The sequence below is a fragment of the Nuphar pumila genome, chromosome 10 (genome assembly GCF_984573655.1).
Source record: "Nuphar pumila chromosome 10, dmNupPumi1.hap1.1, whole genome shotgun sequence".
NCBI classification, from domain to species: domain Eukaryota; kingdom Viridiplantae; phylum Streptophyta; class Magnoliopsida; order Nymphaeales; family Nymphaeaceae; genus Nuphar; species Nuphar pumila.
This window is the reverse complement of record NC_143258.1, coordinates 57,461,271-57,533,359: the sequence shown is the minus strand read 5'-3', so window position 1 is coordinate 57,533,359 and position 72,089 is coordinate 57,461,271.

Sequence of the window (72,089 nt, the reverse complement as noted above, 5' to 3'; positions counted from 1 at the left end):
CTTCAACGCTGCCTAACGAAGCAAGGTGCACCTCTTTTCCTCTTCATTTGATCTCATAATTCGATTCGGGAGTCGTTTGAAGAAAGAGCTCATCCGAGAGATGGATTGAGCTATTCTCATAAAACGACATATATAAAAATACATGATTATGATTCCTTGATGATTTTTAGCATTCATGCATTTAGCTAGGTTTAATTTGCATTTTATTTCATTCATTTAGCACGTTTTCATGAATTAATTAGGATTAATTTAGCATTTATTTCAATTCTGCTCATTTTCAGTAGGTCTCTGTTTTTGTCAGTCAGTCCACACGTCATTTCATGCATTTATGTTTTATTAAAAATCCAAAAAAAATCACGCAATGCGCCCTTAGGTGTCCCTAGAATTGTGCCAAAAATTCGGAGGCATTTGAATTTGTTTACTGCAGTAAACATTCAAAATGGCAAGTCGTGTTTTGTTACCCGGGATGCGTTTTGAAAATCATTTGCCGAATTGTAAAATCGAGATCTCCCTCATGGGAGATCCGATTTTTGATCCAAAAGATGATATGAACTTGGAAGAATGTCTAGTTTTTAACCTGATTTTCTCAGATTTTTCTGATTGTTTGTTATGTCTGACAAAAATCCGAGAGTTAGGGACACGTGTCAGAGCCTGATTTGGGCCTCTGAGATTTTGGATCGACTTAGGGCTATGGTTTCTCTTTATGTGTTTCTCCAAAACCAAAACTGTAAAAAGTTAAAGTTATGTAAGAGATTTCCTCTGTTTGCATATGGAATATTGTGATTTTTAAAACAGTTGTGATACCTGTTTCGGATTTTTTGTTTTCAGACCTCTGTTTTGCTACATTTGTCTGTTCTGTCAATTTAGGAATGAAAAGTTATATTTTTACCTGTGTCTATGTTGATCAAATGCTAAAGTCATGAACATGAAAGTTGTTCATGTAGGTGTCTTGAGTAGCTCTGATTAATTTGATAAATTTCCATGGCTGTTTTCTATTTTTTAGTATTTTACATCAGATTAGAGTGATTTTTACCTCTGTCAGAGCTAAATCCCTGTTGCCGAACTCACCATGGCTCAAATCCCGAGGCTGTAAAAACCAAAAATGTTCCATTTCGGGTCCTTTAGCAGTCTGCAAAATATCATAAGTTTTCATGGTGTAAATCTTGCATTATCATGTTAAGCAGTGCATTTGGTTCGGATCCATAGGCAAAATCCACCATTTTAGGACTTTCTTTAAATTTTAGCATTTAAATCATATCATTTCGTGATTTTTAGCATTCTAGGCTGTTTATCAGAGTAAGTAGATGCTTCATACCGGATTTGGTGCAATTTAGAATCCATTTGAGGTTCGGATTAGCCATAATATCAAAACAGGGTCCCGCAGGACCCGGATCCAAGCAAAAAACAAGTGAAATTCGTTATTTTGGATAAATTGCAAAATGTCCAATTTTGATTTTACAGTCCTAATGTGTTTAGCATCATGTCATACTGCATTTCATCATCATTTGATTCAATTTGAATTTCAAAATCTCAATTTTACCAAGTTTTCCTTCAAAAAACCCTGATTTTAAAGGTATAACTTTAATATTAGGGGTATTTTGGTCATTTTGACCCCAATTCCGAATTTCAAACTATTTTCTACTAAATTCATTGCATTTTCATCATTTCAAATATCAAGGAAGCATGATAATAGGGTTATATCCAATTAAGTCCAATAATTTCATAATATTATTGGAAAATCTTGGAAAAACCCACATATTTGAGCTAACCCTATTTCAAGTTTGGCAGGGACATTCAAATGAAGGAGCTGAAGTCTGCAAATTTCCATTTATTTCATTTATTTAGTGATGTAATAATGTAAAATTTGGAATAAGAGATTTAATTTCCTGCTTAGACTAGGATGCATATCATATAGTTAAAATTTATGCAATATCCTGCTTCTATGATTCATGCATCTTATTTCAAAAGCACTATGAATGTTCACGAATGGCACGCGCACCAACTCTTAGGGAGTTGATGAACTCGGTGGAATCCATATTTACGGCCCTAGTTGGAATATGGACGAGACCCAGATCCATCATCTTTCTACTAGTCACATTGAGCCTACACTCTTAGGCTATCTTAAAATGCACATCATATTTCCAATGTTTTCAAAGCATTGTGCATTAAATCAATTAAACTCTGAACATATTCATGGCCACAGTCAGAATATGTGAAGGATTTATTTTGACTTAATACACATTTTTCCAACAAATTTCTTAGAAAATCTTCCAAGATGCATTCATTCACTCATATCATTTGCATCATGAAATCATTGGTTTTCTCATGATCTTAAGAAAATGTCATTTTCAAGAAAATCGATTTCTCAAGAAACTCTAAGAATTTTCCAAAATCGGTTTTCCAAAGACAAGTTTTTCCACAGTTTTCCCTGGAAAATGATATTTTCTTAAGAGCTCCAAAAGAGTTTTCCAATCTTTATCCAAGATCAAAATCGATTTCCAAGTATTTCAAGGGTAAGATTCCCAGGATTTCAATTTCCCAAGTTCAGTTTTCTTCTCCAATGAGTTTTCCTATGAATTTTCCATCATTTTTCCTAAGAAAATTCTCAAAGTCCGAGTTTTCCTGAGAAGTGTTCCCCTTTTTCAAATGTTCACCTTTTCTTAAGAATCACTTCTGTTTTTCCAGGATTTTCAACCATTCATGATTTTCCCAAGTCTTTATAAACTTTCTCGAGATTTCAAGTCTTTTCATCAGAGTTTCCTGAGGAATCAATTTCCACCTTTTCCTGAGAAATGTTTTTCAACTCCAAATGTTTTCCAAGCATACATCAGGTTTTCCCAAGCTGTATTTTCAGAGAGCTCATAGCACATGCCTGAATTCTTTGTGCATTTAGGATAGAACATAATTTCGACGATTTAACTAAGTCAAGCACAATTTTGGTCCTTGGTTCGATTACCCCTGTTAAAGGCGGCAGGAACGGTCGAACCTCGTACCGATAGGTCGAGCCCCATCCCATGGATTTTCCCGCAATTTTCAAAACGGAGGCGAGTATTTCAAAAATAATTTCCAAAATCCGGTCAAGTTTGAAGCGCGAAAGCGTTTCTCCCTCTCTCTTCCGCAAGGAAGGGAAGACGGGGAAAAATTTTCGCGACGATAACAAAGTCCTCACTGGTGAAGACTTTCTTGCCCTTGTCGCGGGCTTGGAGATCCTTAACAACTCGGGCCATTTCCCTGAATTGTGACTGCAGGGGTTCTTCTGTAACCTGATTCTTTGATTTGCGGCTTTTCCTTTGTTCTCGGCCACGTTTCTGAAATGCCGGAGGCACCTCATATTCTTCCTCAGTGTCTTCCGTTGATTCTGATTCATCTGAGATTTCTTCTGGCTGAACCTGCTTCTTGGAAGTTTTCTTGCTCTTATGCCCGTGGAACTTTTCTCTGAATTGATTTTTTTCCGCACTAGTCCCAGCTTGTTCACTCATCATTTTATTCATCATCTTTCGGAACATGGCATACATTTGCGAATCTATGCCATCATCCTCTTGCTATTGATCTTGATTCACGGGATGATCCATTTCTCCCTCTGAGGCTGAGGAGTGTTGAGGTGATGTGGTTCTTCTTTCTGACCTTGTTCGAACCATCAAATGTTGCAGATGCTCTAGAGTTGCTGTGGATGCTCTCTGCAGGGCAAAGACCTGATTAGATTATGAAGAAATTGGCTTTTGGAAGAAATATTTATTGAAAATATGGTAGACAATTTGAAGAAGATATCCCATTACTAGGGACTGAGTCATCGCGAGAATCACAACAATTGTGTTGTCATTCTTTTAGCAAGAGAAACAAACAACGAAAATATGCCTTGTTACCTAGACGAGGTCGTCAAACCACAATAGAAAAAGAGAGAATTTTATTGAAATGAGAAAACATGATTTTATTGATCTTGACAAAGAGGTGGAGGACAAACAATTTGCCACCATTCACGATAATCAGCAGACACTCTAGGACCAGGAAAGATTTTAAGAGAGACAAAGGAATCCCAGCCGTAGCGGGCAGAATGATATGCCCCAGACCATTGTGCGGAAGTGAGATCAAACTCTACCATAACTCCTGATAACAATCGGGCTTCGACGTACTGCTGTCTCTGGGAGAACTGTCGAACACATCTCTCTGGTTGGTAGTAAGTGCAGAAGAATGGTCCCAGCAACTTGAACCTCTTGCCATAAGCGTATGTGTATCTGGGAGGAGATAGTTGCCGATCAAAATAGTCCCAGACTACGTCATCTTCTTGAATGTTGTTGATCATAGACCGGTACTGTGCCACTGGAAGAAGTTCTTGACCATTGTATCTGAAAGAGCTTGCTCGGGTTGGAACATGCTGGAAGAACCAGGATTGAAGTGCGTAGATGCATCCTTCAACTAAAATGGATTCTCCAAGTGAAAATCGAGTCAGACCACGATATAGGAAAGCGAGCGCTGCCATGGCTATGGAGAGGCAATTGGTTTGCCGACTTCCCCATCTTCTCATAAGCTGGATTATTCTGATATCCATGTAGTTTTGTCCATCTGGAAAGAGGGATAATCGTACAGTGCACAACATCATTGCATTCTGAATCCTTTCTTTAGCTGTCCAGGATAGCGAACTGACTTCAACGAAGGTCCCGTACTGGCAGTACAACTTGAGCAGGTCGACATATTCATTTCTGTTCAACTGGATCAGGGGCCAGGATCGGTGGCCTGTCATACGAGCTAAGGAGTCTCGGGGGTCCAAACCTTTGACATTGATAAGGAATTGATGTTCTAATGGATCGCTTGGTTGACCGGCTGGCTCTGACAACCCCATGATTTCTGAAAATTCATCCATTAAAATGGTCATTTCTCCCCACGGGAACCAGAATGTACATGTCCGAGGATTCCATCGTTCTGCCATTGCGTGGATCAGGTTGTCGTTGATGGTCTGCTTTCCGACGGTTGACGCCAATTCTAATCCGCACTCGCTCAAATGGTCCGGGAACATTCGGGAAAAGCTTTTGAGCCAGGAATAGTACCACCAGGGATTGAAAGTTCCGGTGCTAAGGGCTCGATGTTCAGGACGACCTTGTCGCACCTCGTAGGAGATGTGACTTTCAGAAAAGATAGGATCGACTTGGCTGGATGCCATTGAACTGAAAACAAAGGAAGACCTAGAATGAGACTTAGGAAAATGTAGGAATTTTTGAAAAATTTTGCAGGCAGGATATAAAATGTAGCTGGAAATTCGAGATCCAGTATAACGGTAGAAGGGAAAAACCACCTGGAGTTTTGAAAGAAATAGGATGTTTTGAAAATCATCCAGGGTTTGAGAAAGCTATCTCGTGGAAAATAAGAATATTTTGAAAAAGGCCTAATAAATTGGAAAACATTGGGAAATATAAAGAATTGAGGAAATAACATACATACAATCACATCCTGCACAGACATTTATGCACATTCAGCACTCCCTAAAAGGCTGACTCTAAATGCATCATTTTGAAAACAGCTGTAGGACCCTAATCCTAACTCTAGGTTCAGATCGTCTTTATCCAATCCGGTTATGCCGATATACCCAAATTAAAATCCGAGGTACGTGGCATACATTCTCAACTCCGGTTCTAAGGTAAGGTTTTCCAACATCCTTGAGCACCTATCGATATACTTCGGACTGTGGCTCGCGGTACGTGGTAGGGGGGTGTTAACCCAAATAGTTGGCCCAGTTGTGTGGCTCTGTTTCGAACTAGGGTTCTGGAAGAGAGCCCAGCAACGTGAAGACCGGGTAATGATAGGTAATGGAGGTTTGAAAAAATGATCACATGCAAGAAATAGAGGGCTCTAAATCATAGACAGATAGATTTTTGAAAATCTTTAGAGAAGCATACATTGTTTGCATCCAGATCCTAAATTGAGGAGAGTTGTATTTAGACCTAAGTCTATGTGAGCATGAAAATATCTCCTCAATCTAGTCCTACCAAACCATGCCTAAGCTATATGCAGTCAAAGTCAGCTAGGTCAGAATCTAGGCTCCTAGGCTCACATGATATTGAAAGTAAAAGAGCTAACATTTTGTGAACATAATTTCGATAATTGAACTAAGTCAAGCATAATTTTAATCAGCCAAGGACAGGTCCCATCTCAGTCGCCAAATCTGTTATCGTCACAAATTTTTTCCCGTCTTCCCTTCCTTGTGGAAGAGACGGGGAAATTCTTTCGCGATTCAAACTTGACCGGATTTTGGAAATTATTTTAAAATACTCGCCTCCATTTTGAAAATTTGCGGGAAAATCCATGGGATGGGGCTCGACCTGTCGGTACGAGCTTCGACCGTTCCTGCCGCCTTTAACAGGGGTAATCGAACCAAGGACCAAAATTGTGCTTTACTTAGTAAAATCATTGAAATTGTGTTCTATCCTAAATGCACAAAGAATTCAGGCATGTGCTATGAGAATTTTGTAAAATGTAAATTGGAAAATATGATGTATGATTAGAAAATATTTGGAGTTAAAAAGCATTTCTCAGGAAAAAGATGGAAATCAATTACTCAGAAAAACTCAGACGAAGAAGGTTTGAAATCTCGAGAAAGTTTATAAAGAGTTGGAAAATCTTGAAGAAGTGAGAATCTCGAGAAAATCTTGAGAAAGTTTAGAAATACTTAGAAAACCATGAAGAAATGAGAATCTCAGAAAAAGTTTGAGAAAGTTTAGAAAGGCTTAGAAAACCATGAAGAAATGAGAATCTCGGGAAAATTTTGAGAAAGTTATAAAAGCTTGGAAAACTATGAAGAAATGATAATCTCGGGAAAACTGTAGGAATTCTTGAGAAAAGATGAACATTTGAAAAAGGAAAGCACTTGTTGGGAAAACTCAGACTTTGAGAATTTTCTTAAGAAAAGGATAGAAAATTTATAGGAAAAATTCATTGGAGAAGGAAATTTAGAACTTAGGAAATTGAAATCCTGAGAATCTTGTCTTTGAAATGTCTGAAAATCAACTTTAATTCTTAAGAAAGATGAGAAATTCCTTTTGAAAAGAATCTTAAGAAAATAACATTTCCAAGAAAAATCATAGGAAAACTTTGATTTGGAAAATCCAACTCCGAATATCATCATAGTTTCTTGAGGAATCGATTCCATGAAGTGAAAATCTTTTGAGAAAATCATGAGAAAAACGAATGATGCATATGATTTGAATGAATGAAGGCACTTTGAACAGCTTTCTGAAAAATTTGTTGGAAAAATGTGGATTAAGCCAAAGTAAATCCTTCACATATTCTGACTGTGGCCATGAATATATTCAGGGTTTATTTGAGTTAGTTCACAATATTTTGAAAACATTGGAAATATGCGGTGCATTTTCAAGATAGCCTAAGAGTGTAGGCTGAATGTGACTGGTAGAGAGATGATGGATCTGGGCCTCGTCCATATTCTGACTAGGGTCGTGAATATGGACTCCACCGAGTTCATCAACTCTCTAAGAGTTGGTGCACGTGCCATTCGTGTTCATCCACGGTGAATTTTGAAAATTTGAGATATATGCATCATAGAATCAGGATATTACTAAAATCAAACTATATGAGATGCGGCCTAATCTAAGCAATAAAATTAAATCTTATTCCAAGGTTTACATTGGATTATTACATTACATATCATAAAGTAAAAAAAAAATGAAATGGAACCAAGGAATCAGCATCTTCTAAATTTTCCTGCAAAATGAGAGTTAGTACAAGATAACCCAGAAAATGGGTATATATACTATATACAACGAAGATATATATGTAGACATAGAAATATTTGAATTTATGATAAATGATATATAGTAATGAAGATATATTCACAAAAAAAATAAAAGAAAAGAAAATATATGTGATAACAAGTGCACGTGAAGGGATATATATATATATACATATATACATGTACATATAGGTAGATATACAATAGATATACATATACATATATATATATATACATATAATGAGAAAATATATATGTTTAATGGAAATTCCATATAATGGGTAAAACCAGAAAATACAGGTATATACAGTTTCTGTAGGGGATTTTACACAGCTGTAATTCTCAAATTATAATGTATTTTTCAGTGAAACTGGGTATGGAGCTTCCCCATATACCAATAACAAAGCATGCCAAAGATGACATATAGATCATGAACGGATATGGATATATCCGTTCATGAAGATGACTAATTATCAAGACTGCACACCTGCAGCAAAAAAAAAAAATGGATACATGCAGAAAATGATTTCCATAAGCCATTCACGCAATCAAAATAGTTTATTTTCATACAGCCATTCACAAAATCAATTGTATGAAATGACTTTCACACAGCCCTTTCACATAGCTAATGGCAAGAAATGATTTTCACACAGCCATTCACATAGCTAATGGCAAGAAACGATTTTCAAACAGCCATTCACATAGCTAATGGCAAGAAATGATTTTTCACACAGCCATTCACATAGATAATGGCAAAAAAATGATTTTCACACAGCCAAATGCAGGAAATGAATCTTTTTGCAGCCATTCACACAACCAAATACAGGAAATGAATCTTTTTGCAGCCATTCACACAGCCAAATACAGGAAATGAATCTTTTTGCAGCCATTCACACAGCCAAATGCAGGAAATGAATCTTTTTGCAGCCATTCACACAGCAAAATACAGGAAATGAATCTTTTTGCAGCCATTCACACAGCCAAATACGAAATCAATTATAGGAAATGATTTTCACAAACCATTTATCATGCATAAGTAGTGCTTCACTCAAAGGAACACCTCTATCCAACTTTAAAAGCACAAAACGATACAAATATTTTTGACTTGGCCCCGCATATCATAACTCTCCAGCAAAGCATTAAAAAATAGACACCTGCATTACTTAACTGGTTTACAAGCCTAAACACACCAAAAAAAAAAAAACTCTTATCGTGAAGTCAAACTTCCAAGATTATATCAAATTGAAAATCCAGCAAGAAAGATTGCAGGCATTATGCACTTCAGTTCAGCCTACCTCAGTCCCTCCAAGAAAGGAGACCTTGTCAGATGCCACTTGCTATCATAAACACAAAAAGCAAAACCACATCCACATGAAGAAACAGTCAAACATGAGAAGACACATCCTCAATCAATGACTAACGATGCCATTCAGATTCAAAGTAGGGGTAAGATCCAGGTTTGGTAATAAAGAAGGTAGTCTGGTTAAGAATTTGGGTTAGACACACAGGATCTGATTAGTACATGGAGTTGGGTATGGTTTACGAAATTTCATAACAGACCCATGTCTGACCTGAGTTCAGATTAAGGTAGATACTAGGACAGCACTCTGTAATGCCTTCATTTGGCCTGAAGTGAGGAGAACTCCAAATTATACCATTGCCTCCCAACACTTTCAGTTTTTCAAGGATAAAAGGAACCCATTCTACAATTGCATAGTGCTAGATTGTTGCAGTGTGGTGATAAAATGCTTATAAATGATTAAGCACTTTTTTAAGACCTCGTCATTGACATGTGTAAGCAATCTGTGAGAATTTTTCTAGAAGACATACAGTAATAATTTGCAAAGGAGAATCATTGATTTTTACCAAAAAGAGTTACCATGAGAAAACCTCAGTAATGAAAAGGAGAATCACTGACTTCCACAAAAAGAACTACCATAAGAAAACCTCAATACAAGGCTAGTGGAAGAAAGCAGGCATTACTTAGAACAAAAAAAATCACATGACGTGCTAGAGCACAGCTAGTGGAGGAAAGCAAAACATTAGTTCAGATATGAGTTTTATGAGAAGAAAAAAAATTACTGGACTGAATTTCCAACACTAACATAAGAAGAATAAACAAGGCACAAAAAAATATATCATACCAGCAAATCCTTTTCAAGTATTTTATTTGAAAATGATGTACATACCTATTAGTGCCGAAGTGGAGACCTTCCCTAACTCCTTTATATGATGCAATGCCTTGTCTTTGAAAGTCTTCTGATCATAATCACAAAACCTGAATCTGCTGGATGCCTGTTGGCTGGGCTGAAATGGGAGTGAAGATGGCTCTGGCTGTGGAAGACCTGCGGCTGTAGGTGGAAGATGATGCAGAGCCGTTGAAGTGTCTGGTGGCTGGGCTGAAGGAAAGTGACAGCAATCGGCTGTGCTGGATGAAAAGGGACGGCAGCCTGCTGGTAGGTTGAGGAAGATGCAGATGGTAAACCCGTTGGCTGGGGTTGAAGAGGATGAAGAACACGTTGGCTGAAGAAGGATGGGCTGTTGGATCCCCTGCATCTTCTGCTGCTGAGAAGAAGGCCCCTGCAAAACCCAACAAAAACAACAAATCACAATCTTTTTCTCCCCTCCTTCATCGGCCAGGCTCCCCCTCTTTTAAAGATGTTCAGTTTCTTCCTTTTTTCAAAAGATCGCAGCTTCCCTTTTTTGAAAATCCGTTACCTTTCGTTGAATTTTTTTTTAAAACCGTAGCTTTAAAGGTAGCCGTTTTCAAAAGGGCGCCACCTGCCTTTTTTTCAAAAAAATGTGCTTCATTTAACTAAGTTTTGGGTAAAATGATTTTTTTTTTGAAAATATGGCTGTGGCGCTGTTTGGGCCGTTTCCTTTTAAGATTTTAGGTAGGCAAATTAATGAAAAGAAGTAAAAGAAATAAAAAAAAATGAATAATGACATAAATGAGAGGCTTTTATGGAAATGCCATCTCATTCTACTTTTAAAATCCTTTTGAAAATAAAGTTTTGTTTTGTTTTTGCCAATCTTTTATTTTCAATTAGGGTGCCACTTGTGTGTGGGCCCACTAACTAAAAGAATAAATAATAAAAAAAATAACATTAAGAAGAATTTGCAAATGGGTTCGATCTCCAGGTGGGTCCCGCTTGAGAATAAGAAATTTACCTGGGAGCCTGAGTATGATGCTAGTTCAAAGGCGGGTCCCGCTCCATTTATTTGAAAACACGAGATAAAACATTATTTGTTTTCAAGAATTTGGAAAAAAATGGTTTTTCAGGGCAGAATGATATGCCCCAGACCATTGTGCGGAAGTGAGATCAAACTCTACCATAACTCCTGATAACAATCGGGCTTCGACGTACTGCTGTCTCTGGGAGAACTGTCGAACACATCTCTCTGGTTGGTAGTAAGTGCAGAAGAATGGTCCCAGCAACTTGAACCTCTTGCCATAAGCGTATGTGTATCTGGGAGGAGATAGTTGCCGATCAAAATAGTCCCAGACTACGTCATCTTCTTGAATGTTGTTGATCATAGACCGGTACTGTGCCACTGGAAGAAGTTCTTGACCATTGTATCTGAAAGAGCTTGCTCGGGTTGGAACATGCTGGAAGAACCAGGATTGAAGTGCGTAGATGCATCCTTCAACTAAAATGGATTCTCCAAGTGAAAATCGAGTCAGACCACGATATAGGAAAGCGAGCGCTGCCATGGCTATGGAGAGGCAATTGGTTTGCCGACTTCCCCATCTTCTCATAAGCTGGATTATTCTGATATCCATGTAGTTTTGTCCATCTGGAAAGAGGGATAATCGTACAGTGCACAACACCATTGCATTCTGAATCCTTTCTTTAGCTGTCCAGGATAGCGAACTGACTTCAACGAAGGTCCCGTACTGGCAGTACAACTCGAGCAGGTCGACATATTCATTTCCGTTCAACTGGATCAGGGGCCAGGATCGGTGGCCTGTCATACGATCTAAGGAGTCTCGGGGGTCCAAACCTTTGACATTGATAAGGAATTGATGTTCTAATGGATCGCTTGGTTGACCGGCTGGCTCTGACAACCCCATGATTTCTGAAAATTCATCCATTAAAATGGTCATTTCTCCCCACGGGAACCAGAATGTACATGTCCGAGGATTCCATAGTTCTGCCATTGCGTGGATCAGGTTGTCGTTGATGGTCTGCTTTCCGACGGCTGACGCCAATTCTAATCCGCACTCGCTCAAATGGTCCGGGAACATTCGGGAAAAGCTTTTGAGCCAGGAATAGTACCACCAGGGAATGAAAGTTCCGGTGCTAAGGGCTCGATGTTCAGGACGACCTTGTCGCACCTCGTAGGAGATGTGACCTTCAGAAAAGATAGGATCGACTTGGCTGGATGCCATTGAACTGAAAACAAAGGAAGACCTAGAATGAGACTTTGGAAAATGTAGGAATTTTTGAAAAATTTTGCAGGCAGGATATAAAATGTAGCTGGAAATTCGAGATCCAGTATAACGGTAGAAGGGAAAAACCACCTGGAGTTTTGAAAGAAATAGGATGTTTTGAAAATCATCCAGGGTTTGAGAAAGCTATCTCGTGGAAAATAAGAATATTTTGAAAAAGGCCTAATAAATTGGAAAACATTGGGAAATATAAAGAATTGAGGAAATAACATACATACAATCACATCCTGCACAGACATTTATGCACATTCAGCACTCCCTAAAAGGCTGACTCTAAATGCATCATTTTGAAAACAGCTGTAGGACCCTAATCCTAACTCTAGGTTCAGATCGTCTTTGTCCAATCCGGTTATGCCGATATACCCAAATTAAAATCCGAGGTACGTGGCATACATTCTCAACTCTGGTTCTAAGGTAAGGTTTTCCAACATCCTTGAGCACCTACCGATATACTTCGGACTGTGGCTCGCGGTACGTGGTAGGGGGGTGTTAACCCAAATAGTTGGCTAGTTGTGTGGCTCTGTTTCGAACTAGGGTTCTGGAAGAGAGCCCAGCAACGTGAAGACCGGGTAATGATAGGTAATGGAGGTTTGAAAAAATGATCACATGCAAGAAATAGAGGGCTCTAAATCGTAGAGAGATAGATTTTTGAAAATCTTTAGAGAAGCATACATTGTTTGCATCCAGATCCTAAATTGAGGAGAGTTGTATTCAGACCTAAGTCTATGTGAGCATGAAAATATCTCCTCAATCTAGTCCTACCAAACCATGCCTAAGCTATATGCAGTCAAAGTCAGCTAGGTCAGAATCTAGGCTCCTAGGCTCACATGATATTGAAAGTAAAAGAGCTGACATTTTGTGAACATAATTTCGATAATTGAACTAAGTCAAGCATAATTTTAATCAGCCAAGGACAGGTCCCATCTCAGTCGCCAAATCTGTTATCGTCACAAATTTTTTCCCGTCTTCCCTTCCTTGTGGAAGAGACGGGGAAATTCTTTCGCGATTCAAACTTGACCGGATTTTGGAAATTATTTTAAAATACTCGCCTCCATTTTGAAAATTTGTGGAAAAATCCATGGGATGGGGCTCGACCTGTCGGTACGAGGTTCGACCGTTCCTGCCGCCTTTAACAGGGGTAATCGAACCAAGGACCAAAATTGTGCTTTACTTAGTAAAATCATTGAAATTGTGTTCTATCCTAAATGCACAAAGAATTCAGGCATGTGCTATGAGAATTTTGTAAAATGTAAATTGGAAAATATGATGTATGATTAGAAAATATTTGGAGTTAAAAAGCATTTCTCAGGAAAAAGATGGAAATCAATTACTCAGAAAAACTCAGACGAAGAAGGTTTGAAATCTCGAGAAAGTTTATAAAGAGTTGGAAAATCTTGAAGAAGTGAGAATCTCGAGAAAATCTTGAGAAAGTTTAGAAATACTTAGAAAACCATGAAGAAATGAGAATCTCAGAAAAAGTTTGAGAAAGTTTAGAAAGGCTTGAAAAACCATGAAGAAATGAGAATCTCGGGAAAATTTTGAGAAAGTTATAAAAACTTGGAAAACTATGAAGAAATGATAATCTCGGGAAAACTGTAGGAATTCTTGAGAAAAGATGAACATTTGAAAAAGGAAAGCACTTGTTGGGAAAACTCAGACTTTGAGAATTTTCTTAAGAAAAGGATAGAAAATTTATAGGAAAAATTCATTGGAGAAGGAAATTTAGAACTTAGGAAATTGAAATCCTGAGAATCTTGTCTTTGAAATGTCTGAAAATCAACTTTAATTCTTAAGAAAGATGAGAAATTCCTTTTGAAAAGAATCTTAAGAAAATAACATTTTCAAGAAAAATCATAGGAAAACTTTGATTTGGAAAATCCAACTCCGAATATCATCATAGTTTCTTGAGGAATCGATTCCATGAAGTGAAAATCTTTTGAGAAAATCATGAGAAAAACGAATGATGCATATGATTTGAATGAATGAAGGCACTTTGAACAGCTTTCTGAAAAATTTGTTGGAAAAATGTGGATTAAGCCAAAGTAAATCCTTCACATATTCTGACTGTGGCCATGAATATATTCAGGGTTTATTTGAGTTAATTCACAATATTTTGAAAACATTGGAAATATGCGGTGCATTTTCAAGATAGCCTAAGAGTGTAGGCTGAATGTGACTGGTAGAGAGATGATGGATCTGGGCCTCGTCCATATTCTGACTAGGGCCGTCAATATGGACTCCACCGAGTTCATCAACTCTCTAATTGTTGGTGCACGTGCCATTCGTGTTCATCCACGGTGAATTTTGAAAATTTGAGATATATGCATCATAGAATCAGGATATTACTGAAATCAAACTATATGAGATGCGGCCTAATCTAAGCAATAAAATTAAATCTTATTCCAAGGTTTACATTGGATTATTACATTGCATATCATAAAGTAAAAAAAAAATGAAATGGAACCAAGGAATCAGCATCTTCTAAATTTTCCTGCAAAATGAGAGTTAGTACAAGATAACCCAGAAAATGGGTATATATACTATATACAACGAAGATATATATGTAGACATAGAAATATTTGAATTTATGATAAATGATATATAGTAATGAAGATATATTCACAAAAAAAATAAAAGAAAAGAAAATATATGTGATAACAAGTGCACGTGAAGGGATATATATATATATATATATAAGTATATATACATGTATATATATATATATACATATATACGCATACATATAGGTAGATATACAATAGATATACATATACATATATATATATACATATAATGAGAAAATATATATGTTTAATGGAAATTCCATATAATGGGTAAAACCAGAAAATACAGGTATATACAGTTTCTGTAGGGGATTTTACACAGCTGTAATTCTCAAATTATAATGTATTTTTCAGTGAAACTGGGTATGGAGCTTCCCCATATACCAATAACAAAGCATGCCAAAGATGGCATATAGATCATGAACGGATATGGATATATCCGTTCATGAAGATGACTAATTATCAAGACTGCACACCTGCAGCAAAAAAAAAAATGGATACATGCAGAAAATGATTTCCATAAGCCATTCACGCAATCAAAATAGTTGATTTTCATACAGCCATTCACAAAATCAATTGTATGAAATGACTTTCACACAGCCCTTTCACATAGCTAATGGCAAGAAATGATTTTCACACAGCCATTCACATAGCTAATGGCAAGAAACGATTTTCAAACAGCCATTCACATAGCTAATGGCAAGAAATGATTTTTCACACAGCCATTCACATAGATAATGGCAAAAAAATGATTTTCACACAGCCAAATGCAGGAAATGAATCTTTTTGCAGCCATTCACACAACCAAATACAGGAAATGAATCTTTTTGCAGCCATTCACACAGCCAAATACAGGAAATGAATCTTTTTGCAGCCATTCACACAGCCAAATGCAGGAAATGAATCTTTTTGCAGCCATTCACACAGCAAAATACAGGAAATGAATCTTTTTGCAGCCATTCACACAGCCAAATACGAAATCAATTATAGGAAATGATTTTCACAAACCATTTATCATGCATAAGTAGTGCTTCACTCAAAGGAACACCTCTATCCAACTTTAAAAGCACAAAACGATACAAATATTTTTGACTTGGCCCCGCATATCATAACTCTCCAGCAAAGCATTAAAAAATAGACACCTGCATTACTTAACTGGTTTACAAGCCTAAACACACCAAAAAAAAAAAACTCTTATCGTGAAGTCAAACTTCCAAGAATATATCAAAATGAAAATCCAGCAAGAAAGATTGCAGGCATTATGCACTTCAGTTCAGCCTACCTCAGTCCCTCCAAGAAAAGAGACCTTGTCAGATGCCACTTGCTATCATAAACACAAAAAGCAAAACCACATCCACATGAAGAAACAGTCAAACATGAGAAGACACATCCTCAATCAATGACTAACGATGCCATTCAGATTCAAAGTAGGGGTAAGATCCAGGTTTGGTAATAAAGAAGGTAGTCTGGTTAAGAATTTGGGTTAGACACACAGGATCTGATTAGTACATGGAGTTGGGTATGGTTTACGAAATTTCATAACAGACCCATGTCTGACCTGAGTTCAGATTAAGGTAGATACTAGGACAGCACTCTGTAATGCCTTCATTTGGCCTGAAGTGAGGAGAACTCCAAATTATACCATTGCCTCCCAACACTTTCAGTTTTTCAAGGATAAAAGGAACCCATTCTACAATTGCATAGTGCTAGATTGTTGCAGTGTGGTGATATCATCCCCTTTCCAAGCTTTAAGGAATCCCTTGTCTTTCTCTTCTCGCAAACCCTTTCGGATTTGTTCGTCTAAAATTCTGAAGGTCCCATCATGGACTCTTCACCCGAGGATTCCGTATGGTTGCCCCTTTCAGGTTAAGGGTTAAGCCTGAACCTCATCCCACGAGGTATCATTCCATTCAGGTTATGGTTAAACCTGAGTCTCATTTTGACTGGATATCCTTTCTAGTCCCACCACGATTTCTTCATTTGGGGAGTTCGTGCGATTTCCCCCGCTCAGGTCAAGGGTTAAACCTGAATCTCGCTTTGGCGACGCATCTCGTTATCCCATCACGGTTTTCTCGCTTGAGAATTCTGTATGGTCGTCCCTTTCAGGTTAAGGGTGAAGCCTGAACCTCACTCCACGAGGTACCTTCCGTTCAGGTTTGGGTTAAACCTGAACCTCGTTTCGATGAGGTAATCCTCCCGTCCTATCATGGTCTTTCCCCACAAAGTAATTCATGCTCTATATATCTATCTAGGAAAGGATCATGCTTGAATGTCATCTCATGAGGCATTTCTCTCAAAGTGTGCCATCGAGGTCCGCTTATATCCCTTTCCCCATCCAAATCATCTTGATTTATCTTCGTCCCATCCAAGATAAGGGCTAAACCTGAGTCATTTCAAAAGTTTATTTTGTCTCACCCATGAGACTTGATCAAAATTCTGATTTTCTACCATTTCGGGATCTTCACCGAAAGTCCCATCATGATTTCCTCATCCTCTATTATTCAGTCATGTCATTTTCGAGGATTTCGTCTCCCAAAAACCATTCAGGATAAGGTTTTCAGCCTGAAGAGCCATATTTATCAAAATAATTCTTCCACACCCAGTTCAGATCTGCTGACTGGGGCTTTTCTTCAAAATTTGGAGTGTTATCATTGCCACTAAGCTCGACTTTCAACCGGCTTAGTAGCAAAGAGAGGCATCTGTGAACACCACAAATTTTTCAAAGTTTTGTAAAAATGTCCTTTTTGCCCCTAGCCCCATTTTCTGAGAAAATCAAATCAATTTCAAAACTCAATTTCAGTTATTCTTCAGATTTTCTGGATTGAAATTCCAGGTTGATATTTCCAAACTCGATTTCAGATCTAAGCCCATTGTTTAAAGTCCAAATCTGAGCCTCGTTGTTCAAATTACATATTGAAATTATAAAATACAAAAAGCATTTTCTGAATGGCTCAAACAGCTCATTCGGCACCCATTTGGATCCATTATTAAGGTCCAAACCTCGAATATCGCCTCAAATTCCAGGTCCAAATCTGCTTTCTGAAGAATTTTTCAAAGAAATAGCTTTTAATTCTCAGAAAAACTCTCTTTTGTAAATATTTTACAAAAACACAAAAAAATCAGTTTTAAATCTTTATTTCCTCATAAATCTTAGGAGTTTATTCTAAAAATACAAAAAAATGGAAAAACAACACAAAAACAAAAAAATTTGGAAAAACTACGAAAAAAACAAAGGGTTTTGAAGCTTTTTAAAAGTTGAATTTTGCTAAAAACCTCATTTTAAAACCATTTTATAAAAACTTTCTTAAAAGGGACCCTTCTTTTGAAAAGGGGAAAAATCCACAACGGTTCGTTCCCGCGCATTTCTCCTCTCTTGTTCACCATCGCACATCTGCAACAAACCTTGGTTCTCCTCCATCCATCTTCAACTGATCTCCCTCTCGAACCCTCCACTTCTTCTTTAAGAAGAGGCCTTCATCCAGGATCAAGGCATCCATTCTTTTTATCAACATTTCATACAACGACCCACTCTTACGAAGGTAACTCCTCCTTCAGCGTCATCGAGACTTTTCTAGCACATCCATTTCTTTTAAAGCACCCACTGCCGCCCTTTCCTTCCTTCCTCCCTCGGCTGTTTTCCTCCTCAACCAGCAGAAGATCGGTCGAACATCAACATAACCACAAGTAAGCATCTCTCCTTCCTTCCGATTCTGGACTTTCTATAAAATTTCTAGCATTCCTTTTTTTTTGTGTTTTGAATCTCTTCCTTTTGGTTATATTCCCCTTTTCCTCTATTCATCGTCGCCTTTTTTTTTCTCTGTTTTCTTTGTTGTATTCTGCCCATTAACGCATACTCTGCAATTTTCGATTTGCATATAGCAAATTGGGTTACAGATGAGCAACATCAAGAGAAACAGAGGAGTTCCAACAAATTATTTTTTTAGACCATTTATTTTCATCATCGTCGTTCTATTTTAATTATTCTTATTTATTTATCGAGTCAACACCAATATTTCTGTCATTTCTCCTAATCGCACTGCTCTTTTAAACAAAAACCCTAGCAATTGGGCACTGATCTTTGACATAAACAGAGCTATCGTGAAGGTCAATTCACGATAAGAGTCTGGAAAGATGACTTTACCAGTTCATGTAATGCCTCCTCTGAGGTTATTAAGAAAGGGTTGTCGTTCTGATCATGCACTGATTTCAAATTAGTTACGTTTTTTTTTATTTTCAGTTTTCCATCGAAATTTTGGCTTGAGATAGGTTTTCCTAAATGCCTAAATCATTTACAGCATGAATCTATGTTTCATCATAGCATGAATTCATGCTTCCACCTTCAAGATCTTGTTGCAACATAGTTTCATGCTTCATCATAGCACGAACATATGTTTTCACTGCTCAGGGCTCTCTTGCAATGGATACATATATATTACCATTTGTATATATATATATATATTTTACATGCCTTCATTCTTCAAAATACGTTACTGTGTGTATGATCTGTCTGCTATATAGGTTTAGGCTTGTATTTCCTTTGGTTTGTCATAACATATTTATATAACATATTTATATATAGTTTCTCCATTTTAGCCGAAAAGCATACTTTGTTTCATAAGCCTTTGCTGCTCCAATTCCCTTGGTGTTTTACTCACTGAATACCATCTCACTCTATTTTGGCCCTTTACATTTTCCAATATTCTTACACTCGTTGCCCTTGCGCACATGATCGTATTGACCATGTTCAATTCATTAGTATTATCTTGATACATTGATTATGAACTCCTTGTTTCTGCTAAAAAAAAAAGAGAGAAAGGGGAATTATGGAAGGTAAACCCACTGAAGAAGCTTCATGAGATGAAGAACTCAGAAAAGGCCTCGTTATATGAGTTCCTCATTAGTCAACTGTTGCAATAAATAAAAACTTGAATTGGATTCCTAGCAAGTTGCCTTGATTTTAACCATCCTAAGAACACATTGCTTCCCCAATGAACGCTTGGGCTATCACTCTTGGTCTATCCTCAGGTTGGTTATATTTTGGCTCATGAACATGATCAATGGAAATCTAGAGGTTGCAATGAGGTGTTACAGGTAGAAATAAATGGTTAAGTTGATACCTCCTGATTTTCCTGCTATCATAATTTACAAATTTCTTTTGGCTATGATTTACTTAAAGTTACATTAATATTACAGATTCATTCCTAACCATGACATCACACTAAGATTATTTACCTTTGGTAGTCATGAAAAACGAGGCAACGACTCAGGATGGCAGCTTCTGTGCCATTAAAAAGGATGTGTTACATTGTACATAAGGACTGTGCTCGGCCTCCACCAATGTCATGGGCTATGACAGCCCAGATTAATCCTGGAATCTCTCTATCAGTCCTTCTCAGAAAACCGATTTTCTGTTTCCCTTGAGAACCTTTTTTTTTTTCTACCTCTATACCTGTCTCTAGGCATGCTGGAGATATGTAATTATATATATGGAGCGTCTACAGGTTCTGAAACATAAATTGAGTTGGCTTTGAATCATTGAATGCTCAGAACCTACTGCTTTCCTCAGTCAATTATGCGTTTTAATGAATTGTTTGTTTCTTTTGATACAACATCAGAGATTCGGTGTTCTAAAAAACCAATAGAAGGTATCCAATTCCCCCTGTTTGAAATTCCTGCACTTCCAGCTCAATTTTTTTTTACACCCTACTGCATTTGCCTTATCTCTTGACTATATTCTTCCTAACCACACTTATGCATATCATCCCATACTCCCTGTATGCCAGACATACTGCAACATCAACCACATCATACAGGCATTTCTGCATTCATTGTTTCTTTAGCATTTGTATGTTTTGATTCAGTATAGTGCTATATCCATCTCTGCACTGATATGAAATTTCTTTGTGGGATTATGGTCCAGCGAATCACGTCTGTTATGCCTTGAGTAGAGGACGATTTGTTATGCATCTAAACAAATCAATTTACTTCTTAGACATACGTTTGGCTTCAGCATATGGTGATACTGATCCCAACCATCAGTGCTATTATGGTCGAAATTGAGTTCTTCGAACAAGGATAAATTTGTTTCAGAACTGTTTATTTCTCGCACATATTCCATAATTTCTTGTGTTGGATGTTATGCTGGAATTACAGGTGGGAATATGTGCAACTTATGTTTTATATAGAGGTACTTTGATATGATTGACAGGTCTTAGCTCAATATGTCGGTTGGATGGTATCTTGAGAATTTGGCTTATACTAACACCCAGTTGAAGCATGAGAAGGTCACTATTAACATTATAATAAGCCACTAACCCGACGCTCTTGATCATTGATGAGCCAACAACAGGGCTTAAGAGCTATTTTTTTTTTCTCATGCTGAAACACCTACTCTGGTTCCATTGATCCACTATGCACACAGTATGAACACATAGCCACATTCCTTGGAACATCTTCACTAGGTGCAATCACTTTATTCCTGCACATTACGTACACAGCGCCTGCCAATGTTCTCAGCGTCCTTGTAACCCTACTGGTTGTATTATCACTTTAGCATAATGTTGCTAAAATCCGTTGACAGATGTTGAACCTCTTGAGCGCAGCCACTAAATCCAGTTTAGAAACTGACTTGTTGCTGATGATCCATTTGAACACAATGCTCCAACACCCAAAATTTGTCTTCCACCTCCCCTGTTACCTTCAGTCACCCTGTTTCCATGTCTACACCTTCACCATAACCTGTGTGTGATCACCATTGCTCACCTCCAGCTGTCGCGACCTTCACGGCACTGTGCACTCCTCATTCCTTTGTTGTCGTTGCCTTTCATCTGTTACAACCTAATTTTATCACCTTATAACCTTACCTGTGATCATGATATTTGCACAAGAGTTCCTAGAATTGCTGCAAAATTTTTGTTTTTTACAGCAACTCAATGAGTAGCACTAAACCCTTCATTTGCATAATAATCCTTTCATTAGTTGAGTGCATGTCATATGTGATATATATATATATATATATATATATATATATATATATATATATATATATATATATGTATATATGCATATGCTTATATATATGTATGTATATATAGGCAAGTATGCATATATGTATATAGGCATGTATTATATACATATGCTTATATATATGTATGTATATATAGGCAATTATGCATATATGTATATAGGCATGTATATCATTCTCCATCCTTTTCATCAGGTATGTCTTGATATATGAGCATTTTTCTCTTACCATTGGCATCTTTTTATGACATGTACAAATCTCTTCTATTTTTTTTATATTAACCAAGTGTTTTGCAGGGATAATATAGAAAATTTCATCACTTGGGATTTATATTTTCAATTTTAAGTGTTGTAATAAGTTAGGCCTTAATGAGAATTTACATTTCCTGCTTTAGATAGAATGAATGAGCATTGTAAATGCCATAAACTGCTTTTTTTCATGCTTTTTGCCTTCAATTTTCAAAATCTCACAATGGTGAAACACGAATGACACGTGCACCATTTCGTAAGAGGTAATTAATCCTATGTTGATGATTTACATCAATGGCCATAGTCAGGATGTAAACAAAACTTAGTATTTTTATCTTTTATAAAATAACACTGGATCCACACTGGATCCTTTTCAAAATTCATCATATTTTCTTTAAATTTTTTCCTCTTTTATCAGAGTTTAGTCTAGAATTGATTCAATACATATATCAATGGCCATAGTCAGGATATATTGAGAATTAATTTCATTTTAAACTCTATAAAAGCACCAAAAGGTATTTTATTCTTCATTTGAATTCAGATATGATTATTATATAATACATTCAATGACCATAGTCAGGAGTGTATTATATCATTAATCTTATTTACATTCATTTAAAGAATGAAATATGATTTTCAAATTCAATTTCAAAATTATTTAAATTCATTCATCATTTAGAGTAGAATTGCATCATATTTTTAAAATTCCCTTTTCAAAAACTCCAAGTGATTCTTTTTCTTCATTTCTCAGATCAAATCTTATTTATAGATACAAATTCAATTCTATCTTATTTCAAGATTCAAAAATTCAATTTCAAAGTCCAATTTGACTTTGAAATTTCAAAATCATTTTATATTCAAAATTCAACTTCCAAATCAAAAATCTAAACTTCAAAATTCAATTTAACTTTGAAGACATCATCTGTTTCAAAATCCAGTTTATCTTCAAATTCAAAATTACAGTTTGAGATTGATTCTGAATCTCAAATACTTGACTCATCCTAAATTTTAAATTCAATCTAGGTTTTCAAAACCCAGATCCATCTTCAAAAGTCCCATTTGGACTTTCAAAATCAAAATCCAAAGTTAGATCCTAATCCAAAACTTGGGTCCAGATTTCCAAGTGCAATCTCCACTTTTTGGATCTCAGATTTTAGATCTAAATCCCATTTTAGGATCCAACATCCAACTTCACCTTGGATCTCAGACTTCAGATCCAAAATCCATTTAAGAATCCAGAATCCGATTCCACTATGGATCTCAGACTTCAGATCCAAATTCCATTTAGGATCTGAAATACAATTCCATCTCGAACCTCAGACTTCAGATCCGAATTCCATCATTGGATCTCAAATTTCAGATCCAAATCCCATTTAGGATTCTAAATCCAAAATTCAATTTCATCTTGGATTTCAACTCTATTTAGGATCCAGACTTCGGATTCAAAACTCCATCTAGATTACAGATTTCAAATCAAATTCTATTTCCAATTCCAACTTTTCAAATCCAATTCCATTTCATTCAAGATTTCAAAATCCAAGTTTATCTTGATTCTTAAAATTCCAAAAACCAATTCTATTTCTCAATTCTATTTTGATTTCTCAAATCTTATTCTGATTTCAAGCTTTACAACTGAAATTCAAATTACATTCCAAATTTCATCTCTATTCTGATTCAAAATTCTAAATTCCAAGTCCATTTATGACTTTGAAGTTTCCTTTCTTCTCCTTTTATCTCAACTTCAAAATCATTCCTTTCAAAATCCAGATTTATCTCCCAAATTTTGATTATTCCAAAAAAAAACTTAGAACTTTAAATCTTAAGTTCTAAATTAAAAGCCATTCCTTCACTCTATTATCAGATTCATCTCAGAAATACTTGGAGATTTCCAAATCGTTTTCAAAAAGAGCATACATCCTTGCATTTGCACAAGCATGATTGTTTGTGCATTTAGACTTAGGATAAATTCTTAGACGATATTTTAGCAAAGCAAAAAGGCATAAAATTCGACCCTTGGTTCGATTACCCCTGGTAAAGGCACCAGGAATGGTCGAACCTCGTACCGTCGAGCGGATACCGTCTCCCAGTTTTCTCGCAAATATCTCAAAACGGAGGTGAGTTATTTTCTTAAATATTTTCAAAATTAAGGTCAAGTGAGACCCCAAAAAAGAATTCCTCTCTCTTTTCTTTCTTTTCTTTTCTCTCCTTTTTCTATCCTTTTATTTTTCTCCCTTCAAAAAGGACGAAAATAGGGGTTAGAAAGGAAAAGAGAAGGAAGAGAAAAAAACCACAAGAGAGAAAAAAAAATTGTGATGATCACATAACCTTGCCACTAACCCAGCTGGTCAACGTGACCAGCTGGTTCCATGGCCTTGGTCATCCAAGGCCCTCCAAAGTGGACGAATCTGACCTTGGTCGACTTTGACCAATGGAAGAAACAAATACTTCATGTGCCGATTTTATTTTTCATTAAATTTCAATTATTTTTCCATGATGTTTAATAATTTTATTTTGCATTATCAATGTAAATGTCATCACACAGCTACTCAAGCAAAGAAAACTTCGTTTTGAGTGAAATTGGTCTCGTTTAGGTCCTCACTAATTTTCTAAGTGATCTCCCGTAATTCACATGCACTGACGAGGTTTTTTCGTCGTTCGAACCTCAAATTTGGCATAAGTCACCATAATCTTATTCCAAACTTACCCTAAAAATTTTGGAAGTCAATTCTCTCTAGATTTTCCGCAATTGCCTTTTTTACATATAATTACGCGATTAAACCCGATTCTCAATATAGGCTAAATTTCAAAAATTGCCAACTTAGTAAAATTTCATTGATTTCAACATATTTACGTGATATTACATCAAAATAAATCGTGGATCTTACACTCACTTCTAGTTCCCATGTGCATTCTTCGATGCCATGGTGCTGCCAACGTACCTTAACTAGCGGAATAGTCTTGAGACGCAAAACCTGGTCTCGTCGATCGACTATCTCGATAGGCAGTTCTGTCAAAGTTAGATCTTCCTGCACTTCCACATCTTCGTAACATATGATGTGTGATGGGTCAGGAATGTACTTCCTTAGCATCAACACATGAAAAACATTGTGAATGTGAGCATACTGTTGAGGTAACTTGACACGATATGCCACTTCATTGATCCTTGCCAAAATCTCGAACGGTCTAATGTATCTAGGGCTCAACTTCCTTTTCTTACCGAAATGGAACAGACTCTTGGTCGGTGAAACTCTGACAAAAACCATGTCACCAACTTCAAATGATAACTCGCATCATCTCTTATCGGCATAACTTTTTTGTCTATCCTGCGTTGCCCTCAAGCATTCTCGGATCTTCTGCACTTGCTGAGTGTAGTGCTGAAGAACAATCGACGATTCTCTAGATCTGTCGCTAATATCATCCCAATAAGACGGTGATCGGAAATGTTTTCCATACAATGCTTTGTATGGGGCCATCCCGATACTAGCGTTGTAACTGTTATTGTATGTGAATTCAACCAAACATAGGTGTGAATCCCATTCACCCTTCCAGTCGAGCATACAGGCTCGCAACATGTCTTCTAGTGTCTGAATTGTCCATTCGGATTGTCGATTCGTGTGAGGGTGAAAAGTTGTACTGAACTTCAACTTTGTACCCAAAGCAGACTACAATTGACCCCACAGTCGCGATGTGAACAGGGGATCACGATTAGAAATAATCGATCTCGGCACACCATGCAGTCGCACAATCTCTCTGACATACAAGTCAGCTAGACTCTCAAGGGATTGACTGATTCATATAGGTAAGAAATGGGCAAACTTGGTGAGTCTATCCACGACTACTCAAATCTTATCATGCTTACGTCGCGTCTGCAGTAAGCTTACCACAAAATCCATCGAAACATCTTTCCACTTCCATTGAGGAACCTCAATCCTCTCCATGGGACCACCCGAACGTTGGTGTTCCACCTTGACCTGCTGACAAGTCAAGCATCTCGCAACGTATGCTGCTATCTTGCGCTTCATACCATTCCACTAATATTTCTGTTGCAAATCCTTAAACATCTTCGTTCCGCCTGAATGAATCGTATATCTCGACATATGTGCTTCATCAAAAACTTCTTTCTTCAACTCAGAGTCGCTCGGAACCCAAAGTCGATCTCTCATGTGAATACTGCCATCATCTGACACACTAAAGAAGGTATCTGCTTGTCTTTCCAAGGCTAGAAACTTACCATACTGGTCGTCAAGCTTCTGAGCCTCCACGATCCTAGGCAAAAACTCTGATCGAATGGTCAGACAAGACAATCTGATCGATCCACCCTCAACTGAAAAAGGCTTCCAAACTACGAAATCTTCAATCAGCTTTTGACTCCACACAAGACTATCCAGAACACCACTCGACTTGCGACTAAGTGCATCCGCCACTACGTTCGCCTTACTAGGATGGTAAGACAACGTAAAGTCGCAATCATTGATGAACTCGAGCCAACGTCGTTGTCTCATGTTCAACTCCTTCTGAGAGAACAAATATTTGAGACTCTTGTGGTCTGAGAAGACCTCAAACGATTCTCCATACAAATAATGTCACCACGATTTCAAATCAAACACAATTGCTGCTAGTTCCAAATCATGTGTCGGCTAATTTCTCTCATGGGTCTTCAGCTGTCTAAAAGCATAAGCAATCACCCTGTCGTGCTGCATTAGCACGCAACCCAATCCGGTACCAGAGGCGTTCGTGGACACCACAAAACCACCTCTGCCTGACAGTAAAGCTAACACCGGCGAGGTCGTCAGCTTTGACTTCAAGATCTGGAAACTATCTTCACAAGCACTATCCCACTCGAACTTAATGCCTTTACGCAAAAGCTTCATCAACGGTAAGGCAATCCTCAAAAAGTCTTGGATGAATCATCGGTAATATTCTGCCAACCCGAGAAAACTGCGAATCTCTGACACATTCTGAGGCTGCTTCCAGCCTAAAACTGCTTCAACCTTCGCTGGGTCGACTGACACTCTGTCCTTGGATATCACGTGACCAAGAAACATAACTCTCTCAAGCCAAAATTCGCACTTGGAGAACTTGGCAAACAACCGATGCTCTCGAAGAATACTCAAAACAATACGCAAGTGTTCTTGATGCTGCTCAGGACTCTCTAAGTAGACCAAGATGTCGTCAATAAATACGATCACGAACGTATCCACGAATGGACAAAAAATCCAGTTCATCAAATCCATGAATGCAGCTGGTGCAATCGTGAGGCCAAAAGGTATCACCACGAACTCATATAAACCATACCTCGTTCGAAAAGTTGTCTTCGCAATGTCTTCCTCTCTAATACGAAGTTGATGATAACCTGACATGAGGTCAATCTTCGAGAAAATTTTTGCTCTCTGCAACTGATCGAAAAGATCTTCGATCCTGGGTAACAGGTATTTGTTTTTAATCGTCGCTTGGTTGAGCATCCGGTAATCAATGCACAACCTCAAGGATCCATCATTCTTCTTCATGAACAACACTGGTGCTCCCCACAGAGAAGCACTGGGTCGAATGAAACCCTGATCTAAAAGTTCTTCCAACTGTCGATTCAATTCCTCAAGCTTTGTTGGAGCCATACGATAAGGTGCCTTGGAAATAGGAGTAGTTCCAGGCAATAAATCGATGCAAAATTCGATCTCTCGCTTTGGAGGTAGACCAAAAAATTCCTCTGGAAACACATCGGAAAACTTCGGAACCACGTCTATGTTATCGATTGGAACCATCTCAGGTTCAACTAGGGTAATACTCACCAAAAACACAGTACCCCCGTTCTGCAAATACTTTTGGGCCTTGAAGGAAGAAATCAAATGACTATCATGCAAAGGCCGAGGAAGCTTGATCTCCAAGACAGGACGATCAGGCTAAAAAAGAACAACCTTGCCTTATCGATAGAAAACTTGAGTGTGATACTCAAAAAGCCAATCCATGCCTAGAATGACATCGAACTCAGTCATGTCTAGCAGGATCACATCAGTTGACAGGTTCTGCCCTGCCACTAACACATTGATGCTCGGAATATAAGAATCACAAAAGGATTGATCACCTGTCGGAGTACGAACCTCCAACGGGTAATTCAAGAACTCTACGATCAAAGGCAAAGTACTAGCAAATCTAGTAGCTATAAAAGAATGCAAAGCACCACAATCAAATAACGTAAAGGTTGCATTTCTTGCGACTGGAATAGTACCTTGGACCAATTCACCCTTGGTCACTTGCTCCATAGTTGTCGCGTAAGCACGGCCTGCAATGGCCTTCTGGTTGCCTTGCTTTTGCTATGTTGTTGTTGTTGCTGATACGATTGAGGCTGCTTCGGCTGCGCCAACTGAGATGTCCAGGGTGTGTTTCTCCTCTGATCGTCTGCTTGCTTCTTCCAACAGTCCTTGATATAGTGGCCCATCTTGCCACAATAAAGACATATGCCCATGTCACGTGGGCAGGGTCGTCCTGGATGGTCAACGAAGCACTTCGAACAACCTGCCGCTATGATCTGCCTCTGAGGTTGCTGATATTGGTGTTGTTGCTGCTGGTACTGAGGTCGTCGATTCTGGTATTGATGCTGGTTGTTGTTGTTTCTGTTCTTCTTTGAAGGTGGGTGAGACTTCTTTCCACCCTGATGTCTCTGGAATTGATGCTTTCTAGGCCAACTCTTTTGGTCTTGCTGTTGCTGCTGGTGTCCTCTGGGATTTTGTCCAATCATGCTCTAGAAGTGAGGCTATCTCCAGAGCCTCGTCCACTATCATAGGTTCACGTGTATACACCTTGGCACGTAGAACTGGCTTCAAACCTCGAGCAAACTGATGATGCATGAAATGCACATCATGTTAACAAGTTTTTCATGCATTTTGTAACAAGTTTAAGTTTTTAAACCCATTTTTAGATGTATTTTGATAGTAAGGGGTTATGGTTCGAATTTCAGAAAAATCGGAGTTAAAATGAGAGTTATGGCTATTTTAGTGTTTGGGCACAGATTTCGAGGTAGATCAGATCCATATCCGATCCAATTAGGCTGTTTAGACCTTGGATCAATCTTTAGAAAGTATAAAATCAAACCCACATGCATATCCATATCCAATTCAAAAAGTTTTGCAGAAAACCCCCCAGAAAGTGGCGCCTAGTAAAATAGTTTTTTTAACCCTGTTTCTGAATTTTCAAAAAAGTATAAATAGACTTTTTAGAAGAACCCTAGGCGTCTTTGGCTTGGATTTGACGCCCCCTGCAGTGCCTCTAGCTCCAGCACCTCCTTCCCCTCCATTCTCCCACGTTTTGGCCATTGAAGACCGGTTCATGCTTGGTTTCCAAGCATATTTCGATCTCTCTTGTGATTTCTATACGTTTCTTCTTTTTTCCTTGCTGCGTTTTCATCATTTTTCTGTGTTTTTGCAGGTGTAGCAGAGGTGGAGACTACTAACCTTGCTTGATAGTGCGAAACACATCATCAAGGTGAGCTGACCCTACCTCCATCCGGTTTTCTACGCCCTCCGATCGAGAATCGGCGCATACTCCATCCTCGGTGGATCTCCAACGTGTTGCAGCTGCAAAAGTGCTGTTTTTGGTGAAGTTCCAGCATCCTCAAACCGTTCGGGACGTCAAGGTCAAGCCACGGTCCGCTCTTCTTCATCCCTCCGGTCATCGGATCACCCAAGAGGTAGGTCTTCGTCTTCCTTCTCTTCTAGCTAAAACCGAAATTGTGTGTTTGATTTTATTTTCTTATTTTCTGTGTGTTTCTTATTTTTCTTTTTGATTCAACCTTAGAATAGATCCCGTGCACAGACCAGCACGTTAGCTTAGGTTTATTTGCTTGATTGATTCATTTGAATCTTGTTTTTTTAGATTTTTCACCTAAATCGTGAAAATCGGCTAGATCCTCATCTAGCCGATTCTTCAAATCTGTCATAGGTGTGTTCTTGGTTCTGTTCTACAGAAAATCTAATAAAAAAGTTTGCTTTTTGATTTATCCTAGTCGTTGGATTGTTCGTTTTGTGTTTCAATCAAATTAATAAAAGAAAACAACAATCGGCTAGACTATTTCTAGCCGATTCTTGGGTTTTACAAAAATATTCTTGTTTTGTTTTTTTTTTGTAGTGTTGTTGTTCGTTGTGTGTGTGTTTTGTTTATTTCAGTATCACTTAGTTTTTGTTTTAGGAAAATGGATTTATTATGTGTCGCATGAAGGATTTTTGATAAAATCGTGAATGAATGATTAAAATCATGCAAGTGTAGGTGATTCTTTTGTGCCATTCGTGTGATTTTCTGTTTGTGTGTTAGTTAACAGTCTCTTAGAGTTGGGTGAGTCAAATTCATCGTTTTAGGGTTGTCTTAATCCTTGTTTTCTTTGTGTTTTCAATTTTTAGGTAGTTTCTTTTGATTGAAAGAAAAAATTAAAAAAATCGAGTTTTATTTTCTTTATGTTTTTAATGGATGTCTTCGTTCGGCTGCATGTTTGATACTTAGTTCTATTGAGTTCTTGTGTTCATGATGTATTTTGTTCTTGAAGTTAGATAGATTTAGAAAGTGATTTAATCGTTTGCAAATTTTTTTGATGTTTTGTTCATTAGAATAATGTTTAGGTAATTTAGAGTGTTTCGGTATTTTATGAATTCCAGCATAGTGTTGTTCATGTTTGCATTTGTGTAATTAAGAGTTTTTGAGTATATATTGATGATGCATGAAATGCGCATCATGCCAATAAGTTTTTCATGCATTTTGTATCAAGTTTAAGGTTTTAAACCCATATTTAGATGTATTTTGATAGTAAGGGGTTATGGTTCGAATTTCAGAAAAATCGGAGTTAAAATGAGAGAGTTATGGCTATTTGAGTGTTTGGGAACGGATTTTGAGGTAGATCGGATCCATATCCGATCCAATTAGGTTATTTGGACTTTGGATCAACCCTTAGAAAGCCCAAAACCCAACCCACACGCCTATCCATATCCAATTCAAAAAGTTTTGCAGAAAACTCCCCAGAAAGTGGCGCCTAGAAATTTTTATTTTTTAACCTTGTTTCTGAAAAATGTCAAAATTATAAATATATTTTTTAGAGAAGCCCTAGACGTCTTTGGCTTTGTTTGGACGCCCCTTGTAGTGCCTCTAGCTCCAGCATCTCCTTCCTCTCCATTCTCCCACGTTTTGGCCATTGAAGACCGGTTTATGCTTGGGTTCCAAGCATATTTCGATCTCCCTTGTGTTTTTTTTGCATTTCTTTCTTTTTCCTTGCTGTGTTTTCACCATTTTTCTGTACTTTTGCAGGTGTAGCAAAGATGGAGACCATTAACCTTGTGTGGGAGTGCGAAACACACCAACAAGGTGAGCCGGCCTTACCTCCATCCGGTTTTCTACACCCTCTGATCGAGAATCGGCACATACTCCATCTTCGGTGGATCTCCAACGTGTAGCAGCTGCAAAAGGTGTTGTTTTTGGTGAAGTCCAGCATTCTCGAACCGTTTAGGACGTCAAGATCAAGCCACGGTCCGCTCTTCTTCATCCCCCCGGTCGTCGGATCTTCCAAGAGGTAGGTCTTCTTCTCCCTTCTCTTCTAGCTAAAACCGAAATTGTGTGTTTGATTTTTTTTTTTCTGTGTGTTTCTTATTTTTCTTTTTGTTTCAACCTTAGATTAGATTTCGTGCATAGGCCAGCACGTTAGTTTAGGTTTATTTGATTGATTGATTCATTCATTTGAATCGTGTGTTTTTTTATTTTTCAAACAAATCGTGAAAATCGGCTAGATCTTCATCTAGCCGATTCTTCAAGTTTGTCAAGTGTGTTCTTGGTGTTGTTTTACAGAAAATCCAATAAAAAATTTGTTCATTTTGATTCAAATTAATCATTGGAAGTGTTCGTTATGTGTTTCTATTAAATTGAAAAGAAAAATACCAAAATCGGCTAGACTATCTCTAGCCGATTCTTGTGTTTTTAGAAAATTGTTCATGTTTTATTATTTTTTCTGTAGTAGTGCTGTTTGTTGTGTGTGAGTTTTGTTATTTCAGTACCTTTTATTTTTTGTTTTAGGAAAATGAATTTATTAGGTGTCGCATGAAGGATTTTTGATAAAATCGTGAAGGAATGATTAAAATCATGCAAGTGTAGGTGCTTCTTTTGTATCATTTGTGTGATTTTCTGTTTTTGTGTTAGTTAACAGTCTAGTGGAGTTGGGTGAGTCAAATTCATCGTTTTAGAGTTGTTTTAATCCTTGTTTTCTTTGTGTTTTTAATTTTTAGGTAGTTTCCTTTGATTGAAAGAAAAAAAATTACAAAAATCGAGTTTTATTTTCTCTATGTTTTTAATAAATTTCAGCATAGTGTTGTTCATGTTTGCATTTGTGTAATTAGGAGTTTTTTTTATTATATTTTAATTTAGTTTTATCAAATTATTTGTTACTTAGTTTAATCGCATTTTTTATTTGTATTTTTGTTTTTGTTGGTCTTCTTCTTCCCCAAGGAGGGGCAGCAGCCATTAGAGCTCCAATTGAGCTCTAGGTCAATTTTTTTAGAAAGTAGTAATTGCAATGAGGTAGGTTAGGAAGGTGTCTAAATTCAATGTATTAGGGTTATTGCCTTAGCCATTTTTAGGGGTCATTTAAGTAAGTTTTGGGAATTAGGGTAGCATTTAATCCTAGAAAATCGGCTTTCTATTTAAGTCCTTTTATTCCCTAGGTAGTCTTAATTGCATTAGCTTAGAAAGTAGCACCAATAGGGTTGGCGATTTTTGAGAAGGAAGGTAATTAAGGTAATTGGATTTGAAAAGTTTTTGGAAATAATAGATTCTTCAAAAATCGTGTGGGGCATTTAAGGGAGATTTAAATTTTGAGTGTGCATTAAAGAAGGAGTTACTCTTTAGCTTTGGAAAGTATTTTTGAAATTAAACTAAAATTCCAATTTAGGTTCCACGATTTTCAGAAAGGAATAAATGCCCTTTACTCAAGTTGAGAAAGCAAAAATCGTGGGGTTTTTCTAAGTTGGACTTTTCATTTTCAAAAGTGAGAACTTAAAAACAATTAAGGAGTGTAACTCCCTCATTAAGTTGTCGATTTTTGAGAATCCAAATCATTTCAAATTTTGAGCATTGATATTTATTACCTTATTTTTCCAACCTTCTACATTAAAATCGTTAACTTTGAATTAATTTTAGGATAATTAAGAGGTACTAATTTAGTCGACCTAGTTAAGTAAGTCAAACCCCTAGGTTAAGCCTAGTTGAGTCAAACCTAATCCCTACTTAACCCAACTCGAGCCTTGTCAAACCCAGTTAGTTTAAGTCAAGTCAAAGACCAAGACCTAACCCTAGTCAAGTCTTAGTCAAACCTAACCTAAGTTTAGGTCAACCGCGTCTACCTAACCTAATCTAAGACCGATCCTAGTTGAGTCAACCGAGTAAACCTAACCCTAACCCTAACCCTATCCTAAACCCGCAGCCTTTGTTCTTTAGTGGATTAATTTCATTTAGTTGTTATTTATTTTGATTTTTAGACTAATTAGTTTAGTTATTTAATTTAGTTTTAGTGTAGAAGTGGGTGTGCGTATATTGTACTTGTTTCATGTGTGTGAGTTGTGTTTTGTGACTGTTTTACTCGTAGTTAGTTATTATTTAACATAGTTAATTCGGATTATATTTCCTTGAATAGCTTAGTTGTAATTGCATTATTATTTCATTTAGCTATTAGTCATAAAATGCATATCATACTTCATTTAGATGTCATTTAGCTTCATCATAGTTAATATTAGCATTTAGTCAGTCATATAGGATCATTTAAGTCTGCATCACGTTTAGATTACATTCTTTGTGGGTAAAATAGATTCATAGAGTGAATAGTGCATTGAAAGAAAAGACTGATTTTTGCTGCATTGCACTGTCGTAATTTCATAGGCAAAAATTCTGAGTTTTTAGGAAATTTTTGTTCTTTTCACTTTATTGACGTGTTATCTGACTGCAGACCAAATTTCAGCTCTTTCGGAGTTGATTTGGTCTGATTTTTAAGCGTTTTGCGAAAACCGCTTTTTATGGTTTTTAAATTACAGCACTTTCGATATCCTGATTTTTCCCAGTTTTGAAACGCTTATATCTGGAGCTCCAGATATCGTTTTTTCATTCTGTAAAAACTGTCAGATTGTTTAATCTGTCAGTTACAAAACAGAATAGGTTTCAGTAAAATCGGACCTCGTTTTCCCTGTCAAACAGTGGTTTTCCGATAACCTATCAGAAATCTATTTTACACTAGTTAGGGGCATTTTTGTAATTTCCTTAGTTTCGGCATTTTAGACCTGTTTTCAGTAGTTTCTGCATTCTAGGAGTTGCATAATCATCATACAGCATTAATAGAATTAATTTAACTAATTTTAGAATTAGTTTAGTATTTTATTTAATTATTGTCTGATAATTAGCCTTTGTTTTATTAATTTCGTAAAATTAGACTTAGTTTTATTTATCGTTTTCATTGTTAGAATAGAATACTAACTTTTTATTTTTCTGCATTTTAGGTTGAAAAACATCTTCATTTTGTCCAGGATTCTTTGTTCAAGTGCAAATATCGTTTAATTGGTGAAAAGACCAAAATACCCCCTGACGTGCAACTGAAGACTGGAGTGCTATTTCAAGTTGTTTTTATTGTAATTTAATTACTTGTGTAATTGTATATTGATATTTGTAATTAATAAATTAAATTTTAAGAAAAACTCTGATTATTTCCCGTTCCCTGAGGATTCGACTCGTACTTACCACTTTGTGGAAAGTCGGTTTTTATACTTTTGGTTGACGATTTTCCAAAGTTTATTGAAAATAATTGTTTTAAAAAGATCATTTCAAAAAAATCAACAAAATTTTAGCGTCGTTGCCAGGGAACAGCGAATTAATTACTTTATTTCTTAGAGTTTGATTTATTAATTTGTTTTAGTTAGTTAATTAGTTGTTTTCTTTTTAGTTAGTAGGATTAGTAAGTGAATATAGGATTAACATAGTTAGTAAATATAGGATTCACGTACTGTTCTTTCTAGGATTCACTTAATTTTCATTCTGCAAGGAGCGATTAGACAGGTGGGTTTTAGAAAAACTTAGTTTGTGATTTCCTGTATTTATTTGTTTCAATATTTTAGAATAGTTTACTTTGTTATTTATTTATTTAGTTATAGAATTCTGACATAGATAGATAGCATATCTGTTTCTTAACACTGTTATTTGTTTTATTTACATTTTAGTACTTGTGTTAGTTTAGATTTAGGTCGTTTGCTTACAGCTGGTCTTAGTACCAGTGTATGCAGGGGCGACGAGGTTTAGGAACCCCATTACACCCATTTGTTGACAACCTAGAGAGAATTTTACATTCTCATCGAAGTTCGACAACAATGGCTGACATGGGTCTGTGATCATTGCAAAAATTTTCCTCTTTCGTTGTTTCTCTCTCTTCCTACTCTTTTCCTTTTCCAACTTCTATTTTCCTCCTTTTTGAAGGGAGAAAGATAAAAGAAAGAAAAGAAAGAGAGAAGAGAAAAGAAGAGGAAGAGAAGAGAGGAATTCTTTTGCACGGTCTCACTTGACCTATATTTGAAAATATTTAGCAAATAACTCGCCTCCGTTTTGAAAATATTACGGGAAGATGGAGAGACGGGATTCGCTCGTCGGTACGAGGTTCGACCGTTCCTAGCGCCTTTACCAAGGGTAATCAAACCAAGGATCGAATCTATGCCTTTTGCTTTGCCTAAATATAATCTAAGAATTTATTTTAACTCTAAATGCACAAAGAATCATGCTTGTGCAATGTATGCTCTTTTTGAAAATTGATTTAGAAATTTCCAAGTATTCTGAGATGAACTTGATGATGGAGTGAAGAAACGATTAAATCTAACTTTAGAACTTGAGATAGATCAGAGAAGTTCCAAGTCTTTTCAGGATTGGATCAGAGTTTGGAAGAATAAATCTTGATTTGGAGAAAGAATGATCTAAAGCTTTTGGAAATGAAAGGAAATGAAGTTTCAAAGTCAGAAATGGACTTTGAATGAATTTAGGAGAAGAAGATGAAGTTTTCGAAGTGATATTGAATTTGAATTTTAGAATGAACTTGGGAAAATCAAAATGGTATTTAAGAATAGAAATGGATTTAGGAATTCAAATGAGATCTGGAAATGGACATGGATTTGAAATCCAGATTTTGAAATTGGATAAAAAATGGAATTAAGATCTAGGATCTAAGATCCGGTGTAAAATTGGGTTCTGGATCCTAAGATGGATTTGGATCTGAAGTCTGGACCCAAAAGTGGAATTGGATTTTGGATCCTAAAGTAGATTTGGATCTGAAGTCTGGGATCCAATGTAGAGTTGGGTTCTGGATCCTAAAATGGATTTTGGATCTAAAGTCTGAGATCCAATGTAGAGTTGGACTCTGGACCCTAAGATGGAATTGGATATGAAGTCTAAGATCCAAAGTAGATATTGGTTCTGGATCATAAATGGATTTGGATTTGAAGTCTGAGATCCAAGGTGAAATAGGATTCTGGATCCTATAAGGAAATTGGATCTGAAGTCTGAGATCCAAAAGTGAAATTGGATTCTGGATCCTAAAATAGAATTGGATCTGAAGTTTGAGATCCAATATGAGTGTTGAATCCTGGATCCTAAAATGAATTTGGACTTTGTTAAATTCAGAAGATGAATCAAGAACTTCCAGTTCTTTAAAAAAATGAAATTTAGAATATAAATGAATTTCAAAGTCAAATTAGACCTTGAATTTTGAAGTTTGAATTTTGAAATTTAGAAAATAAACGGAATCTTAAAGTTAATTTGAACTTTGGATTTGATTTGGAGTATTTAAATATAGATGAATTTGGAATTTCAAAGTCAAATTGAACTTTGAAAATCCTATTTGAAATTTGAATATAAAATGAATTTGAAATCTCAAAGTTAGATTGAACTTTGAGATTTACAAATGAAATAGAATTTTGAAAATTGAAAGAATGAATTGGATTTGATAAGGATTGGAGATAGATTAGAAGAAAGTATTTACATTACTTGGAGTTTTTGAAGAAGAAATTTCGGAAATATGATGCAATTCTATCCTAAATGATGAATGAATTTAAAATTTTGAAATTGGATTTTGAAAAGCTATTTCATTCTTTAAATGAATTTAAAATAAGATTGAAGATATAATACATCATTGACTATGGTCATTGAATGTATTATATAATAATCTATATTTAAATTCAAGAGAAGAATGAAACACATTTGGTGCTTTTATAGAATTAAAAATGAAATTAACTCTGAATATACCCTGACTATGGCCATTGGTATATATTTTGAATTAATTTTAAGTTAAATTCTGATAAAAGAAGAAAATATTTAAGGAAATTATGATGAATTTTGAAAACGGATCCAGTGTAGATCCAGTGTTATTTCGTAAAAGATAAAAATCCTAAGTCTTGTTTACATCCCGACTATGGCCGTTGATGTAAATCATCAACTTAGGATTAATTACCTCTTACGAAATGGTGCCCGTGTCATTCGTGTTTCACCATTGTGAGAATTTGAGAAATAAAGGCAAAAATGCATGAAAAAAAGCAATTCATTATGTTTACAATGCTCATTCATTCTAATCTAAAGCGGGAAATGTAAATTCTCATTAATATCTAACTACTACAATACATGAAATTGAATTTACAACTCCAAATAATGATCTTTTCCTCATATTTCCTGCAAAACACTTGGTTAGTATGAAAAAAAAAAAATGTATATAGATGTCAATGGTAAAACACTCATATGCCAAGATGTATACGATGAAGAAGATGGGAGGGGATATATATATACTTGTATTCATATATACAGGAATATCTATATATATATATATGTATATATATATAGGTATATGCATAATCATATATATATATATATATATATATATATATATATATATATGTATGTATATATTACACATGATGTACCGACAGCATAGGTGTTGATGAAGAAAAAAAATATAACAAGGAAGGAGATATACAATGTAAAATGATTCTGAGAGGGAATGACATAGACATATGTGCAGCTGGGAGGTAGATGCTTGCAAGATAATGGAAGTGTAGGGAAAATGGTGGAGATGTGTGATTCCGTGGGAAAAGCTAAGATGTTGAAGACGCCATCAGTTGCAGCAGCATTCTTTATTACAATAGGTGACCAAATGAAATCACCATAGTATGCACATGTTATGGAGATCAAAAAGTGCCATCATAGTAGTGCCTAAAACACCACTTTAGGTGACAATACGGGTGCATGTTGCTGCGTAGCAGATGTCACATGCGGCTGGAATGAAGGTGGGCTGAAGGGAAGGTATACAAATACCAACTTGATAGGTAGTGGAGTGTGTTATCGTCGCAAAATTTTCCCCGTCTTCCCTTCCTTGCGGAAGAGAGAGGGAAATGGTTTCGCGATTCAAACTTGACCGGATTTTGGAAATTGTTTTGAAATACTCGCCTCCATTTTGAAAATTGCGGGAAAATCCATGGGATGGGGCTCGACCTGTCGGTACGAGGTTCGACCGTTCTTGCTGCCTTTAACAGGGGTAATCGAACCAAGGACCAAAATTATGCTTGACTTAGTAAAATCATTGAAATTGTGTTCTATCCTAAATGCACAGAGAATTCAGGCATGTGCTATGAGAATTTTGGTAAGAATGTAAATTAGAAAATATGATGTATGCTTAGGAAACATTTGGAATTGAAAAGCATTTCTCAGGAAAAGATGGAAATCAATCTCTCAGAAAAACTCAGATGAAGAAGGTTTGAAAATCTCGGGAAATTTTATAAAGATTTGGAAAATCAGGCAGAAATTAGAATCTCAAGAAAATGTTGAGAAAGTTTATAAAGACTTAGAAAAATGAGAATCTCAGGAAAATTTTGAGAAAGCTTAGAAACACTTGGAAAAATGAGAATCTCAGGAAAATTTTAAGAAAATTTATAAAGACTTGGAAAAATGAGAATCTCAGGAAAATTTTGAGAAAATTTATAAAGACTTGGAAAAATGAGAATCTCAGGAAAATTTTGAGAAAATTTATAAAGACTTGGAAAACTATGAAGAAATGAGTATCTCAGGAAAATGGGAAGAATTCCTGAGAAAAGATGATCATTTGAAAAGGAAAGCATTTGTCGGGAAAACTCGGACTTTGAGAATTTTCTCAAGGAAATGATAGAAAATTTATAGAAAATTCTTTGGAGAAAGAAATTCAAAACTTAGGAAATTGAATTCATGAGAATCTTGTCCTTTGAAATGTTGGAAAATCAACTTGGGTTCTAAGGTAAGGTTTTCCAACATCCTTGAGCGCCTACCGATATACTTCGGACTGTGGCCCGCGGTACGTGGTAGGGGGGTGTTAACCCAAATAATTGGCCCAATTGTGAGGCTCTGTCCCGAACTAGGGTTCTGGAAGAGAGCCCAGCAACGTGAAGACCGGGTAATGATAGGTAATGGAAATTTTGAAAATGATCACATGCAAGAAATAGAGGGCTCTAAACCTAGAGAGATAGATTTTGAAAACTTTGAAGAAACATACATTGTTTGCATTCAGATCCTACATTGAGGAGAGTTGTGTTTAGACCTAAGTCTATATGAACATTAAAATATCTCCTCAATCTGGTCCTACCAAACCATGCCTAAGCTATATGCAGTCAATGTCAGCTAGGTCAGAATCTAGGCTCCTAGGTTCACATGATATCAAAAGTAAAGAGCTGACATGTTGTGAACATAATTTCGATAATTGGACTGAGTCAAGCATAATTTAGGTCAGACAAGGTCAGGTCCCATCATGGTCTCCAAACCTGTTCTCGTCGCAAAATTTTCCCGTCTTCCTTTCCTTGCGGAAGAGAGAGGGAAATGCTCTCGCGATTCAAACTTGACCGGATTTTGGAAATTGTTTTGAAATACTCGCCTCCGTTTTGAAAATTGCGAGAAAATCCTTGGGATGGGGCTCGACCTGTCGGTACGAGGTTCGACCGTTCCTGCCGCCTTTAACAGGGGTAATCGAACCAAGGACCAAAATTGTGCTTGACTTAGTAAAATCATTGAAATTATGTTCTATCCTAAATGCACAGAGAATTCAGGCATGTGTTATGAGATTTGGTAAAATATGGGTTGGAAAACTATGATGTATGCTTAGAAAACATTTGCAGTTGAAAAGCATTTCTCAGGAAAATGTGGAAATCAATCTCTCAGGAATCTCAGACGAAGAAGGTTTGAAATCATCGGGAAAGTTTATAAAGATTTGGAAAATCTTGACGAAGTGAGAATCTCGAGAAAATTTTGAGAAAGTTTAGAAAGACTTGGAAAACCATGAAGAAATGAGAATCTCAGGAAAATTTTGAGAAAGTCTAGAAAGACTTGGAAAACCATGAAGAAATGAGAATCTCAGGAAAATTTTGAGAAAGTTGAGAAAGATTGGGAAAACCATGAGGAAATAGGAATCTCAGGAAAATTTTAAGAGAGTTTAGAAAGACTTGGAATATCATGAAGAAATGAGAATCTCGGGAAAAGATAAAGAATTCTTGAGAAAAGATGAATATTTGAAAAGGAAAGCATTTGTCAGGAAAAACTCGGACTTTGAGAATTTTCTTAGGAAAATGATAGAAAATTTTGTAGGAAAATTCATTGGAGAAGGAAATTCAAAATTCAGGAAATTGAATTCCTAAGAATTTTGTCCTTGAAATCTCTAAAAATCGATTTTTTTGATTTTTATGAAAGATGAAAATTCCTTTTGAAAATGGATCTTATAAAAATAACTTTTTAAGGAAAATCATAGAAAAACTTTGATTTGGAAAATTCAACTTCGAATATCATCATAGTTTCTTGAGAAATCGATTCCATGAAGTGAAACTCTCTTGAGAAAATCATGAGAAAAACAGATGATGCAGATGATTTGAATGAATGAATGCAGTTTGAAAAGATTTCTGAAAAATTGGTTGGAAAAATGTGGATTAAGCCAAAGTAAATCCTTCATATATTCTGACTGTGGCCATGAATATATTCAGGGTTTATTTGAGTTAATTCACAATATTTTGAAAACATTTGAAATATGAGGTGCATTTTCAAGATAGCCTAAGAGTGTAGGCTCAGTGTGACTGGTAGAAAGATGATGGATCTGAGTCTCGTCCATATTCCGACTAGGGCCGTAAATATGGACTCCACCGAGTTCATCAACTCTCTAAGAGTTGGTGCATGTGCCATTCGTGTTCATCCATTGTGAATTTTGAAAGATTGAGATGTATGCATCATATAATCAGGATATTGCTGAAATCAAACTATATGAGATGCGGCCTAATCTAAGCAGTAAAAGTAAATCTTATTCCAAGGTTTACATTGGATTGTTACATTGCATAATATAAAGTTAAAAGAAAATTGAAACGGAACCAAGGAATCAACATCTTCTAGAGTTTCCTGCAAAATGAGAGTTAGTACAAAATAACCAAGGAAATGGACATATATACTATATATAACAAGGATATACAAGTAAATGTAGAAATACTTGAATTTATGATGAATGATATATGATAATGAAGATATATTCACAAAAAGTAAAAGAAAAGAAAATATATGTGATAACAAGTGTACATGAAGGGATATATACATATATATATAAGTATATATATACATATATATATATATATATGTGTATATATATACATATACACGTATACATATAAGTAGATATACAATAGATATACATATATATAGATATATATATACATATAATGAGAAAATATATATGTTTAATGGAAATTCCATATAATGGGTAAAATCAGAAAATACAGGTATATACAGTTTCTGTAGGTGATTTCACACAGCCATATTTCCCAAATTACAACATATTTCTCAACAAATTCGGGTATGGAGATTCCCTATATATCAACAATGAAGCGTGCAAAAGATGGCATAGAGATCATGAACGGATATGGATATATCCGTTCATGAAGGTGGTTGTTTATCAAGACTGGGTACCTGCAGCAGAAAAGAGAATGACTTCAACAAGTATAGCCCATTACTTTCATGAACCAGTATCGATTCTAAAATTGATCTTCCGGATCGGATACTTGACCCGGATAAACAATGAATCTTGTGCCTTTCAACATATTTGAGGCTATACAATATATTCCTCAACAACCCAACTATGACATATTAGCTAAATTAGATGATTATGATGAACAAAATTTATAAAAAAAAAACAGAAAACAGGAATCCTTTGTAAAACCAAAAACACTATGATGAATCAAAACTGGAAATCAAACAACATGATCAGTTTGGCTAATTGAAACGAAAAGAAAACAAACAAGTGTAAATTGATATGGATCTAAACCACAAGAAGTTCATTTAGAAAATTTCTGTTTAGATGATCGAAGATGTTATTCATACATACGCAAAAAGTAATCTTACCACAAATAAAAGGTTAGCAATATAGACAGGGTGATGAATATATTACAGGAAAATTAATGGAAAATCAAAAGAGCAAATATAAAACATAAATGCAAGAAATTACAAAACAGGAAATACAGGTAATCATTTAACAAACAGGAAATTGGAAAACTGAGGAAAAGCAGGAAATTAAAACTAAGATCATATCTAAACTAAAGATAAAAACAAAAACATGCAAGAAATCAAGAATCAGGAAACAAGCATTTAATGCAATGAATAGAAACGTGATGCAAAAGAACTACTGAATGAATGTAAATGAAATGAGGTGCCGGAACAAAAAGGCGTGCTGTGTTAAAATTTTGAACATGGTGAGAAATATAACATCCTGATGGGTAGAAAAATTAATAAGATACAAGATCAATTAGGAAGAAATGAGGTTCGAACACTTTGAAAACAGAGATATTATATCAGTATCATGGATACCATCACCTAAGGAGATGAGATTTCTGCAATGAATAAGATATATCAGAGTATCGAGTAGCAAAAAAAATGAAAAAAAAAAACAGAAAGTAGGGATATTGTAATCTTCAAAATATACCTTATAAATCTCTGGATCCAAACGATCTGTAGGTTGCAGAAGAAGGGCGATTGCTGTGCTGAAGGAAAGGCGAGTAGCAGGCCTTCTGCTGGATCTGCTATATCCCCTGCAGCTGAGCTTAGCTGGTGAAGAAGATGAGGAGACGTTGGCTGGGCTGCAAAAAGGCTGAGATGGCTGGGCGGTGGGCTGCAGAAAAGGCTGCATAGCAACTGGCTGGTGGGTTGAAGAAGGATCTGGATAAACAATGGCTGGGGCTGAAGGCAAATGGGAAACACGTTGGCTGTTGGAGGTGGACAATGATGAAAACACTGGCTGGGTGGTTGTGGCTGGAATGGAGGTGAAGATGGCGCCCGATGGTGGCTCTCCTGTGGTTGGAGTTGAAGTGGGGATATGCGGCAGCTGCTGGAGGTTGAAGAAAATGAGAAGCAACACGTTGGAGGTGAATGGGGGCTCCACGCTGAGCAGGAAATCCCTGCATAAATCCAAAAAACAACAACAACAAATCAAATCCTCTCCCTTCAGCCTCAATCGGCCAGCTCTTCCTCTCTTCAGCCTCAATCGGACAGGCTTCCTTCCTTCTTCAGTTTCAATCGGCCAGGCTTCCCTTTTCTTTTGCTGGATGTCCTTCCTCCCTTATCGGCTAGCCCCCTATTCTCGTTCAATGGTTGGTCTTTCTTAAAGACCTTCAGCCCCTTGAAGAAAACGCAGCCTTGAGCTTCTGTTACACATTTTGAAATTTTTTTCAAATTGAAACTTAATGCTGCCGTTTTCAAAAGGGCTCATCTTGTGATTTTATTTTATTTTTTTACATGTTTCATTTCATTTACCTAAGTTCTAGGTAAAAGATGAAATTTATTTATTTATTTTTTTTTTGGAAGTTCGGCTGTGCCATTTAAGGTTGCCTCCTTCTTTAAAAAAAAAATTATATAAAAAGGAATAAAATAAAAAAATGAGTATTGAAATAAATGAAACTTTTATGGAAATTCCACCTCAACCTACTTTTAAAATCCTTTTGGAAAATAAAGTTTTAATTTGTTTTGGAAAATCTTTTATTTTCAATTGGGGTGCCACATGTGTGTGGGCCCACTAACTATTAAAAAAAAGAGGAATTTGCAAAAATTGGTGCCATCTCCGGGTGGATCCCGCTTGAAAGTAAGAAACATACCTGAGAGTCTGAGTGTGATGCTAGTTCAAGGCGGGTCCCGCTCCATTTATTTGAAGATACGAGATAAAACATTATTTATTTTCAAGAATTTGGAAAAATTGGTTTTTCAGGGCAAAAATATGGATAAAATAAATGTAAAAAATTTTGTAAAGAGATTTAAAATCTTTTTGCAAAAAGTTTTGAGATAAAATCTTTAAAATCAATATCCAAATATCCAGATTGTTTTTTTTGAGAAAAATTTTTGTAATTCAAAGTCCTGGGGGTAAAATGGGAAAGAATGGCAATTTTGAAATCCCAGGGTTAAAAATCAATTTTGAAAAGTTTAAAAATCGAATCTGGATTGACAATTTTGAAAATCAGGAGTTCTGGATCTCAAAATGACATGTTGTGCAGTGAAATGATGCAAAGTGTTCATGCCATGCGATGCAAAAACATATTTCAGTGAAATGTCACTCTGAGCTCGGACTTGGAAATTTTAGCTTTTTGTCCAGAGAAAGGATTTTGAAATTTTGCAATTTGAAGATGTCTCTGAACCTAAATATGAAAATTTTGAGGCTCAAGAATGAAATTTTGGACCTTCTACAAGGTTCAATCTTGGAAAATGACCATTTTACCCTTCATTGCTCCCGGAGAACTGAAATGTGCCGATTGAGGGCGATGTCAAGAAGGTGAGTGAAAATTTGGGGTGTTTACAGAGTGCCAATCGATGAAGATAGCACTGGGTTGCAGTCAGCTTTATGAATATATAGAAGGTGAGGGGTGAGTATGAAGGAGGCTGAAAGGGGGGTTTAGCAGATGTGCAGGGAGTGATGCTGGTACTAAACAAAAGAAAGCAGAGGTTGTGTAAAGGCGAAATACAGCTAAATGTTGTTGTATAGTAGGTGTATGATGGATGTGGGGAGCTGGGCAGCTAATGCATCAGCTGTGTGTGCATAAGGATGTTGTGGAAAATAAAGGGATGATGTGCACAGTGAGTAGGGGGTGATGTGGCTGAAGATCATACTTATGAGGCTATCCATATAGACAGGAATACACTTCTTCCCCAAAACCCTTATTAAAGATAGCATAAGATTATGAAAACATCAGAAAGGAATCATACTTTTGCAGATCTATAGTATAAGAAAACAAAAGCAAGTAAATTACTTCAACCTATCAGTACAAACATTAATATCAAAACGTGAATCAAGTATTACATCAGAGGTCCAAACACCTGACCAAAAATGTGCAACTCAACTAATACAGGGCCGAAAAAGGTATATAAGATACAAGCTAATGTAATTAACTTGATGAACTCAATGTCTAATCGTGAGTAACTAGTGAAAGTAAGAAAACAGGGCTGATGCTATCTATTTTATAAGAAGAGAACTAATTATGTGAATGCAAGATGACATTAAATAAAACCAAATTCATTGTTAAGCTTAGCCATTTACAGAGTATTGATGTCATAATGGATTGAGAAAGTGTGAGCTATTTGTGGGCTTAGTAAGGAAAATTTGTTAACGCAACTGCAGTTGAACCCTATCCATTGTTCAAATACCTCAACAGAGCAATTCTGCTGATCAACTCTTGGCAGATTCACTGGATGGACCTTAATGGACACACCACAAAATGAGAGTTCATGATCGGTCATATATGAATAGCAATTCAGATATAACTTATTGAAGTTCACCATAATTTTGAGATCTGCCCTCCTTCAATACCCAAACTCGTGTAATCAAAGCGACCTTTTTATTCTCACGATAGCATTTGTCAGGAAGATCTCCTATAGCAGGCGGCTCCCAACATTTTCTGTGAACCAAAGCATGAGCGTGCCTATTGATGTCTCCAGTTTTAACCTTGAGTTTTCTGCAGGGTTCATAGTATGTTGGGAGATAAAAAAAAGGATATGGGCGTTGGGATGGAAAAGGTGTATGGGCTGACAAACGCAGCCTGGTAAGGTGGTTATGTTGCTGTAGTATTATACAGAAAGTAGCGAGTATGAAAATATACAGTTAAACCTATGGATGAAGACATATAGCAATTTAAAGCAAGAGGAATAGATAATCTGATGTCATTTAAAGATGCATGAAAAGTTATTACATACAATTGAGGAAATGCACAGAGTCATAACTGAACAACTTACCAGAAGGTATATCTTGTAGCAACCATTCATCTGGACAGGAAGATGTTGTCTGTGACGTCTCATCCAGATCATCGAGAACATAATTAAACCATTCTCCTTCTATACCTTCTTACACATTTAATCTCTTTAATTATTTCCACATTTCAGAAACACAGGCAAATAATTCTATTTAGCCGAGAATCCATGACCACATCAAGGAGAACTAAATCGTATGTGATTGAAAATAAATGTTGCGTATCTCACTCTCCTTAGTGCAGCCTTTGGAAAAACACAAGTGAGAGATTCATTTAACAGAATGAACAGAAATACCATCAAATACTGCTGGGATTGGAAGATCAAATACCATATATATGACCCAATATAAACCTCAGAGGTAAATAAAAAAAAAAATCTACAGAAAGGGAAAGCATGATATGAAACCAAGAGGAGGTATTAGACAGATTGATATTCAAATTATCTAATCCTAAAGAAATTTTAAGAAAAGAGAGAAGAAAGATAAAAAATATATATATACATATAGGAATCAAAGATTCCGTTGATATTGCTTTTCCATAGCCTGAATTTGCTATATGCAAATCAGAGTTATGGAGAATGCGTCAATGGAGTCCCAAAATTGAAAGTCAAGAGAAAAACCAGAGAAATGAAAAGAAGGAAGAAAGAAAGAGAAAGAAAAAGAAAAAAAGGGAGATGGAACGTTTACCTCTGGTTATTGCGAGATTGACCTTCTTTAGATGATGGTAGCGGAGGCGCCAGAGGGAAATTGACCTCCAGTTTGCTGGCAGAGGAGGGCGGATGAAGTTGATCGATGGAATCGGGTGATGGCGTATCAACAAAACTCCAGAAGCAGCAGAACAAAATACAAAGATCTGCTGGATGCTTCAAATTGGTCGATTCCTTTCAATCGAGTGGAAGAACACTGTAGCGAATCGAGGGACCGATCAATTCCTTTAAGCCGGCTAGGGATCAACCAAGGAATTTGGAATAACAAAAAAAAAAGCAAAGGGGAAACGAGCGAAGAAGATCTGAAGACCATTGGGAAGGTGAATGATGGATCATAATAGAGAAGGTGAGAGGGTGAAGAAGCGGTAATGGATTGGAGGAAAGAGAGGGTTATGTACAGGAAAGGGGAGAGGTGAAGACGATGGAGTTTTAGGGTTTCTTGAATCCCCTTTTATGGAGGAAGAAGGAGGATGCGGTTGGGGGATGAAGGGTGAAGATGGGGGTTGTTGGTGATGAGGGGTTGGAAATGGAGGGTCCGACCATGGAGGATGAGAATCGAATGAGGGAGAGAAGGTGGAGGGTCTTCCAAAGAGGCGCCGCCCTCTTTTCTTTGCAAAAGGTTTTCAAAACCCTTAAAACAGGTTTACAACAAGGCCCCTTCTATTTTCGGGTTTTTACCAAAAAAAGGGTTTTTACCAAAAAAAATGTTTTCATAAAACTTGATTTTCAAAAGGTGTTTTTCAAAAAGGCTTTTTGCGAAAGAATGGTTTTTAAAAGTGGTTTTTTAAAAACTATTTTTTTTGTTTCTTTTCTCTTTGTATTTTCCATTTTTTTTGCAATTTTTTGAAAATCCTTAAGTTTTACGGGAAAACAAAGAATAAACATTGATTTTTTGTATTTTTCTGAGAAAATATTTACAAAAGTGTATTTCCGATAACTTCAGGCCATTTTGGGGGAAATTCTTCAGAATAATGAGTTTGGACCTAAGCTTTGAGAATATGTTCGGGTTTTGAAACTCGAATCGAGGAATACAACGTGATGGATCCAAACGGATGTCGAATGGACTATCCGAGCTATTTAAAGAATATTTTAGTATTTTCTGTAATTTTAATAAAAAAGTTTGAACAATGGGACTCAAATTTGGACCTGGACAATGGATCCAGATCCGAAATCAATTTAAACATATAAAATGAATTTAATTTCAGTAAAATTTGAGAAATGAACTGGAATTTAGATTTAAAAATGACTTATTTGCTCAAAAAAATGAATTTAGGGGCAATAAGGGAATATTTAAAAGATTTAGAAAAATTTGGGGTGTTCACAGATGCCCCTCTTTGCTACTAAGCCGGTTGATAGCCGAGCTTAGTGGCAAAGAAAACACTCCAAATTTTGAAAAATGCCCTAGTCAGCAGATCTGAACTGGGTGTGGAAGAATTTGATTTAAAAGACATGGTTTTTCAGATTTAAATCTTTATCCTTGAATGGCTTTTGCAAGACGAAATCCTCGAAAGTGATATGACTGAGTAGAAAATGAGGAAATCGTGATGGGATTTTGGGTGAAGATCCCGAAATGATGAAAGATAAGAATTTTGATCAAGTCTCGTGGGTGAGACAAAATCCGCTTTTTGGAATGACTCAGGCTTAGCCCTTAACCTGGATGGGACAGAGACATATCGAGACGACCTGAATGGGGAAAGGAGTATGTGATCACCTTGATGGGACATTTTTTTGAGAAGACGCCTCATGAGATAAAGCTCAAGTAGGATTTTATTCTGGATGAATATACAAAGTACGGATTCCTCGATGGGAAGAACCATGATGGGACTAGAGGAAAACACCTCGTCGAAACGAGACTCAGGTTTAACCCAAACCTGAAAAAGGAAGGTACCTCGATGTACGAGGTTCAGGCTTAACCCTTAACCTGAAGGGGACGACCATATGGAATCCTCGAGTGAAGAGACCATGATGGGACCTTCGAAGTTTGGACGAACAAATCCGAAAGGGGTTTGCGAAAGGAGGAAGGAAATGGGGTTCCCTAAAGCTTTGAAAAAGGGATGAACTTGGACGTCTCATTCATGAGACTAAATCAGCTTTTGAATTTAATGACCTCTCGCAGGGAGTACAGGTTTTGACCCTTAACCTGAGTGGGAACAACCATACGAATTTCTCAAAACCGTGATGGGACAGGAGAGATACTTCAACTGAATGGGGTAACTCTTCTGGAAGATATAAACAATGCTAGGTTGCACCAAAATGGATATTGAATATTTATTTCATTCTTAGAATATCTAGAAAATTTTGCCAATAAGATGAATTTATAGTTGACTTCAACGCTTGAAAATGTGCATATGCGTGCAAAGATATTCCCTCTTTTACCTAGAGTATTTCCTCCAACGAGGTTAAATTCTCGGTCTTAAGAGTCAAATTCAAAATTTTAGCGCTGATGATTTTCTTCAAGGAAGTTATCCATTTCCCTGATATGAGAAGAGAAGAAATATTCTCAATTTCATAAAAGCAAGTTGTGAAAAGACATTGATAAAAGAATTTTGCATAAGAAAAGATAACTTCTGACAATTTCGGCAGTTTGATATCTGGGTGTTTTTCCATGATGATCTTCTTGCACTCTTTTTGAGTCATTGGGCTTTTTTGGGCTTTTTACATCATCCTTCATTTTGGAGATGTCCTGACTTTTCTCTCTTTTTCAGGGAAGGGTACGTCACAAACTCCTTCATCTTGGAGATGCTTCGATCCTTCTTTTATCTCAGGGATTAAAAGGTCTTTAGATGATAGCTGAAATCAAATATCATTTAGGGTTTGTCGGTAAGTTCATCGCACTCGCCTTCATCTCGACGGTGATCTGAACTTTCCCTTGAAGGATCTTTCACAAACTCCTTCATCTCGATAGATGATCCAAATCTTCTTTGGCCCCGGGGGTCTGCTCGCCTATTCGCCTTCATCTTGACGACAATTGAGAGATCCCTTTTGCAGATATTTGATTGCAACTTTAGAATGAAATGAGAAGACATGGATTTGAGGGGATTCTTTTTATGGCTTAAGATATTTCCACTGCCTGATTGCCAGATAGCTGTCTTTAAACATGCGCCATAGCCATGATCAATATCGATTCGCTTCTGGCTTTTCAACGTCATCGAATATTTATTTCGCTAATCATAGCGAGGACATTTCTCACATCCTTTTGGTTGATCAACAGGAAAAGATTTGAATTTTACCTTTTTCACAAAAAGTTTCACACTTTTGGAAAGAAATACTAGAGGTAAACAGAGGTGATTCTTTTGTGCAGTAAGATTTATTGAAATCAATAAATACTTTTTATCAAATTGGCAAAGTTTTCATGATTTCTATGTGAAATAATCACTTAATATAGATTTTGATGCGACCTTTAGCTGAAACTTTTGAGAAGGAATATTTAGATTTTTGTTTTGACCGAACAGCTCAAAAACAGAATTTTTTGGGAAGTACCAGCTCGAAAGCAGGATTTTAATTGACCGACCAGCTCGAAAGCAGGATTTGTTTGCCCAACCAGCTCGAAAGCAGGATTTTTTGGAAGTACCAGCTCGAAAGCAGGATTTGTTTGCCCGACCAGCTCGAAAGCAGGATTTGATTGCCCGACCAGCTCGAAAGCAGGATTTTTTGTAAGTACCAGCTCGAAAGCAGGATTTGTTTGTCCGACCAGCTCGAAAGCAGGATTTTATGAAAGTACCAGCTCGAAAGCAGGATTTGTTTCACCGACCAGCTCGAAAGCAGGATTTTTTGGAAGTACCAGCTCGAAAGCAGGATTTGATTGCTCGACCATCTCGAAAGAAGGATTTGATTGCCCGACCAGCTCGAAAGCAAGATTTTTGGAAGTACCAGCTCGAAAGCAGAATTTTGGTTGCGCGACCAGCTCGAAAGCAGGATTTGATTGCCCGACCAGCTCGAAAGAAGGATTTTGATTGACCGACCAGCTCGAAAGCAGGATTTTTGGAAGTACCAGCTCGAAAGTAGGATTTTGATTGATCGACCAGCTCGAAAGCAGGATTTGCTTGCCCGACCAGCTCGAAAGCAGGATTTTTTGGAAGTACCAGCTCGAAAGCAGGATTTAATTGCCCGACCAACTCGAAAGCAAGATTTGTTGGGAGTACCAGCTCGAAAGCAGGATTTTGATTGACCGACCAGCTCGAAAGCAGGATTTGTTTGCCCGACCAGCTCAAAAGCAGGATTTGATTGCCCGACCAGCTCGAAAGCAGGATTTTTGGTAAAATGATTGGCATTGATAGAGTTGTGACCCAAAGGTTTGAGAATGAAGGATATTTGATGAGATCGTAACCTGGAGGCTTGAATTTTGATATACATTGATGAATTTGTAACCCGAAGGCTTGAAAAGGATATACATGGATGAATTTGTAACCCGAAGGCTTGACAGTGATAGACATTAATGAGATTGTAACCCGAAGGCTTTGAAATTTTGAGAGATATAGATAAAATTGTGACCCAAAGGCTTGAAAATGATATACTTTGATGAAGTTGCGACCCGAAGGCTTGAAGATGATAGACATTGATAAAATGGTAACCCGAGGGCTTGATAATGAAAGACATTTGATGAATTGATAGACATTTGATGAGAATTTAGGATATAATAGCCAATGATTCAGGTTTATCCCTTAATCTGAAAGGGAAAGAATACCTCGAATGGCCGAGGTTCAGTTTTGTCTCTTAACCTGAAAGGGGAAATTAAAGGATAGAATTTAAGAAAATTAATATAAATTTAGAAAATCAATTTGATGAAACTTGTATTTACAAAAAGGATTCTCATAGGTAACATTATTGCCCCTATGAGAGGTCTCAGGATTATCCCTTATCCTGAATGGAAAAAGAATTTGAAGAAATTTTAAATGAAGAAAAATTGATATAAAATTTTAGAAAGTCAAATGAAGGTTTATGAAACTTTGTATTTACAAAAAAATCCTCATAGGTAGCGTTATTGCTCCTACGAGAGGTTTCAGGATTATCCCTTATTCTGAATGGGAAAAGAATAGAATTTAAGAAAATTTAATGGAGGGAATTTGATATCAATCTAGAAAATCAATAAAGATTGGCAAAATTTGTATTTACAAAAGAATCCTCATAGGTAGCGTTATTGCTCCTACAAGGGGTCTCAGGATTATCCCTTATCTGGAATGGGAACACCTCTGACAACGAGGGTCAGGTTTATCCCTTAACCTGAGCAGGAAAAAGAATAAAATTTAAACAGATAGAAGGAAAATAAAATTTGATGAAAAAAATGGAGAAAATTTTGAGGAAATTTATTTACTTTATAAAAGAATTCTCACAAGTAGCATTTGTTGCTCCTATGAGCGATCTCAGGATTATCCCTTATCTTGAGAAAGAATACCTCGAATGTCGAGGTTTAGGTTTATCCCTTAATCTGAAAGGGGAAAGAATAGAATTTAAGAAAAGAAATTTAGAAAATCAATTTGATGAGACTTGTGTTTGCACAAAGAATTCTCATAGGTAACATCATTGCCCCTACGAGAGGTCTCAGGATTATCCCTTATCCTGAGTGGGAAAAAGAATAAAATTTAAGAAAATTTAATGAAGGAAAATTGATATAAATCTACAAAGAATCAATAAAGATTGGCAAAACGTGTATTTACAAAAGAATTCTCATAGGTAGCGTTATTGCTCCTACGAGGGGTCTCAGGATTATCCCTTATCCTGAATGGGAACACCTTAGACAACGAGGGTCAGGTTTATCCCTTAACCTGAGGGGAAAAATAAGAATAAAGGAAATACCTCATGGGAAAGAGGCATCAGGTTTATCCCTTAACCTGAAAGGGTAAAGGAATTGATAAAATTTAATAGAATTGAGGAAAAACTTGATAAAACATGATAAAACTGATGTAAACTTTGACAAAAATATGAATAAAATGAATAAAACTGATAAAGATATCAAATTAACTGAAAATTTATAAGATTTAAAAGGAAAAGGAGTTTTTCTGATCCTGCCTGCATGGGATCTTGAAAGGAAAATGTTTATTTAAAAGATAAGTGAAAAATCATTTTTGGGAAGAAAGTCCACTATAAGGAGAATGATCAGTGTGAGATCTGATCCTTTTAAAAGGAATCATCATGAGAGATCATCATGAGGGTTAATTTTGAAGATAATGGTTTAAAAAACCCATTTTAAGAAAAATCAAGGTGATAGTTTATTTTGAAGAAGATTAGATCAAAATATTGAATTTTTGATGAACATGACGAAGATTTTGCAGAAATTCTCAAGATTTTTATGATTTTGAAAATCCTTCATAGGTAATATCATTTCTCTCATGATGATGTTTTTAGGATTGTCCATTATTTAAAAAAGAATATGAGAAATACAATTTTTTTTAAAAATATATGCCCCATCGTGGCGAAGGACAGAAGTGTTTGATATCAACAGATATGAAGAAAATTGACATTTCATTGATAGAAAATATTGATAACAACTGAAATATTTACAAGTTTGTTAACCAAAAAGGTCACGAAAGACTGGGACTCAGTTGTCCCTATTAGGTGACTGAAAAGAGAGAAAGCAGAAAAATATTTGACAAGGTTCGAGAAGCTAGGCCATAACGGGTAGCTACTCTTTTTCTTGATCTTCCACCAGCAGCTTTTTGTCAATGCAGTCTTGGACGATGTTTTTGAAAAAAAAGCAGTGCTCGATGTCATGCCCCATCGCCCGATGGAATTTGCAGAACTGATCCTTGAACCTTCCCATAGTCACAGGTGGATCTGCTACCTTGGGAAGTTTAACCATCTCTTTTGTTGTCATATACTCAAGAACTTCTTCAAGTGTTTGCTCTAAGGGTGTAAACTCGCGGTCATATCCCCAACCGTCATGCTTCGGCTTCCCTTGGGGCTTAGACTCTAACTGGATGCTCGAGGGAGGGCTGCCATTCTGCCTGCTGATCCCACTCTTTTGACTGAAACAGTCATCTCTGCCTGACCTGCCAGTGTGGTTCTTTCTGCCACCTCTTTTGTTTTTGCCATTGTTGTTGGAGGAACTGGTAAAAAAGGTACAGTTGGTTTTCTTTTTCACATCCTGACTGCCTCCTGCCAAGGTGATGCCATGATAGGTTCCATTCTCTAATCTCATTTTGAGCCATTCGACTCGCTTTATTAATTTGATGAAAGATTTAGACGGAGAAGTAGAGATCAGACCCTTCAGAGGTTGAGAAAAATTGTTCAAAATTATTGAGAGTGCATGTCCCTCTGATATCGGATCCTTCATCCGGTTGCAGGTAGATCTCCATCTATGAATCAAATCCTTTGCCCTCTCATTGTCATTCTGCTTTAGGTTGAAAAGATGGTTGAGGGTAGGTAGAGCCTCAGTATTGAAGAGAAACCTTTCAATGAACAAGTTGATGACTTTGTCAAATTCTCGCAGTTCAATCGGGTTTATGTGGTCAGCATACCATCTTGCTGCAACTCCCTCCAGACTGCGTGGAAAGCATAGAAATAAAGCCCTATTGTTCTTCTTGAATCGGTTGCACTCGGCGAAAAACGTAGCCAGATGAGCCTTGGGGTTGCCGGTCCCATCAAACTTTATGAATTTACGAGGAAGATCTTCCCAGTTGTCATCTCCTTCTAGGCCGAGATAAAAATTTGCACCGGTGTAGACCTTTTTGCTTTTGTCCTGGGTTTGTAAGTCTTTGATTGCATGAGTCATTTCTCTCATTTGCTCATGCATCGGATCTTCTACTGGGATCTGACCTTTGGCTTTGCTTGTTGACTCGTGCCCCTCATTGACTTTCTTGGGCCGATACAAGGGATTGTGAAAATATGTCGGCTGCTCTTCCTCTGAGTCCTCCTCTGCTGACTCTGAAGTGCTGTCATACTGAACTTGCTTCTTGCTGACTTTTCCCTTGGCTTTGCTTTTAGAAGATATTTTCTCAGGGTTTTCCTCACCCTGTTCAGACATCATTTTGGCCATCACTTTCTGAAACAACTTGTATGTAGCTGAATCAACATTGCTTTCTGCTTCTTGGCCCTGCTGCTTGGATGACCTGGTGGAGTTCATTTCCTCTCCTTCACTGTCGCTTTGCTGTGGTACTGTTTCCTTTCCAGTCCTTGTCCGTACCATGATGAAATGTCAATGTCCTCTCTGAAGGTAAGAATGGGATATTTAGGAAACTTTTGGAGGAAAAATTATGATAAAGGAAGAAATCAAAGTCTGATGAAAATATCCCATTACGAGGGATCGGGTTGTCACCAAAAATTTGTGACAACCGCATTGTTTTTCTGAAAAAAGGATAAACAAATATTTAATTTTGAAAGGGACATATCCTGACAAAAATTTATTTTATCACAAAAGAATTTGAAAGAGGATATTTAAAGAAAAATTTGAAGAATTGCAGGCAGGATCAAAGAATTTGAAGAAATCAGAAGAATAAAGGGAAAAATACTCCTGGGTTTAAAAAAGAGAAAATTTTGAATAATACATACCTAGGGTTTTGAAGAATATAGGGAAGATATAAAATATCATACAATCACAGATATACAAACAAGGATGTACAAGTAGCATTCCCTAAAGTTAACTCTATATGCAATATTTGAAATGGCTGATAGGACCTTTAATCCGAACTCTAAGATTTAGATCATCTGATTCCAATCAAGGTATGCCGATATACTTAAGCCGAAGCTCGAAGTACGTGGCATATAAGATATCTCTTCGGTTCTAAGGTAATGGCTTCCCAACATCCTTGAGCACCTACCAATATACCTCGGACTATGGCCCTTAGGTACGTGGTAGGGGGGCGCGAACCCAAATAAGTGGTCCAGTTGTGAGGCTCTCTCCCAAACTATGGTTCAGTGAGACAGCCCAGCAACGTGAAGACCGGGACAATATAGGTAGGGATGTTTTCAAAATATGATCAACATGCAGATAAAATCAGAAAGCTCTAATGCAAGTCCTAAAGAGATAGATTAAAATGAAAAGAAGCATACACTTGCATTCATTGTTTACATTCAATCCCTAGAATTGAGGAGAGTTGTATTGAAGACCTAAGTCTAATGTGAACATGGATATAATCTCCTCAATATGGTCCTACCAAAACATGCTTAGATCCTATATGCAATGATGTCAGCTTAGGACAGAGTCTAGGCTCCTAAGGTTTGCATGGAAAATGTAGCTGACATAAAGAATAAAGACTTAGAAAATATTAAAGCAAAGCAAAGGCATAGATTCAACAGGACGAAGACGAGTCCCATCACGGTCGCCAAAACTGTGATCATCGCAAAATTTTTCCTCTTTCGTTGTTTCTCTCTCTTCCTACTCTTTTCCTTTTCCAACCTCTATTTTCCTCCTTTTTGAAGGGAGAAAGATAAAAGAAAGAAAAGAAAGAGAGAAGAGAAAAGAAGAGGAAGAGAAGAGAGGAATTCTTTTGCGCGGTCTCACTTGACCTATATTTGAAAATATTTAGCAAATAACTCGCCTCCGTTTTGAAAATATTACGGGAAGATGGAGAGACAGGATTCGCTCGTCGGTACGAGGTTCGACCATTCTTGGCGCCTTTACCAGGGGTAATCGAACCAAGGATCGAATCTATGCCTTTTGCTTTGCCTAAATATAATCTAAGAATTTATTCTAATTCTAAATGCACAAAGAATCATGCTTGTGCAATGTATGCTCTTTTTGAAAATTGATTGAGAAATTTCCAAGTATTCTGAGATGAACTTGATGATGAAGTGAAGAAACGATTAAATCTAACTTTAGAACTTGAGATAGATCAGAGAAGTTCTAAGTCTTTTCAGGATTGGATCAGAGTTTGGAAGAATAAATCTTGATTTGGAAAAAGAATGATCTAAAGCTTTTGGAAATGAAAGGAAATGAAGTTTCAAAGTCAGAAATGGACTTTGAATGAATTTAGGAGAAGAAGATGAAGTTTTCGAAGTGATATTGAATTTGAATTTTAGAATGAACTTGGGAAAATCAAAATGGTATTTAAGAATAGAAATGGATTTAGGAATTCAAATGAGATCTGGAAATGGACTTGGATTTGAAATCCAGATTTTGAAATTAGATAAAAAATGGATTTAAGATCTGGGATCTAGGATCCGGTGTAAAATTGGGTTTTGGATCCTAAGATGGATTTGGATCTGAAGTCTGGACCCAAAAGTGGAATTGGATTTTGGATCCTAAAGTAGATTTGGATCTGAAGTCTGGGATCCAATGTAGAGTTCGGTTCTGGATCCTAAAATGGATTTTGGATCTAAAGTCTGAGATCCAATGTATAGTTGGACTCTGGACCCTAAGATGGAATTGGATATGAAGTCTAAGATCCAAAGTAGAATTTGGTTCTGGATCCTAAATGGATTTGGATCTGAAGTCTCAGATCCAAGGTGAAATAGGATTCTGGATCCTATAAGGAAATTGGATCTGAAGTCTGAGATCCAAAAGTGGAATTGGATTCTGGATCCTAAAATGGAATTGGATCTGAAGTCTGAGATCCAATATGAGTGTTGAATCCTGGATCCTAAAATGAATTTGGACTTTGTTAAATTCAGAAGATGAATCAAGAACTTCCAGTTTTTAAAAAAAATGAAATTTAGAATATAAATGAATTTCAAAGTCAAATTAGACCTTGAGTTTTGAAGTTTGAATTTTGAAATTTAGAAAATAAAGGGAATCTCAAAGTTAAATTGAACTTTGGATTTGATTTGGAGTATTTAAATATAGATGAATTTGGAATTTCAAAGTCAAATTGAACTTTGAAAATCCGATTTGAAATTTGAATATAAAATGATTTTGAAATCTCAAAGTTAGATTGAACTTTGAGATTTACAAATAAAATAGAATTTTGAAAATTGAAAGAATGAATTGGATTTGATAAGGATTGGAGATAGATTAGAAGAAAGTATTTACATTACTTGGAGTTTTTGAAGAAGAAATTTTGGAAATATGATGCAATTCTATCCTAAATGATGAATGAATTTAAAATTTTGAAATTGGATTTTGAAAAGCTATTTCATTCTTTAAATGAATTTAAAATAAGATTGAAGATATAATACATCCTTGACTATGGTCATTGAATGTATTATATAATAATCTATATTTAAATTCAAGAGAAGAATGAAACACATTTGGTGTTTTTATAGAATTAAAAATGAAATTAACTCTCAATATACCCTGACTATGGCCATTGGTATATATTTTGAATTAATTTTAAGTTAAATTCTGATAAAAGAAGAAAATATTTAAGGAAAATATGATGAATTTTGAAAATGGATCCAGTGTAGATCCAGTGTTATTTCATAAAAGATAAAAATCCCAAGTCTTGTTTACATCCCGACTATGGCCGTTGATGTAAATCATCAACTTAGGATTAATTACCTCTTACAAAATGATGCCCGTGTCATTCGTGTTTCACCATTGTGAGAATTTGAGAAATAAAGGCAAAAATGCATGAAAACAAGCAATTCATGATGTTTACAATGCTCATTCATTCTAATCTAAAGCGGGAAATGTAAATTCTCATTAATATCTAACTATTACAATACATGAAATTGAATTTACAACTCCAAATAATGATCTTTTCCTCATATTTCCTGCAAAACACTTGGTTAGTATGAAAAATAAAAAAAAATGTATATAGATGTCAATGGTAAAACACTCATATGCCAAGATGTATACGATGAAGAAGATGGGAGGGGATATATATATACTTGTATTCATATATACAGGCATATCTATCTATATATATGTATATATATAGGTATATGCATAATCATATATATATATATATATATGTATATATTACACATGATGTACTGACAGCATAGGTGTTGATGAAGAAAAAAAAATATAACAAGGAAGGAGATATACAATGTAAAATGATTCTGAGAGGGAATGACATAGACATATGTGCAGCTGAGAGGTAGATGCTTGCAAGATAATGGAAGTGCAGGGAAAATGGTGGAGATGTGTGATTCCGTGGGAAAAGCTAAGATGTTGAAGACGCCATCAGTTGCAGCAGCATTCTTTATTACAATAAGTGACCAAATGAAATCACAATAGTATGAACATACGGCTGTGGAGATCAAAAAGTGCCATCATAGTAGTGCCTAAAACACCACTTTAGGTGACAATACGGGTGCATGTTGCTGCGTAGCAGATGTCACATGCGACTGGAATGAAGGTGGGCTGAAGGGAAGGTATACAAATACCAACTTGACAGGTAGTGGAGTGCCAATCGATGAAGATAGCACTGGGTTGCAGTCAGCTTTATGAATATATAGAAGGTGAGGGGTGAGTATGAAGGAGGCTGAAAGGGGGGTTTAGCAGATGTGCAGGGAGTGATGCTGGTACTAAACAAAAGAAAGCAGAGGTTGTGTAAAGGCGAAATACAGCTAAATGTTGTTGTATAGTAGGTGTATGATGGATGTGGGGAGCTGGGCAGCTAATGCATCAGCTGTGTGTGCATAAGGATGTTGTGGAAAATAAAGGGATGATGTGCACAGTGAGTAGGTGGTGATGTGGCTGAAGATCATACTTATGAGGCTATCCATATAGACAGGAATACACTTCTTCCCCAAAACCCTTATTAAAGATAGCATAAGATTATGAAAACATCAGAAAGGAATCATACTTTTGCAGATCTATAGTATAAGAAAACAAAAGCAAGTAAATTACTTCAACCTATCAGTACAAACATTAATATCAAAACGTGAATCAAGTATTACATCAGAGGTCCAAACACCTGACCAAAAATGTGCAACTCAACTAATACAGGGCCGAAAAAGGTATATAAGATACAAGCTAATGTAATTAACTTGATGAACTCAATGTCTAATCGTGAGTAACTAGTGAAAGTAAGAAAACAGGGCTGATGCTATCTATTTTATAAGAAGAGAACTAATTATGTGAATGCAAGATGACATTAAATAAAACCAAATTCATTGTTAAGCTTAGCCATTTACAGAGTATTGATGTCATAATGGATTGAGAAAGTGTGAGCTATTTGTGGGCTTAGTAAGGAAAATTTGTTAACGCAACTGCAGTTGAACCCTATCCATTGTTCAAATACCTCAACAGAGCAATTCTGCTGATCAACTCTTGGCAGATTCACTGGATGGACCTTAATGGACACACCACAAAATGAGAGTTCATGATCGGTCATATATGAATAGCAATTCAGATATAACTTATTGAAGTTCACCATAATTTTGAGATCTGCCCTCCTTCAATACCCAAACTCGTGTAATCAAAGCGACCTTTTTATTCTCACGATAGCATTTGTCAGGAAGATCTCCTATAGCAGGCGGCTCCCAACATTTTCTGTGAACCAAAGCATGAGCGTGCCTATTGATGTCTCCAGTTTTAACCTTGAGTTTTCTGCAGGGTTCATAGTATGTTGGGAGATAAAAAAAAGGATATGGGCGTTGGGATGGAAAAGGTGTATGGGCTGACAAACGCAGCCTGGTAAGGTGGTTATGTTGCTGTAGTATTATACAGAAAGTAGCGAGTATGAAAATATACAGTTAAACCTATGGATGAAGACATATAGCAATTTAAAGCAAGAGGAATAGATAATCTGATGTCATTTAAAGATGCATGAAAAGTTATTACATACAATTGAGGAAATGCACAGAGTCATAACTGAACAACTTACCAGAAGGTATATCTTGTAGCAACCATTCATCTGGACAGGAAGATGTTGTCTGTGACGTCTCATCCAGATCATCGAGAACATAATTAAACCATTCTCCTTCTATACCTTCTTACACATTTAATCTCTTTAATTATTTCCACATTTCAGAAACACAGGCAAATAATTCTATTTAGCCGAGAATCCATGACCACATCAAGGAGAACTAAATCGTATGTGATTGAAAATAAATGTTGCGTATCTCACTCTCCTTAGTGCAGCCTTTGGAAAAACACAAGTGAGAGATTCATTTAACAGAATGAACAGAAATACCATCAAATACTGCTGGGATTGGAAGATCAAATACCATATATATGACCCAATATAAACCTCAGAGGTAAATAAAAAAAAAAATCTACAGAAAGGGAAAGCATGATATGAAACAAAGAGGAGGTATTAGACAGATTGATATTCAAATTATCTAATCCTAAAGAAATTTTAAGAAAAGAGAGAAGAAAGATAAAAAAATATATATATACATATAGGAATCAAAGATTCCGTTGATATTGCTTTTCCATAGCCTGAATTTGCTATATGGAAATCAGAGTTATGGAGGATGCGTCAATGGAGTCCCAAAATTGAAAGTCAAGAGAAAAACCAAGGAAATGAAAAGAAGGAAGAAAGAAAGAGAAAGAAAAAGAAAAAAAGAAAAAAAAGAAAAAAAGGGAGATGGAACGTTTACCTCTAGTTATTGCGAGATTGACCTTCTTTAGATGATGGTAGCAGAGGCGCCAGAGGGAAATTGACCTCCAGTTTGCTGGCAGGGGAGGGCGGATGAAGTTGATCGATGGAATCGGGTGATGGCGTATCAACAAAACTCCAGAAGCAGCAGAACAAAATACAAAGATCTGCTGGATGTATCAGATTGGTCGATTCCTTTCAATCGAGTGGAAGAACACTGTAGCGAATCGTGGGACTGATCGATTCCTTTCAGCCGGCTAGGGAATAACCAAGGAATTTGGAATAACAAAAAAAAAGCAAAGGGGAAACGAGCGAAGAAGATCAGAAGACCATTGGGAATGTGAATGATGGATCATAATAGAGAAGGTGAGAGGGTGAAGAAGTGGTAATGGTTTGGAGGAAAGAGAGGGTTATGTACCGGAAAGGGGAGAGGTGAAGACGATGGAGTTTTAGGGTTTCTTGAATCCCCTTTTAAGGAGGAAGAAGGAGGATGCGGTTGTGGGATGAAGGGTGAAGATGGGGGTTGTTGGTGATGAGGGGTTGGAAATGGAGGGTCCGGCCATGGAGGATGAGAATCGAATGAGGGAGAGAAGGTGGAGGGTCTTCCAAAGAGGCGCCGCCCTCTTTTCTTTGCAAAAGGTTTTCAAAACCCTTAAAACAGGTTTACAACAAGGCCCCTTCTATTTTCGGGTTTTTACCAAAAAAAGGGTTTTTACCAAAAAAAATGTTTTCATAAAACTTGATTTTCAAAAGGTGTTTTTCAAAAAGGGTTTTTGTGAAAGAATGGTTTTTAAAAGTGGTTTTTTAAAAACTAATTTTTTTGTTTATTTTCCATTTTTTTTTGCAATTTTTTGAAAATCCTAAAGTTTTACGGGAAAACAAAGAATAAACATTGATTTTTTTATTTTTCTGAGAAAATATTTACAAAAGTGTATTTCCGATAACTTCAGGCCATTTTGGGGGAAATTCTTCAAAATAATGAGTTTGGACCTAAGCTTTGAGAATATGTTCGGGTTTTGAAACTCGAATCGAGAAATACAACGTGATGGATCCAAACGGATGTCGAATGGACTATCTGACATATTTAAAGACTATTTTAGTATTTTCTGTAATTTTAATAAAAAAGTTTGAACAATGGGACTCAGATTTGGATCTGGACAATGGATCCAGATCCGAAATCAATTTAAACATATAAAATGAATTTAATTTCAGTAAAATTTGAGAAATGAACTGGAATTTAGATTTAAAAATGACTCATTTGCTCAAAAAAATGAATTTAGGGGCAATAAGGGAATATTTAAAAGATTTTGAAAAAATTTGGGGTGTTCACAGGATCCTCCACCTCCACCCCCAGTTCATCCACGTCTTCTGCGTGAATACTTCATTCCCACAGATTATGTTCAGGCATCCTGCATTCGGAGACCCGATGTCGGAGCGCCACATTATGAGATTAAGGCCAGCATTATTCAGATGCTCCCATCTTTTTATGGCCTTAGTCATGAAGATCTCTACCGACATTTAGATGAAATCCTCGAAATCTGTTCTACTGTAAAGATACAGAATTTCGATGATGATGCTTTGAGGTTGACTCTATTTCCTTTCTCATTGAAGGACAAAGCCAAGTATTGGCTAAAGTCCTTAGATTCTGTAGAAATAGAGTCCTGGGATCAGTTGCAATAGGAGTTTCTTCGGAAATACTTTCCCATTGGTCGTACAAACCAATATCGTAGAGCCATCACTAGCTTTTCAGAGCTAGATGGTAGCGCTTTCATGAGACCTGGGAGAGAATGAAGGATCTCCTCAAAAAATGTCCCTATCATCAAGTGCCGAAATGGCAACTGGTGCAGAGCTTCTACGATGGATTGTCTGACAAGAATTGTCAGATGATCGACTCTTCATGTGGAGGGACATTCATGCTGAAGAGCGAGGATGAAGCATGGAGGTTATTTGATACATTGGCCGAGAATTCCCTCCACCATGCTTCGAGTTCTCATTCGGATAGAGCCACACCCAACATTCAGAAGAAAGCTGGTGTTCTTGAGATTGGTCCATCTATTGCACTACAGTGCAAGGTAGACATGATTGCTCAGAAGCTGGACCAGCTTCTCTCAAGACCATCCACTACACAGCAGGTGTGTACTCTTTGTTCCAGTCCGGCACACGATATCACTGAGTGCCCTTCGGCAACTCAGTATCCTGAGTTTGTTCAAGAACAAGTTTAGGCAGCTCAGGGTTACGTCAGACCGTCGAATAACCCATTTTCATCGACATATAATCCGGGTTGGCGTAACCACCCCAATTTTTCATGGAAGAATCCACAGTTTTCCATGCAGATGCCTACATCCTCTCAGCCAGCTCGACAACCATCTTTTACTCAGCCATTCCAGAGGTCGAGCTATTCTCAGTCTTCCTCAGTCCCTCCCTCGATTCAGCAGGAGTCTGCCCCGCAGACTTCTTTTGAGGAGAGACTTCTCCAGGCATTCCAAGAGGTGAAAACCTCTAATCAGAACGCCTTCGAGAAGTGTAGCTAGATATTGAGCTCACATACACAGTCCATTACGAAGTTAGAGTCGCAAATGGGACATTTAGCTAAGGCTATTAGTAGGAGACCCGAGGGTACATTGCTGAGTCAGGCTGTCATGAACCCGAAGGGCAAGGACCAGATGATTGGAGGCCTGTTTCATACTGAGACACAGCAGCAGGCCAAATCTGTTATGGCCCTGAGAAGTGGACGTGAGTATCACGTCGAGAGCAGAGAGAGAGAGTAAAGAGAGGATAGAGGAGCCAGAGACCATTGTTTCACCTACGTCGGCTCAGCCATCATTATCATCCCCATCCCCATCATCATCTTCATCTTCAGTGCAGAAGAAGGATAGGAGTGAGTCTTCTCACAAAGAGGAGGAGCCAACAGAGTATATTCCCCCACCACCCTATCCCAAAGCATTAGAGTCTCCCGGGTTTAGAGGGAAGCAAGGTGCGAAGATCCAGGACATGCTTGACATCTTCAAGCATGTGCAGATCAACCTACCTTTGCTCGATGTGATTCAGCAGGTGCCGGCATATGCCAAATTCCTGAAGGAGCTATGTACGCAGAAGCGAAAATCTACAGAGAGAGTTCCTAACAGGGTCCATCTGACTGAGTAGGTGAGTTCAGTACTTCAGCATCAGACACCACCAAAGCTCAAGGACCCTGGAGCCCATATCATTGCTTGTACTATAGGGAACATCCGGATAGAACGCGCATTGCTCGATCTTGGAGCAAGCGTGAACATTCTGCCTGGGTATTTCTTTGATTCTTTCGGGCTAGGAGAGATGAGATCGCCTCCAATTACACTGCAGCTGGTAGATCATTCTGTCAAGGTACCGAGAGGTGTCTTGGAGGATGTGCTAGTTAAAGTGGATGATTTTTATTTCCCAGTCGATTTCATTATTCTTGATATGAAAGGAGTAGACAGCCAGCACCAGACTCCGATTATTTTAGGCAGACCATTCCTGGCAACTGCCAATGCGTACATCAATTGTAGGACCGGAGCCATGGATCTCTCATTCGGCAATAGGAAGGTCAAGCTGAATATTTTCAATGCTGCGATGGGACCAGCAGGAGACATGGACTACTTTTATGTAGATATTGCACATGAGTTAGTGGAGGAGCAGCCCGAGTTGTATATTACTGAAGATTCTTTAGATTTGTACCATATAGAGAAGAATAGTGGTATAGATAATGTAGATGTGTCTAGAGTGTCGTCAGAGAGACCACCTTGGGGAGCCATCATTGAGACTCTCCCACCACTCGCGGAGACCCCCGCCAAATCGTCGATCGAGTCACCTCCAAAACTTGAGTTGAAACCCTTACCGGATTCACTCAAGTATGCATACCTTTGAGATAATGAGACTCTGCCTGTGATCATCTCGTCCCTGCTCACTGAGGAGCAGGAGCAGAGATTGCTGACTATTGTTCGAGAGCACAAGGCAGCGATTGGATGGGGAGTTGCTGATTTGAAAGGGATTGATCCTTCATTCTGTATGCATAGAATTCATTGTAATAAGGAAGTCAAGCCAGTTAGGGATATGCAGAGAAGGCTAAATCCCAACATGAAGGAAGTGGTGAAGAACGAGGTGGTGAAGTGGTTGGATGCCGTAATCATTTACCCTATTTCTGATAGCCAATGGGTCAGTCCGATTCAGGTTGTGCCAAAGAAGTCAGGACTCACTGTGGTCGAGAACGAGAAGGGTGAGAGAATTCCGATGAGAACCACCACAGGATGGCGAGTCTGTATCGATTATCGGAAGCTGAATGTGGCAACTAGGAAAGATCATTTCCCATTGCCATTCATTGACCAGATCTTAGAAAGGCTCGCTGGACAGAGCTACTACTGCTTTCTAGATGGATATTCAGGATACAATCAGGTAGCTGTCCATCTTGACGACCAGGAGAAGACTACATTTACATGTCCTTATGGCACCTTCGCATTTAGACGTATGCCGTTCGGGCTCTGCAATGCCCCGGCCACTTTTCAGAGGTGCATGCTTGCTATTTTCTCGAACATGATAGATGATGTGATGGAAGTTTTCATGGATGACTTTTCAGTGTACGGCTCTTCTTTTGAAGATTGCCTCCAAAAACTTACTCGAGTACTGAGTAGGTGTGCGGAGACAAATCTTGTCCTGAGTTGGGAAAAGAGCCATTTTATGGTCCAGGAAGGGATTGTTCTTGGACACATTGTGTCCAAGCATGGTATTGAGGTTGACAGAGCAAAGGTGGAATCCATTTCCCATTTGACTCCACCCACCTCTGTGAGGCAGATTCGATCATTTTTAGGGCATGCGGGATTTTATAGGCGGTTCATAAAAGATTTCAGCAAAATCTCTCGACCGCTTTGCACTTTATTGGAGAAAGATCAGCCCTTTGTTTTTAGCGAGGATTGTTTGAAGGACTTTGAGATTCTCAAAGAGGCCTTGATTACTGCACCCATTTTGAGACCTCCGGATTGGACTCTCCCATTTGAGATTATGTGCGATGCATCTGATTATGCTATGGGTGCTATTTTAGGACAACGCATTGATAGGAAGCCCTATGTGATCTACTACGCTAGTAGAACTCTGTCTGATGCTCAGATGAATTATACTACGATAGAGAAGGATCTACTTTCGGTAGTTTTCGCATTGGACAAATTTAGGTCTTATTTACTCGGTTCGAAGGTGGTTGTCTATTCTGACCATGCTGCATTGAAATATCTGTTGAATAAGAAAGACACCAAACCGAGATTGATTCGTTGGGTTCTATTGCTACAGGAGTTTGATCTCGAGATTCGAGATAAGAAGGGAAGCGAAAATGTAGTAGCAGACCATCTTTCTAGACTGATCGTGGAGACCACGCAGGATCAGAGGCCGATTAGCGATTCTTTCCCCGATGAGCAGATCATGACAGTTAGGACATCGCAGTTACCCTGGTTTGCAGATATTGTGAACTATCTGGTTTCAAGGCAGATACCTGAGCATTGGAATAAGAATGAGCGTGAGAGATTCCTATCTCAGGTGAGGCACTATTATTGGGATAAACCAGAATTGTTCAGATATTGTGCAGACCAGATCATTAAGAGATGTGTTCCGGAGGAGGAGTACCAGTCCATTCTGATTTTTTCCCATTTATCAGCCTGTGGAGGGCATTTTAGTAGTAGGAAGACGACTGCAAAGGTTTTGCAGTCAGGATTTTATTGGCCCACACTCCACAGGGATGCTCATGAGTTCTGTAGGCGATGTATTCGATGTCAGCAGATTGGGAACATTTCCAAGAGGGACATGATGCCCTTGCTTCCGATTTTGATAGTCGAGATTTTTGATGTTTGGGGCATTGATTTCATGGGACCATTTCCGCCTTCATTCAGAAATTTATACATTCTGGTGGTGGTTGATTATGTGTCCAAGTGGGTCGAGGCTGTGGCAACCAAGACCAATGATCACAAAGTAGTGCTTAAGTTCATTAAGCACAACATTTTCAGTTGTTTTGGTGTGCCACGTGCGATGACTAGCGATGGTGGCAAGCATTTTAGGAATGTACAGATAGCTTCTCTTCAGAGAAGATATTCTATCAATCATAGATTCACCACTCCATATCATTTGCAGACTAGTGGACAGGTTGAAGTGTCCAATAGGGAGATTAAGCGAATTTTAGAAAAGACAGTTCGCCCGGACCGCAAGGATTGGTCCCAGCGCTTAGATGATGCACTTTGGGCATATAGAACTGCATTTAAGTCTCCCATTGACATGTCCCCATATCGCCTTGTATTCGGGAAAGCATGCCATCTTCCTATCGAGCTAGAGCATAGAGCGTATTGGGCTATCAAGAAATTGAATTTTGACCTCACCCAGGCTGGCAAAGAGAGAGCATTGCAGCTCTCAGAATTAGAGGAACTCAAGAATGATGCATATGAGAATGCCAAATTATACAAAGCTCGCACGAAAGCATTTCATGATAAGTATATTGTCAGGAAAGTGTTTGAGCTAGATCAGAAAGTGTGGCTATACAATTCTCGTTTGCATTTATTCCTAGGGAAGTTGAGATCGAGATGGACAGGTCCGTACATTGTGAAAGAAGTATTTCCCCATGGAGCAGTGACATTATTCGATTCTATGTCCCAAGTAACATTCAAGGTGAATGGGCAAAGATTAAAGCCCTTTATTTCAGATTCCTTGCAGGATGGTGAGTGTGAGATAGTGCATCTCACGAAGGCATGAGGATTCGACCAGAGGGATGTATCATATGTACATTAGTTAGTTTTTCATTTCAGTATTTTCTTTATTCAGTATTTTATTTCATATTTGCTAACTTTTGTTTTGATGTATGCAGGATGAATTTAACACTTAGTGTATCAATTACCAGGTACAGAGAAGAGCTCTCAAAGAATTCAAAGATCAGATGAAATTCAACTTCAGAAGCTGAGAGCAGATCAGGTTGTATCTATCCTTTCTCCCATATTCTTATTGTCTTTTAGGGTGCATGGGTATTGTACTGTTATATTTTGTATGCCACTAGGGACAGTGTCATTCAAGCATGGGGGGGTGGTTTAGATGCATGCACACAAAAATTTCAATTTTTTTTTTTATGACTGGTAATTCAAGTAGGCAGTTGAGAACAAGTTGTAGCATATATGATTGTTTTTGGCATAATCTAACAGTTTATAAATTTTTAAGCCCCATAAATTTTTTTTTTCTGAACTGAGTCAAATAGAGTAGTTATTTATGAGAAAATTCAAAGAAAAGATAGTATTTGATTGTTAGAAAATTTTGAATCACTTTAGTATAAGTATGCACAGTATGTTTTGTGAAAGAAATAAGCAATGGAAAGATGTTTTTTGAAAAATGAGTTTAAAAGAATAGAGCTATGTTTAGTTGTTGATTTCTTCGTGAATCCTAGTAGTGGAACTGAGACACGAGATGAAGTGTTTGAGTCTCTTAACGAAAAGGAACGAAGGAGATCATCTTCTTGTCTAGTTAATATCTGTGGCCTTTGTAGTTCGAGTAAGTAGAATCTGAAGGGTGTTTTACACCTGGTGCCCCAAAGCCAGCTGGTTTGGGAGCCACCGGTTCGAAAGCTTGTTACATGGACTGCATAGAAAGCCTAAGAGATAGAGACATTGCACATGACGAGAGGAAGACTATACGTAAACTATTAGAATAGAAGGTCTAGTGACTCGAGCAATTAAGTCCGAGGGATACTTTGTATCTAGTGCCCTAAGGTTGGCCAGCCTGGGAGTCACTGACCCAAAGCTCGCTACACGGGTCACGAAAACTAACTATTCGAAATAGTGCTCATGTGAGAAGAATGCTCAAGAGAACAAATTTGAAAAATGCAAAATGAAAGAAAGAAAAAAGATAATGTGCTGAATTAGAAAATTTTCATTGCTTAGGCATATATGTGTATTACTGTGCAGAAAATATACAAGTGAGAATAAATGAGTAAAACATGAGAATACTTGACTTTCTGAGAAAAATCATAAACTAGCTACAATATTAGAAAAGTGAAGGAAAAAGAATTTTTACTATGGTGGCATGAGATTTTTAAACTTGTTTTGAGAATGTCAATTACATGAAATATTTGTTCCAATTGCATTCTTAAGAGCCTAATATTTTTGAAAAATCATCCTCGCATTTCATTGATGTTTGTGGGTAGCATCACTGCAAACCCTCACGAGACCTTACTCGTCCACTAGTGTAAGCTAGGGGTTTAAAGGGCTTGTTGCATACGCTAAATGCAACCGTGATTCCTACGAAAGTGAGTTAGTTTTTATGCATTCATATTTAGCATTTCTTGTCTCTGTTGCATAGCATAATTAGGGTTTGTTAAGGGACTAACAAACATTCAAGCATGGGGGTATTTGATGATGCATGAAATGCGCATCATGTCAATAAGTTTTTCATGCATTTTTTATCAAGTTTAAGGTTTTAAACCCATATTTAGATGCATTTTGATAGTAAGGGGTTATGGTTCGAATTTCAGAAAAATCGGAGTTAAAATGAGAGAGTTATGGCTATTTCAGTGTTTGGGCATGGATTTCGAGGTCGATCGGATCCATATCTGACCCAATTAGGTTATTTGGACTTTGGATCAACCCTTAGAAAGCCCAAAACACAACCCACACGCTTATCCATATCCAATTCAAAAAGTTTTGTAGAAAACCCCCCAGAAAGTGGCACCTAGCAAATTTTTATTTTTTAACCTTCTTTCTGAAAAATGTCAAAATTATAAATATATTTTTTAGAGAAGCCCTAGACGTATTTGGCTTTGTTTGGACGCCCCCTGCAGTGCCTCTAGCTCCAGCACCTCCTTCCTCTCCATTCTCCCACGTTTTGGCCATTGAAGACCGGTTTATGCTTGGGTTCCAAGCATATTTCGATCTCCCTTGTGTTTTCTTTGCATTTCTTTCTTTTTCCTTGCTGTGTTTTCACCATTTTTCTGTACTTTTGCAGGTGTAGCAGAGGTGAAGACCATTAACCTTGTGTGGGAGTGCAAAACACACCAACAAGGTGAGCCGGCCCTACCTCCATCCGGTTTTCTACACCCTCCGATCGAGAATCGCCACATACTCCATCTTCGGTGGATCTCCAACGTGTAGCAACTGTAAAAGGTGTTGTTTTTGGTGAAGTTCAGCATTCTCGAACCGTTTGGGACGTCAAGATCAAGCCACGGTCCGCTCTTCTTTATCCCCCCGGTCGTCGGATCTTCCAAGAGATAACCTGTCAGAAATCTATTTTACACTAGTTAGGGTCATTTTCGTAATTTCCTTAGTTTCGGCATTTTAGACCTGTTTTCCTTAGTTTCTGAATTCTAGGAGTTGCATAATCATCATACAGCATTAGTAGAATTAATTTAACTAATTTTAGAATTAGTTTAGTATTTTATTTAATTATTGTCTGATAATTAGTCTCTGTTTTATTAATTTCGTAAAATTAGACTTAGTTTTATTTATCGTTTTCATTGTTAGAATAGAATACTAACTTTTTATTTTTCTGCATTTTAGGTTGAAAAGCATCTTCATTTTGTCCAGGATTCTTTGTTCAAGTGCAAATATCGTTTAATTGGTGAAAAGACCAAAATACCCCCTGACATGCAACTGAAGACTGGAGTGCTATTTCAAGTTGTTTTTATTGTAATTTAATTAGTTGTGTAATTGTATATTGATATTTGTAATTAATAAATTAAATTTTAAGAAATACTCTGATTATTTCCCGTTCCCTGGGGATTCGACCCGTACTTACCACTTTGTGGAAAGTCGGTTTTTATACTTTTGGTTGACGATTTTCCAAAGTTTATTGAAAATAATTGTTTTAAAAAGATCATTTCAAAATATCAACCATATGTTCATTTAGCTTTACCAAAGTATTTGTTACTTAGTTTAATCATTTTTTTTTTTAGTTTGTATTTTTTTTAGTCTTCTTCTTCCCCACGGCAGCCATTAGAGCTCCAATTGAGCTCTAGGTCGATTTTTTTAGAAAGTATTAATTGCAATTAGGTAGGTTAGGAAGGTGTCTAGGTTCAATGTATTAGGTTTTATTGCCTTAGCCGTTTTTAGGAGTCATTTAAGTAAGTTTTGGAATTAGGGTAGCATTTAATTCTAGAAAATCGTGTTTCTATTTAAGTCATTTTATTCCCTAGGTAGTTTTAATTGTCTTAGCCTAGAAAGTATCTCAATTAGGGTTGACGATTTTTGAGAAGGAAGGTAATTGAATTTGAAAAGTTTTTGGAAATAGTAGATTCTTCAAAAATCGTGTGGAGCATTTAAGGGAGAATTAAATTTGGAGTATGCATAAAAAAAAGGAGTTACTCTTTGGCTTTGGAAAGTGTTTTTGAAATTCAATTAAACTTCCAATTTAGGTTCCACGATTTCAAGAAAGAAGTAAATGCAAATTAATTCAATCTTGGAAAGCAAAAATCGTGGGTTTTCTAGGTTGGACTTTTCGTTTTTCAAAAGGGAGCTTTAAATATATTTAAGGAAGGTAACTCCCTATTTAATTGGGGCAATTTTTGATAATCCAATCATTCCAAAATTCAAGCTTTGACAATTATTACCTTATTTTTCCAACCTTCTACATTAAATTCGTTTAGTTTGAAATTAATTTTAGGTTAATTAATAGGTTACTAATTTAGTTGACCTAATTAGTTGAACCAAACCCAATCCGACCTTAGCTAGGCAAAA